Source organism: Adiantum capillus-veneris, chromosome 26, assembly GCF_014529385.1.
Source record: "Adiantum capillus-veneris isolate H3 chromosome 26, ASM1452938v2, whole genome shotgun sequence".
In the NCBI taxonomy this organism is placed as follows: domain Eukaryota; kingdom Viridiplantae; phylum Streptophyta; class Polypodiopsida; order Polypodiales; family Pteridaceae; genus Adiantum; species Adiantum capillus-veneris.
Window position 1 is genome coordinate 126,147,255 of NC_140956.1, and position 72,089 is coordinate 126,219,343.

At 42.8% G+C, this 72,089-nt stretch overlaps 1 protein-coding gene across 2 annotated transcripts; it reads right to left on the reverse strand.

Annotated features, from left to right (window-relative positions):
- Positions 1 to 29,559: 29,559 nt before the first annotated feature.
- On the reverse strand, positions 29,560 to 56,588 carry LOC147424169 (putative protein phosphatase 2C 39). 2 transcript variants are annotated; one of them, XM_086502165.1, is made up of 6 exons: positions 56,282 to 56,588; positions 55,657 to 55,908; positions 31,223 to 31,499; positions 30,380 to 30,534; positions 30,203 to 30,299; positions 29,560 to 29,993 (listed from the first exon to the last, which is right to left on the reverse strand). In XM_086502165.1, the coding sequence occupies exons 1-6, from the start codon at positions 56,345 to 56,347 to the stop codon at positions 29,971 to 29,973; spliced, it is 870 nt and encodes a 289-aa protein (XP_086358291.1). In that variant the 5' UTR covers positions 56,348 to 56,588; the 3' UTR covers positions 29,560 to 29,970. The 2 variants fall into 2 exon arrangements, with proteins under 2 accessions (XP_086358291.1, XP_086358290.1); XM_086502164.1 differs by having other exon boundaries at positions 29,560 to 30,299; positions 56,282 to 56,586.
- Between the last annotated feature and the right edge of the window lie 15,501 nt (positions 56,589 to 72,089).

A 72,089-nucleotide genomic window follows, 5' to 3' on the forward strand; every position in this document is an offset into this window, starting at 1 on the left:
ACACACATCACTACCACATGTATATGGTAACAGCATCCAGAATCCCGCAAAGTCATTTGTAGCTCACACGTGATTTTCAATGAATAAAAAATGCACATGCAAACCATCGAAGAAGTTGAGTATAGACGCGTTTGTTTTTAGGATGTAGCCTCCGAACCAACTCAATTCAGTAGTGTTGCACCTAATCCTCAAGTGCAAGATACTGCTATTGCTTTGGAGAGAGCAGAGTCCAACAATCAGGCACTAAGATGCTCTGTAAGAGTATCACGTGCACCCAAGCGGTTTGAGCCGAGTATACACCACATCTTGGTCACTAATAGTGGAGAGCCAACCTGCTACAAATAAGCTATACAAATGGACGATAGCGTTAAGTGGGAGTAGGCTATGCAATCAAAATACAATTCGATTGTGGCTAATGAGACATGGGATTTGGTTGAATTACCAAAAGGAAAAAATGCTTTACCTTGCAAGTGGGTATACAAGAAAAAGCATACAGCATAAGATCCCGAGCCTAGGTACAAGGCTTGTCTAGTTGCCAAGGGGTTTCAAGCAGCAAAAGGTGTGGATTTTGATGATATTTTCTCTCCAGTAGTTAGGATGACTACACTTTGCACTGTGCTTGGCTTGGTTGCTATCCAAGACATGGAACTTGTCCAAATGGACGTGAACACAACATTTCTTCATGGGGATCTAGATGAAGATATCTACGTGAAACAACTAGAGGGCTTCATATGTGAAACCCAAAGGCCAACGAGGACAGAATTGGTTTTTAGACTTAAAATGGCACTCTATGGCCTCAAGAAAGGTTCAAGGTAGTGGTATAAAAAATTCAACAAATTTGTGCAGTCTCAGGGTTACATAAGAAGTCAATGCTTATTATACACAAAAAGGTTGATCGATGGTTCTTTAATCATCTTGATCTTGTATGTAGATGATATGCTTATCGTCATAGGTAAATCAATTGATGAGATCAATCAGTTGAAAAAGATGTTAAGCACTAAATTTTCCATGAAATATTTGGGAAATGCCAATCACTTTCTTGGTACGCAAATCAAGAGAGACAGGCAACGTGGAATTCTTGAATTGTCTCAAGAAAAGTACATCCACAAAGTCTTGCAACATTTTAGTATGCAGAGGGGGAAGTCACTAAGTACCCCAATGCAAGCATACTCCAAACTTAGCAAGGAAGTTCTCTCAAGACGGTGGCTGAGAAAGAGGAAATGGCAAAAGTGCCATATTCTTTAGCAGTTGGCAGTTTGATGTACGCTATGGTCACCACAAGACCAGACATGGTGTATGTAGTGGGAGTGGTTAGTAGGTACATGGCAAACCCTGGCAATAAGCATTCGGAAGTAGTGAAGAACCCTGGCAAGAAGCATTTGGAAGTAGTGAAGAACCCTGGCAAGAAGCATTCAGAAGCAGTGAAGAAAATCCTTAGATATTTGAAGGGTACAGTTGGCAAGTGTTTACGCTTCGGAAAAAACGATGCATCTATTGTAGGTTACATGGATGTAGTTTATGCGGGTTGTGTGGATCGTAGAAGATTCACATATGGCTATGTGTTCATGTTTGCTGGAGCAGCTATCTCTTGGAGATCATGTCTCCAAGGCTGCATGTCTTCATCTACCACTGAGGCAGAATATGTTGCTGCATATCTGACGCAAGCAAGGAAGACTTATGGTTAACTCATCTAGTGGGAGATTTGGGCATTCACGAGGTTCCAGTACCGCATTGTGATAGTCAAAGTGCCATTGCTTTGGCAAAGAATCTAGTGTTTCACTCAAAGTCAAAACACATAGAGGTCAGATACCATGTCATACAAGATGCATTGGCTGGCAAGCGCATCGAGCTTGTCAAAGTTCACAATGATGACAACCCTACAGATGCTCTCACAAAGAGCCTAGTCTCGGAGCAATTTACACATTGTATAGAACTTATGGGTGTAGGATGAAGCCTAGGCAATGCTTCATCAACTTTGTACAGACTAACTATAGTGATGCCACTATTGGCCACCATGACCTTCAAGTGGGAGGTTGTTGGGGTGTAGGCCAGATGGCCATGGGAAACCACCCTTACTTACCTTTTTTCCCTTTAATCAATATAGGGAGAGAAAGTGAGAGAGTTGACCACTCTCTCACTTTCCTCTCCACTAACCCAAAACAGACTGTGCTTCATCTTTTTCCCCAATTCTCTTCTCCCCTCTCTTGCATGCTTCCTCACATACACACTCTGCTACAACAACCCCCACAAGGGTGTCTGAAAAAAGAACATCCTGCAGGGTGTGGAGGTAACTATAAACACGCATGCAATGTGCATGAGAGAGACCCTCATTATCCATGCTCCACACTGGCTAAACCGAACTCCTTGAGTTCCTAGACCATGTTGTATCCCATGTGACAACATGTGCCAAATCAAACCCTACAAGTGGGTCCATAACTACGTTATGCAGAAAACTTATTTTGGACACTACAACTCAAATGTCTTGGCTCTTACATGACCTTGTCATTTCTCTTAAGAGCAAAAATGGATGAAAACATAGTTTATGCATCCTACGTGGAAAAGCAAACAGAAAGATACAAAACAAAATCAGATGCGTACCTGGAGGTTGAACATAGTGTTCATTTATCCGTAGTGAAAGGCACCTCCCCAAATTTCCTCCCTGCAAAGTCCTGGAAGCACTAATTTGAAAATGTAGTACATGTAACCTTGGGTGTCGCCTTTGCAATCCAAACCCCTTGGTTAAATCGACATTGTCAAACCCCTTGGTTAAACTTTGCAGAAAAATTACTCAACTAAAAGGAAACCCTTGGTCTGTGTCTGTGAGCCCCCTTGGGTTTGCCCTTGGCAGTACATACTTTTGAAGTTTAAAGGTGTCCACTACCCCTTGGCAATTTGTGGAATTCTTTCCTTGAAAGTGCAAGTGTGAAGATTCCAAGAATTGACCATCAACACTTATAAGTGATGTAGTAATCACGAGCTGGGTCTTACCCCCAAACTGTACGCATATAGACACTCTTAGTGCTATAGATGAAATAGGAGATCCATTGAAGGTGGAATCAAATTCACCACTAGGTATTTTCTAAACCTAAAAAATCAATAATCTTGGGTTTTTGTGAATAGCCGTGCTGTATGAAATGATGGCTGCATCTATACACCTTCTAGAGATAAGTCCTTATGAGTTTAAGACATTCAAAAACTCAACTTGATCCTCACACTTAAGGCGTGTAGTGCTACAATCATGCACAAAAAATCACTAATGGTAGGGTGCTTGCTTGTCCATTATAATCGATGGGTACTCCACCAAATATAATTGTTGAAGCTTGAAAGCAATCACTGATGGATTACAAACAGATGGCTCTTAGCCATTCCAAAATAGGTGGTAATAGACGGCTCTTAGTACTTCTTGTTGCCTCTTAGCCCTTCTTGTTACCATATTGTATAAGGAAGAGGGGACTAGAACATAGTAATCTCCACCCAACCATGCTCTATATAGGGCCTTGGCTTGCTAAACATAGAGACCCCCTTGACTGCATGTCCGTCCTAGCCCTTGGCCCTGCTCGGTCCTACCCTTGGCATGACATTACTCCCCCCTTGGAGAAGCATTTCATCCTCAAAAACAAGAGTGGTGATACACTAATGTTTTCCACAGTGGCATCCTTCATGGATCAAGCTGTTTGCTTGACCGGAACACAATTCAGTAGGAGGTATGAAACCAAGAGTAGCATCTTGGTTTTTCACATTGTTGTCCATTTGCAACCATCTTTTATTACCGGCTCCTATTCAACATGTTACCATATACATGTGGTAGTGATGTGGGTGAACACACTAGGACCGCCGAGGCATTTTTTCCCTCTTTAGGAGGTTTTTCCCCCGTGCATTGTATATACGCCCATCACTCTAGGGCTATCTATCTTTCCATTGCACACTAAGTAACACACTCTCTATTGTGTGCCTTGAGCTTCCTTCGTCTTCTCCAAGCTGTGTGTGTTTCTCTGCAACCCTAATTCCAACAATTGGTATCAGAGCAGGTCACGTCCTCTCGGGCTTAGTCGCCAGTTGCTCTAGCACACGCCTGCTCACTTTCTCTGATTTGGGCTCATTTCGGCCTCCGTTTCCACTACAGGCAGTACTGCACAGGCTATTTCGTCATTTTGTGCAGAATTTATGTCAGTGCCGTTTTCTGCATAACAGGTGCCTTATAGTCTTCTACGGTTTGTGCTATATAGCACAGGTTGTTCCCGCTCCGTTTCTCCTATTTTCGGGCAATTTTCACATCAGGTGCAGCATTTACCATGGTTGACAACAACAACACAGATGTGTTCAAGATGTTTGCTGCTGAGGACAGGTTGGATGGGGACAACTACCCTATGTGGGCTTATATGATGCAACATGTTCTTGTGTCAAAGGGTGCCTGGAACATTGTGCAGGGCATTGATGTACGTCCTGGTTCTGAGGATGTAGGCGATGTTGAGGATGTTGCACGTCTTGCTGCAAGGATTGCAGCTGTTAGAGTTGTTTTGCCTACGACGGAACAAGCTCGTTGGGATGTTAAGGATGCGCAGGCTCATGCACTGATTGTGTTGTCTGTGGAGCGCACCATATTTGTTCCTCACATCCGTTCAGCAAAATCTGTAAAACAGGCTTGGGATATTTTAGCAGGTCTTTATGCAAGCCGCAATGAGGCTAAAATTGCTTTGCTGCGTAAAGAGCTGGAGTCAAAGATTATGCATGAGGAAGATGATATGGACACTTTCCTTGGTAGTGTCAAGGATATCAATGAGCAGCTTATTTCTGCAGGTGAAGTCATTTCAGACAGTTCCCCTATGCAGACTGTTCTTGATGCCTTACCAGATTCCTACCAGACGTTTGCTAGTACTTGGAGACTGATGACCCAAGGAAATCCTAAAGTTGTCAAGTTTGATGCATTATGCACATTGTTGTTGCAAGAGTCACTTTATAGAAAAAACAGGACTAGGCAGCGTGCAATTGAACAGGCTTTTATTGCTTCTCAAAGAAAGGGTGGTAGCAGTAATGCAGCCACTTCTTATGGTTCTGCTGCGAGTGGCGAAAATTCTGTTCCTAATGCTTCTGATGGCAGTACTTCGTCTGTCAATTCTGGTGATAAGGGCAAAAAGAAGATGTGTTTCCATTATTGTAAAGCCAATGATCACTTGATCAAGTCGTGTCCTAAGTTGAAGGCCAAATAGGCTAAGAAGAAAGAGGGTGGTTCCACTGCAAATGCTGGTTCCACTACAAATGCAGCCATTGTTGAGTCTTCTGTGAAAGGAGATTGTGTTGCTGATGTTGATGCAGAATGGGCTTTTAGTGCAGAGTGCACTTACAATCCTGCTGTCCATGATGCATGCTTGTCAGTTGCTACAGATTCACATGTGTGGTATTTTAACAGTGGTGCTACAAAGCACATTACCTCACATCGTGAATTGTTTACCTCTCTCGAGTCTGTCCCTCATGGGAATTCAGTCACTTGTGCCAACAACGCCTCTTATCCAGTTCAGGGAGTTGGAAAGATTGTGCTCACTGCTGCTAATGGGAGTTCCTTTACACTTGTTGATGCACTGTATGTACCTGGGATCAAGAAGAATCTCTTGTCTGTATCCGCACTTGCTAGACTTGGACTTGTAGTCAAATTTGTGGATGACAGATGTACAGTTCATGATCTTAGTTTTGGTGATGAAATTGTTGCATCTGGCCTTTTGTGCCGTGGGCTGTATAAGCTCACTTTGTATAACAAGTGTGGAAAATTTTTTGCAAATGTTGTTGCAGATTCAAGGGCTATTTCAGATTCAAAACTTTGGCATGCACGTTTTGGTCATCTGAATTTAGCTAGTGAGGCGGTCCGGGGCGGGTAACAAGAGAGGCGACCTCTAAACACCCCTCAAGGCTCCCGTGCTGCTCAATTGGGGCTGGGGCAACCACAAGCACAACACAACAACAAACCCACAGCCAAACCCAAACAAGATAGGGGCACCACCTAGTTATGGTATGCGAACTAGGACGCAAGAGAGATTTTGGCACAACCAAGAAGATGCACCACACAACACACACAAACAACCTCACACCAAGACACACACAAACTGGACCAGAGAGAGCTAGATCAAAGGGAAGAGAGAGAGAAAAGGATCTTGCGTAATACCTTATTTGTGACTTGCAAATGGAGATGGTTCGTTATGATGCTATCGTAGAGCTTGTATAAAACTCACTCAATGCTTAGTGATTGCTAAACATTGCCAAAACACACACACAATGTCTTAGGGTGTGGGAGACCTCTCACCACAATACCCTCTTACAATGGACACAAAACTGGCAATGAAAAACACACTAAAACACTTTCTAAAATCAAGATCAACCGATAAAAACTCAAATACACAAGTCACCTTGAATTCACCAAACCGTATTGCACAAATGGAAGGACGAAGATTTGAACGTCGAATCACGCCTTTGATGCACCAAACCTCAATTTATTGATGATGAAGGAGCATATAAAATAGTGGTTTTGAGGTTTGTGGAACTCACGCTCTCTCACTTGCAATGTGTAGCTTGAAGGCTTCTCTCACACCAAGAGTGAAGCTCACAAGTGGTTGCTACACCTAAGTCTCTCCTCACGCATAGAGTGTTGGGGTGCTATGTGAGATGTTGGAGGTTGTTTTACAAGAAGGAGAGGGGCCTATTTATAGGTTGGAGACCCCTCATTAAGATTATTAGAAATCATAATTTACAAGCTAACAAATCAGGATTATGATTTTTTTGAATATCAAAACATTGCGGGTCTTCTTTGTCTGCTTGAGTCATGGATGTGGGCTCAAAAGAGAGCATTATTGATGGTGAATAATGTGAAAGTAGAGTTTTAAGTAAGGGGAGAGAGAGAGAGAGAGAGAGAGAGTTACTTTGTACATGTCTTGAGGTGAGGTGTCTTTTATGGTTAGGTCAATACTATTTTGTGTTAGTATGTTAGTGGTTAGTGTTAGTAATCACTAGAAAGTTAATGATATATTTACAATGGGTAGAATGGGGTGGATGGTTGAAGTAAGATGGTTGAATGAAGTGAGCAAATCCTTGTGATGGTGAAGCTTTGAAGAAGCTTGAACTCACCCTTGTGTAGATTGTGGAAAAAATGACCGCTGGTCTTCTTCTTCTTCTTCGCTTCTTTACGCCGCCGCCACGGTTGACCACCACGATGAAAAGAGGATTTGTTGATGAAAAATCCTCAATTTGCAGAAGTTATCATGCTGAATTTTAGATATTTTTAGGAGAGGTAAATGAAATTGTAACATAGAAGCAATAGAGAGAGACATGGAGAGGGTGTATGTATGTAGAGGTTCATAAAAGAACTATAGGGATGAGAGAGAAGGGTAATGGTGAAGAGGGTGGGAGAAGCCATGGAAATTGCAGGTTTGAGTGAGGGAAGGAGAGGGAGGGATGTGTAAGAGTGAGTAGGTGTGTGGAAGGGTGAGAGAAGACTAAGGGCTACTTGTGAGAAAAGTGGGCAGACTGGGGTCCACTCAAAAAATCATAGCTCACCGCTGGTAGCTCCAAAAATCATGAAAAAATTTGAGGTGATTATTCAGAGCGTGGGCTACATTTTCTCTTTTGACCACCGCTCCAAATTCGGAGTGGAGATAGGTGCCAAAATTCTCACCAAAAAGCCTATTTTCTATGCCTGCAAAAGTCTTTTAGTGGCCCCCTCCTTTGTTGAATTTGTACAATGCATCCAAAAGTGAGCCCCTCCTTTGTCATATTATAATACAAAGCATCCAAGTTGCCCTTGACCCATGCATGGAGGAGGATTATTGGTGAATAAAGAAATATATACATGGTGGGACTAGTGTATGGACTATTCATGGACTTTAGCTCAATGAGCACATGGTGTTAGAATAATGAGTAAAAATAATAATAAAAATATGGAGGAGTTATGGATATGGAAAGATATTGGAATCATATGATATGGTCCCTCTTTGAATTATTTTGGGTGAAAGAGGAAAAGGTATGCAAGTAAATAATATAATAAATGTGACCAATGAGTAGAAATCAATTTTTTTGTTTTCACGAGGGTGAGGGTGAAAATGTGGGGGTGATTTGTATAAAAGAAAAATATGAGGTTAGAGTATGTACATATTGGCAAAAAATATAATTATGGTGTAAGAGGATGAAAGAAGGTGTGCATAGGTTTAATAAAACACACACCTAAGTAGAAATATTTAAATAAAATACCAAAATAATTATTAAAAATCCCTATATTTATGCCATATATACAATGAAATATTTACACACAAAGAGGCCATAATATAATTTTATTTTTTTATTTTTTTTATTTTTTTGGCTCAACTAGCCCAGTGACTAGCTAGCTGAGGGTTTTTAAGAAGATATGGGAAAAGCCCCCTAACTCACACACGCCTATGTACAATGAAATGGTAGGGATAGCCATAGCGTTTGGGTGAATTTGGTAGGGTGGAGTAACTTAGTATGGCAATTATGGAGAGCCGAAAAACGGCTATCACTAGTTTGCTGCGTTTGCAGAAATTTGATATGTGGAAATCCCATTTTTGGACACTATATGCCCTAAAATGACTCCATATTTAACCCAGAATTGGCATTTGAAAGGGTTTAAGGAGATGCGATACAATCTACACTTCTCAAACACTTTTCGTAAGCATGATAGATGTTCTTTCCAAGAGGAATAAACACAAAGGTCATCTAAGAAAGCTTCACAAAACTCCCTCAAATATTCTCTAAAAGCAGTGTTTATTAATCTTTGAAAGGTAGCCGGGGCATTGGTTAAGCCAAAAGCCATAACACGAAATGCGAACACTCCAAATTCGGTTATAAAGGTTGTTTTAGCTTGGTCCTCCAGCACAATTGTGATTTGATTGTAGCCAGAGTACCCATCTAAAAAGCTATAAGCTTCCTTCCCTGCAACTCTTTCAAGCACATGTTCTGAATATGGCAAGGGGTAATGGTCCCTCCTAGTGGTGGCATTGACCTTCTTGAGATCCACGCACACTCTGAGTTTCCCATTCTTTTTTGGCACGATCACTATTGGAGACACCCATTCTGAGTGCTCAATAGGGTATATGAATCCTCATTCCACAAGCTTTTCAATCTCTTCTTGAACGATTTTTGCATATTTAGGATTCATTGGGTAGGGTCGTTGCTGAACTGGTTTAGCCATGCTATTCATGGGGATTGTGTGTTGCACCACGGAAGGTGGAACACCTTTCATATCATGATATGTCCAGGAAAATATATCCCTGAATTCCTTGAGAAGTTCTTTAAGTACACACTCCTCAGTCTCAGTCAAATCTTGGGCAATGAAAACAGGTTTAGACTCTTCTCCTGAGTCTGCTAACTCTATTTCCTTAACTATCGTTGGACCGTCATAGACTCCATTGCTCCCATCGATAGGTTTTCTTTGAGCGTTTGTATACACAACCTTACGTTCCTCTATGGTATATGATTTGAAATGTTCATGTGCAGGGTGTAAGTCTGTGGAGTCCTGTTGTTCTGTGGACTGTGATTTCACTTCTGATTTCTTTTGTTGTTGAGCTAACTCTGGATTTTGTCGTCTCCTTACAGTACGGCTCAACTTTGGCTTCTCTGTAGCCTCTAGTTGTGCGATATCAATGGGTTGTGGGCTACACCACATAACGCTTTGAAGGTATTCACCCCAGTTATCTACCAACTTCCGATGGGCATCACATGCCCCTATATAATTAAGCCATTCTGCGGTAGATTTCTTTTCACTTATTCTAGCACGCACATTTGCTCGATATCGTCGCCTCTTATATCTCTTACTCTTCTTATTTAATTCTCGATTACGGGCGATTTCTAGTGAAGAGTCACTAGATGAATCACTACTTGTGTCTTCTGCTCCCTTGGATAGATTGTCAACTAGGTTACACCTGGGCTCTGAATGGTTTGTCCCCACATTTGCACTAAGATTTAGCTCAGATTCTTCATCCTCATAGTCAATTTCAATTGATGATTCTGACCCCAAATCGTGTGGGCTATATTCTTGTGAGGCGCTACTGGTTCCAATGCCAGTCAAACTTTCATCTTGTAGATCATCAGAAGCTATATGCATTGCTTGTAGCATACTTAAGGGTACAGGCATTTCATCCCCCTCAGGTGTTACACAAGTCGTCCCCCTGTTTTCCCAAGTGTCTATGGTTGCTGCTAGGTGGACCCAATCCACATTGTCCGACTCAGTCATCCCAGGTAGTACATCCATATAAGGAGAATCTTCCCCAACGTCAGTGTCCGCTTTACACGTGTAACAATACTGCAATGGGGCCGAGTGAACTGTGGTGTCAGATCTATGATCAATTATAAATCTATTTCCTAGAGGATGTGCTCGACCCGTCACAAGATCCACTCGAATGACAGAATCTTGGAACTGCGGGTAGACATGGTTCTTAGACCAGTCATGCACCATTTTTGTTTCCCTCATGAAAGGACGTCCTAAGATCATCTCTAATGCCATAGTGTCTTTCGAGAAATCCATAACAATGAAGGTAATCCTATTTTATGTCCAAAGACCTTGATCTTGAGATCTTCTAGCATCCCAATAGGTTTAACAATAGACCCATTGGCCATCTTCACTACTATGGTTGTGGTCGCAAGGTGAGGTCTTCCCATAGCTTCCCAGCAATTTTTAGTCACAATGTTAACCCCAGCGCCACCATCAAGGATTCCCTTCACAGTTAATCCCTTAGTAGTGATTAGTATGGTCGCATTGGATTCATCACCCTCAAAGTATTGTCCCAACTTATTAACAGGTATCTCTATAACAAGGTTCTCATCTAGGTTGGGTTGTGGATCTATGTATTCCTCCTCTGTTGGCATCTCTCCAGCTCCATCCATCTGTGCAAATTGTGGTAGCCCAAACTTTAGTTCTCCATTGAGGAAGGCTCAAAGAGCTGAGACTAGCTCAGGGTCTTTATATAGTTTGGACATGATGGTGGTTCTAACTTCTGAAGACGTGAAATCCATAAATTTCGCAATGTTTAACGACACCTTTTGGACTTCGGTCCCTTCACGTGGGGAAGATGGGATCTCCATTTCTTCGATAGGATCAGGTAGTCCCTCTGTAAACATTCTTTGCATCAAGAAGTGAGTACGCCCACTTTTCCATGACTTTAAGTCACTTTCTTCTTGGATGACACTAGGTATGTCCAAGGGTTTATGGACTTGGTGAGGTTGTTGTTGCGTAGGGAACACGGGGTCTGTAATCTCGATCTTCCTAGGTGTTGGTTTTAGATTCCTTTGGGTATCTTCTACCAAACTCCTTAATTGCTTGACTCGCTCAATCTCCTCTGTAGGGTTTGGGTAAGTTCCTATCTTCTTTTTGGATCCTGGCCATTGTGGCTCATGAAGATCTTCCTTGTTGGTTTCTATGTTAGTGGTCGTTTTGGTCTCCATGGTTTCACCTGAATCAGAATCTTCTTCAGCGTCGTTCATATATACGGGGTCGTCACCAGTCCCTATGTTGGTCTTCGAACTGGGGTCTGACTTCGCTACTTTTTGCGATCTCTTTCTTCATGTTTTCTTCTTTTTCTGAGATTGGGTGTCTCTTTCCTCAAGAATATAATTTTGTTTCTGGAGCATCGATCGTGTGAGTACGTTTACTGGTACCACGGGTGTACTTGGTGATGGCTCCTCGGTAACTTCAATCAAGTTTAATAGCATGATCTTCGGTGCATTTGGATTATTTGGACATTGGGCAATCAAATGATCTATGCCACATCGATTACACATGAGTATCGGTATTGTAGACGTGCTCGCTTGATTGGTTTGCATTAGTGTGGCGTTCTTTTGTAGCCTAATAGTACACTCGGCTACACGATGTGGACCTCCACACTCATAGCATTGAAGAGGTGGTCTCTTAGACGTGTAATTGATATTTTGGCCTCTTGCCGCAAGAGCAGCTACTTGATATACAGGTTTGACTTGTCCCCAATAGTCCTCCATGTAGTATTGTGGACTTTCTTCAAGCACATCCATCCCATAGGCGATATTAGGATCTATATCTTCCTCACAGCCTTCCAAACAAGAAATAGATGACTCACAATCCACTTGATTCACAGAAGTGATTCTCAAATGTGGTGGTTGCGGTCCTAGCACTGGAGGTGGTAAGGGTGTTGTTTGAACAACATTTTGGGCCCTAGGGACCATGTGTTGTGTTGTTTGTTCAAGAGGTGGGGCCAGCATCAATGCAGGCACTCGAGGTGTGTCTGTCCATGCTAAGGTTGGTCTATTGGCCATCGTGTGCTTAAATACTATGCAATCCTTAGCTTGATGACCATACCTTCCACATGCATTGCAGTTCCCATTGAATTTTACTCTAAAAGTAGGGCATTCACTAGTACTATGAGGTCCATAGCATACTGAGAACCATTGCTGCTCCCTTCTTGGATACATATGATTGTCTTGCGGAGCACGATTGTCTCTAAGACTCTCTTGAATAGCCTTGGTGAGATCTGCTAAAGTCATCTCATATATCTTTGGCTCCTTAGCAATAGGCTTTAGGGTCATTGGCTGATGCCCTGATGCTTGCAAGCTAATAGATTTAGTCTCAACAGACACTCTTTCTCCTTGAATCATTAAATTATCCTCCAATTGGATCGCATTGGTGGTGACTGCTTCCCAAGTGGTGATACCTCTAATGACTAGGCCATTGTAGATATCCTCATGTCGTAATCCCCTAATGAATCTATCAAGCAATTGGTTATTGTTGAAGCGCTCATTTGGATTACAACGAGAATTCAAATGCTTCAAGCGACTTATAAAGTCTCTCAATGACTCTCCTTCCTCTCGGTGGGCTTTCTGGAGCTGAGAGGCTACACCCCAAAGCACTCCCTCTCGTATGTATTCTTTTAAGAACAGCCTCCTAAGAGTAGGGTAAATCATTTTTTCTTCCACCCTTAGGGTTCTATACCAATCCCCAGCCTTTCCACTTAAGGTTAGGCTTAAAGCATTGCTCTTATGTAGGTCATTGTGTTCTCCTAGAGAATCGCATATTTGTTCAAACACTTCGATATGCTTTCTCACATCCCCGTCTCCACTAAATTTTTGTGTGAGCTTGGCTATTTGTACAGCCTTACTTCTAGGCTCTCTATCAGGCGCGTTACGCATATTCTCAGCAATAGATCGACCAATAGCTTGAGCAAATGTTGCCAAGTCACCTAAGTGAGCAGGCACCGTGGGTGAAGACGCTCCAAAGACTACATGTGGAGTAGGTATTGGCATTAGGCTTGGCACATAGGAAGCCCTTGGGTTCCACGTTGGGTACGATGTTGTGCCATGTGGTGGTCCATAGTTCATATGGGTGGCCCTAGGCATAGCAGTCGTCGGATGTGACATGCTAATGCTAGCCGGTATAGTCCCATGGAAATAAGAACTTGTGTATTGTGGTTGTGGAGCATAGGTAGTTGAAACAATGGGAGGGGTAGGGACTACATGAGTGTGATGACCTATAGGTGTATATGATTGGTACACACTTGTAGGTACCGTTGCAGGCATTGAGCTACCATGTAGTGGTGCTTTACTAACAAATGAGGTCCATGGTGTGTTTCTCGGCATGCCCATCATTGGGGTAGGCATGGTAGCCGTGGTGTCATCAAGGGAAAGATGAACTAGACTTGGAAAGGTGAAGCTATCACTTGGGGGCTCAGATTGCACTGAGACCCCTGGCGAAACAACATATGGAGGATCCATCGGACTTACTGAGGGAGTCTCCATTTGCGATAAGGTTGGTTGTTTAGCCTTCCCTGTATCCAAGAATCTCATGACACCCGTTGAAGGCATGTTGATCCCCTTGTTCTGTCTCTCTAACTCGATAACCCTATGGATGACCTCACAAACTCTTTATTGTTGATCCTCTACACTAGTAGCACCCATTGTGGATTGTAGGACATCTAACCAACCCACATGATAGGTGTGACCTGTGTATAGGTCGGTCAGAGTCTCTGTTTGTAATTCGTACTCCTAGTTCTCATTTAAGAACACTCCATCTAGGATTGAGGTGCTAGGGGTGTCCTTTGAGCTAGATGCAATGTTGCTTTCTAGGGATTGGCCCTTAGCGGTTGCTAAATCAAGAGCACTTGATTGCTCTCTTAGCAAGGATATTGGCATAGGAGCTTTCGCTTTTAACTCTCTTCGTTGCTCCACCTTGTGTAAGCTCTCAACTTCCTTTTCCCTCGCTGCAAGGATATATCGCTCAACCTCTTGCACTTCAGCAAGGCTTCTACCATCGGGTAATATGACCTCGGAGGGAAATAACTGTGAAGAGTCAGGAGGTGCAGTGAATGAAGTATTCACGTGCACATTCTCTAACGGTATAGGGTCTACATTTGTCACAAATGGATAATTTACTTCCCCACCCCCCTCATTTACATCATTAGCTCCATGTTTGGAGCGAGTGGCTCTACTAAAGGTTTCCTTCAGGCGGCTAAGCACACTTGGCCCGGACTGAGGACCCATGGCATGCATGTCTTGGCTCGAACTATCGGGATTAGGCATTGGGAAACCCTCCATGACGTCATAGTCAGAGGAAGAGTCACTAGCCGCTATGTTCGGGTCTTGGTTTGTACTACCTTGGGTCCCCGCCGAGGGCCCGGAACCTAAAGTAGGTGGATATTGAGAACTCGTGTAAGTCAAAATTCTCTCTACTTGCTCCGTCTCTAGCACACGACAAGAGCACAGATGCATGTGCCTTTGGCACCCTACAAGCATCGGGGGCAAATAACTTCGAAGGTTAACCACTTACCTTTTTTAAGCGTCCGTTTTCACTCGTGTTTTTTACGTTTTTAATGTTTTTTAATGTTTGATTTTTTTTTATTAAAGTGTTGTGATAGCTCGAAACGAGCGTATCACTTAGAGGGTCGTTGTGTGCTTTACAGCACAATTTTTGGGCATCTGAAATTCCGTTGGTCCTCAAAAAATTGTTTTTTAGCTCCGTGTGAAGCTAAAATTCGTAATTTTAAAAGGCGACTCAGGCCTAGGCCTGAGTGTGATCTTGGGCTTGGGTCTGGGAGATATTCCCGATCTTGGTCCTACCTTTAAATTTTTTATTTTTATTTTTATATTTTTTAAAATATATTTATTTATTTATTTATTTATATTTATATTTTTAAAGAATAAGGTCGCCACGGCCTGCGCAAGAGCACACACACACTCTATCTACCTACTTCTAACTAATACACCTACTATTACACACTAACACACTCTATTAACTCTCACAGATCTACTTCCTACTTACTCTACACAGAAAACTAACAACCTTAGTACACAGAGAATAAACACGGTACCTTTGAAAAATCCATTAACAAAGAAAACTCACAACCTTAATACACAGAGAATAAACACAGTACCTTTGAAAACTCCATTAACAAAAAAAACACACAGTATAACACCAAATCCCTCTTCTCAACACACACACCCTCCTTCCTTACCTCCTACAATAGAAATTGCACCACAAAAGAAGCACAGAGTGCCATTCAAGCTTAGTGTATGGAAATCCCCGGCAGCGGCGCCAAAAATGTACGCGTATGTTGCACGTGTCAATGCAAGGAACTTGCCGATACGCTGTGTGCGAGCCACAAATGGCTCCAAGCACACAACAAGCCTAAACTAGTAAGTTCAAAGAAGGCGATGGTGTGTCACTCACCGCTCTACGCTTGCTTCGTGGAGGATTCCTCGCTGCGAAGAAGAATGAGCCGCCGTGCCGTCGTCGCAATGCTCGATCGCACTCTCTCTCTCTCTCTCTCTCTCTCTCTCTCTCTCTCTCTCTCTCTCTCTCTCTCTCTCTCTCTCTCACACACACACACACACACACACACAAGGAGATGAAGAGGAAGAAGATGGAGATGGAGCAAGAGCTCTTCTATTGCACAAATGAGAGAATGAGTGAATTTTAGGTTTAGTTGTCTTTTATATGAGCTCACTCCATTCACACTTGGGCGCCCATGCTTAGCCAACTAATCCTTTGAATGTTCCAATTAGAGTGCGCCTCTCATCGGCGATCACTCTTACCCTTTTTCTATTGGACCAACAAGCCCAGTACCTGACTCTACCAAGTAAATAATACAACGTCCGTCGTAGGTGATAGGGTGTCCGTGAGCCGTGAGGGTTAACAAATGTTGGTGAACTTCTCGATCTTGAGCTTTCCTTCCTCCGCCATTACTCCTACTCGGTTCAAGGAATCCTTTCCTCGAGATAATATAGCTACGAGAAAACCTTGCTCTGATACCACTTGTTAGGAAATATGATGTAGCTAAGTAGATGATTGTGTAGATTACTTAATGGAGAGAGATAATTTTTACACACAAGAGATTATAGAGTAGAGAGAGAGAGAGAGAGAGTACACACGATATACGTAGTTCACCCAATGTGAGCTACATCCACGGGAAAGAAGCCACTTAATGACTTTAGTATTTCGAACAAGAAGTAGGTTACAAAAGGATTATACCCTTAATAGAGCTCCCACCTTGCTTCACTCTCACCACCTCACACCCACCTTGTTGCATCCACTTCACACTGTGAAATGTGTGTAGAAATGGCCTCCTTTTATAGGCCAAAAGGGTTGCCCTCTCTCATGAGAAGCAGTCATGTGTAGCCGCCCTTATGTAGATAAGTCCAAATCAGACTCTCCAATCTGCCCATGTGTGGCTGCCCTTGAGAAGACAAGTCCGCTTTTGAATTCGACTACCGGCGATTGATTTCTGACCACCGGCCAACCGGCCAACCGACCGGTCGTTTTTCGACCACTTTTGTGCCGCCGTTCGGCCATAAGATTCCCGCAAAAAGGAAGATTTCGGCTCAAAACTGGCCGTGAAAATTTTGGTTTCCGACGAGTGATTTAGGTTTCCAATTTATTCACGCACGATGGCTTCTCCTCATAATGGGGGGCCTTACAAATGTGCATTTTTACCACAAAAAATTACAAGGGGTAAATCAAGCTCCATACTTAACAAAAACTCAACTCAAAATACGCATAAATGTGCCAACTGCACTAACTAGGCATCTACTACATAAAGCCACTGCTGTATGACCGTCAACTCTGCGTCAAGGGCACAAAAAATTGTTTAGATACATATCCTATGGCGAGGGTACCGTAAAGGGGAACTCCAACTACCTATATCACCGAAGGTGTCTCAACATTTGAGCACACCCCAACTCAAAGAAAAACTCATGCTATCGACCCTCCAAAGGCTAATGCGGACATAAATGGACTAGCCACAGTCTCAAAAAGAGCTCTTCCGGTTCGAGTCTAAAAAAAGGACGAGAGAAACTACCAAAAATGACTCCACATGTAGTACAATGGACAATGTCCGCAACTCAATGTACATGAGTGAACCGTGCTTAAACAGGCACCAAGAATTGTTGTATGCAGTAAAAGTTATCCTTGCGGGGATATCTGCTCTTAAAAGAGCTCAGTAGCACTAGGTGTGCTCACACAAAAATGCATCTATCAATGCATCTGTCCGCAAAGAATCTGCTGTCAAAAATGACTGCCAAATCGCCTGTGAAAGCAGTGTCTGGAAACCAAGAGAATGTGTGTGTAAACCGGTTGAAAAGCCCCCTGTAACTTGTAACCTACATGTCGATGTCGCTATGTGCTGATTTTCACTGTCGGGTAGAAATACGATGGTCAAATAGCCGCCAAAGGTGTCGTAGCGGAAAACCGTGCCATACAATACGATAAGTGCGCTTAATGTCGATGCCGCGTGTCACTCCTCTATGGTAGAGGGACCTCACCCGTACGTTTGGCAAGTACATCTGTCGATCGCGAGGAAATGTCTTCCAGTGAAACCGGTGTCGGGTCGGATATCAAAAATTTGCCTGTAATGGGAGTAATGTCGAGCCAATGTCGAAGCGTGAGAGTCGGTGTCAAAAAGGCTCTAATCACTGATGTCGTCTAAGTCGGTGTCAAAATGTCAATAGCTAATACTCAAAGCCTATGAAATGGCTTTCAATTGCAAGATGCCCCAAATTTCCTCCTTTGTAATCTCCTTGCTTCCCTGTTGAATGTGTGTGTGTGTGTGAAATTCACACACACCCTTTACTTTAATTTTTCTCCCATAAGCTTTCAATAGCACTGTCAAATTAGCTTTGCTAATGTTCCTTCAAGTACAGCACCCATTAAGCTTCCAATTTGAAAAGCCTTCTTTTGCTTCCAAGATAATAATTCCTCCCTTTGTTTCAAGCCAACCCAAATTGAACATTAAGGTTCAATTTCATTGCAAAAAACACAAGCTCTGTAATTTTTGTTTTCTGTAGCACAGAAATTTATTCCATTTGTTTGCACATTCTCTTGATTCTTTTTCAAGATCCCTCTCAAAGAGAAGTGATTAATGTTTCACCTTCTATTATGGTTCAAACGTTTCAGCAAGGCTTGCAAATGATTGCAGCAAAAAGTATTTAGTTTTTTTTCAGAACTATTTACACTCCTCTTTAATGTTTGCTAGGAGCATCACATTTGCCATCGGTATTGGTCATGGATATGCAGGTTTGGACCTGTTTTTAGCTAAAGGCATGCACACTAGGTGTTATGGATCCTAGTATTTAACAAAGGCTTATTTGGAACGGCATGCATATTCCTCACGTTAGTTGCTTATGAAGCATTTTGCACTCTATGTACAGTATCTCAATTAGATTATTTGGATCTACCAATCACCAATAGAGGTTATGGCTAGGTTTGGGTGCTTGTGGAACTTTCAAATTAACCAAGATGGTTATTCAGGACATTGTTATTTTCTTAGCAATGTTGTATGACATTGTGATTCCCATTTACCAGTCATTTGGAAGACTGTCTGTAGACCATGGGGAATCCCACACACCTCACTACTGTCAATATCCAAGGGGATAGACAGGCTACAAAAGCTATGCTACTATCAGTATCCAAGGGGAAGGCAGATTAGGCAGATTACAAAATATAAAGTTGTGCTAAAGGATATGCAAAGTGTGTACGTTAGCACCAAGCAATCCAATTAGTATGCATTTATTGCTCTAGTTGGAATTTGCTTACTGTAAGATAAAGTAAGTTTGCAACTAAGTATAATTCAGGTTCTCAACCTTGGCCAGTGGTTATGGTGAGGTTATTTATTGATACGAGAAGATAACAAGTCAAGGACTTAAACTTGGCTGATGAGTTACGTCAGTAAGTTACTTTCATGGAAAGTGAAAGAGGTACTCTTTCGGGTACATCTTAGTTGTGATAACTCATTTAGCATACTCAAGTGAGTTCTATATGGAGTTTATACACTATGTTGTATATGAGACGGTTACACCAAGATGGTTGCAAAGGGACAACAATGTGGAAAATTAGGATGATTTTGTTGAACCTCCCACAAAACCATGTTCCAGTCAAATGCACAATTGGATCCATGAAGGATGCCACTGTGGAACACATAAGTGTATCACCACTCTTGTTTTTTAGGAAGTCTTTAGGATGTTGGTGATCCGACCAATGTCACGTTTTATTAATTTATTGTTGGATGCATCATTTATGTATGCAATACGAGGCCCAATATTCAGTTTGCAGTCTCACAGGCCAACAAATTTATGCATAGCTCAGGGTCTAAGAATTGGCAAGCTGTCAAGAGAATCTATCTCTACTTGAGTGGCACTTTACATCTTCGGTTGTTGTATCCCAACGGGGATCATTACTGCCAAATTTACATGCTTTTTTGGACTCATATTGGGCTGGTTGTTATGACATGCGAGTGTCCACAAGTGGTTTTTGTTTCATGCTCGGCACTTTTCGCATATCATGGTTGATCAAGAAGCAACCTAACGTGGCCACGTGAGGCTAAGTATAGGGTAGTCTTCACAGCTATGATTGAGTGTGTATGCCTCAGCCATCTTATGGCTGATTTGGGTGTTGGGCAGGACATTGCCAGCATCATCTACACTGATTTGGGTGTTGGGCAAGACATTGCCAGCGTCATCTACACTGACAGTCAGAGTGCATTGGTAGTTGCAGGAACCTAGTTTTTCATGCTCGCACAAAGCACATAGAGGTGCACTACCACTATGTCAGAGAGAGACTCTCAGCATGAGAGATCAACTTGGCTTATGTGCCGACACACGACAACCTTGCAGATTTTTTCACAAAGGGATTGTCTCGTGAGAAGGTTGAAGCTTTTTACAAAGCTTTGGGCTTACTCCCCTTTGTTAATTGATTGTGTCCCACAATCATGGGACTTCTCTTTACACTAGGTGCCAGATTTTGTTCATCGCATCACTCCCAGGGGGGATTTGTAACCATACATATGTGGCAGTGATGTGTGTGAGCACACTTAGGACTGTCGGGGCATTTTTTCCCTCGCTAGAAGGTTCTTTTCCCCGTGCATTGTATATACACCCATCATTATAGGGTGAACTTATCTTTCGCTTGTGGACTAAGCAATATATTGTATGTTCCTTCTTCATCTTCTCCAAGCTGTGTGTGTTTCCTTGCAACCTTATCTCCAACATTTTACATAGCGATTAGCAACTTTGTTCCTGAGGGAAAGTTGGCCTGAAACGTTGTATTTTTAAGTTTACTCAGTAAAGAGATACGCAGGAAGTCTCTGAAGCTTGAAAAGAAAGGTGATGCTTACATTGCCAGTGGTAAAGGTCAAAGAGGTTGCACTCATAACCGTACCAAAAGTAAAGACTGAAGGAATTTTTGAAGCAAATTTAGAGGTTCTTTGCACAATGTCTAGTACTACCATTTCCACAAGAAAGGAAATTTAAAGAAATATTGCCGTACATGACAAAGAGACAAGAAAAATTCTCACTACAACAAAAAGTCTGACAATGATGGCAAGGGAAAAGCTAAGATTGAGGAACTCAATGTACTAGAGTCTCCTGAGATTTTAGATATGACTAAGGTCCTCATATATTCTAGTTTTTACAACAAATCTAAGTCTGGATGTTGTTATTGCACATGATGCTTAATTTGATCTAAATTGGGTCATAGATTCTGGAGCGAGTTTCCACGTGATGCCTCATAGAGAATGGTTCACTCTATGTATGCACATACTCATGGCAAAGTCAATCTCAGTGATGCCTATGAGCTTGAGAAACATGGTGTTGGAAACATTAAGCTAGTCATGCATAACGGCACAGAAGTCATAGTCAAGAATGTCATATATGTTCCCAAGTTAGTGAAGAGTTTGATACCCGCTGTAAGCTTGACGACTTGGGTTGCACGACCAGCTTTCGGAACGGTTCATGGTCAATCAAGAAGGGAAATCTTGTGATTCTTAGGGTCAAAATCATGAACCACTTTACTCTATGTTTCTTTTGTGTGCAAAAGAGGATTGTATATCCATAGCCAGTTGTTGTCTACTAAATTGTGCCATAGCCGACTAGGCCATATGAGCCAAAAGGAAATGAACACTAGCTCGTTTTGGTTACTCACATGTGTTAAGCTATTCCAATTTTTCTATATATAAGCATTGCATCTATGGTAAACAAACTAGGACCACCTCATCACCATTGAATAGGAAGCGTTTGCAAAACTAGAGCTTGTCCATAGCGACATTTGCGGTCCTATGCCAACCAAGAGTCTAGTGAGAGCTAGCTATTTTTGTGACTTTCATAGATGATTTCACTAGAAAGGTGTGAATTTATCCTTTGCGATATAAGAATTGGGTCTTCTCTACTTTTCAAAAATTCTTAACACCTGTCCATGGAGGAGGCCCCGACATATGCCCAACCTACTAAGGCTGGCAAGGCCCAATAGATAGGGACACATGGAGCACAAGCGGGTGCATCCTCTAAGATTGATGCCCATGCGGAGGAGGGCTGGCAATAGGTTCGTGGTTGTTGTTGTTGCTAGGGACCACCACGCCAATTCGACGCCTCAAGTGGCCCCCCAGGTCAGTAGTAGTGGGTTCCTACAGGGAACCGTTTCGACCCCTACATCAGAAGAAGGACAAGCCGACGGACACCCCTTCCACCTCAACCTCGCCATCGACAACCCCCTCTTCCTCCCTCCCCCCCCCCCCCCCCCAATCACCCACCAGCCCCTCTACTCTATCATTTACTCCCTCTCCTTCTGCATAGCCGACCCAGGGGATAGGACCTCCCTCAATAGCTAGGAGGTCACTTGGTAGTGCTTTCTCATGAGCCACTTGGCGTGAGAGGAGCATTCTTTTCTGAGGACGCCTTTGGTAGTGCATACATCACCTTTTGCAGCGGTCTCTCATGGGATAACTAGTTTTGAAATCCATTGTTGGTGGGACTTCTTCGCTTAGGATTTCACATGATTCCTTGGCCACTCTTCTCCCTACCTTGGAACTGCTTGCTTGAGAGTTCACATACTTTTTCTCGTAGCTAGAGGGACAGAAGCCTTGGACACAACACGATTGGTTTCCCCTTCCAACTGTGTGGCATAGATCAGACTGAGTGGAATGATGGACTGGCTTCCTAGGCTCTCGAGTTCTCTTACCACACGGGAGACTTGGGAGTGATGGAGTTGATAGAGACTCTGTGGATGTTGGCCAAGTTTTGTGTGACACCACAAGATACAACAGGATGTAGGCACATTGTGGTACACTTTTTTGTTGACATGCAGAGTACACCGTGCTATGTATATATACATAAGGACTCCTGGATAGAGGAGGTAGCCTTACAGATTGCACGTTCTTCCTAGGCCTGGGTTGGACAGTCACTACAATCACGCCTATCTTGGGGTCACTCGGATGCGGATTACTCCCCATCCAAGCCGGCTCAAAGATAGCGCAATTGTCTAATGTTGCAACATTGATTTTTTCTCACTGATCCCGTGAGGATTGTTTCATGAAATGTGCAGGGATTAGGTGGACCCCAATTTCAACGTTAGAGGGGTTGCTTGCGTGAGGAGCTTCAGAGATGCCTAATGGGTGGTACCAGGAGCATCATCTTTGTGGGATCCACATTCAATAATGTGGTCAGATTTTGTGTGGTCTCTATGAGACCTTTTGGTGAGCTACTTTTGGGCTTGGAGGCATCTAGGGAGGTGTATGCAAGACTATTGCAGACTCATGGCAGCAGGCCATTGTGGGCAGAGTTATCATTGTGCCAGTATGGCCCAATGGATTACTATGCAGGTTCACTATAGCCTCATGGGCTTTTTGAACATCTATGTGCCTAAACATGTGCGTGCACATGCTGAGTTTTGGTCACACATTGTGGAGTCTTTGCCCCATGCCGAGCATTGGTGTGTTGGTGGGGGGGGGGGGGGGGGGGGGGGGGGGGGGGGGGTGGTGTTTCAACATGATAGAGGAGGAGGACCCCTCAGATAGGTTTGTTGGAGGCATCCATATTACTGTGCACGAAGCTGAGTTGGCAACCTGGGAGCGCTTATGTACGACCTTGCGGATTTCAAATGTTTGACAACATGCAAGCTTTGTGCGACCCCCTGCCAGTCTTTCTTTCTCTTGTTCTGAATACAGAGTAGGGGGTGTGAATTTATCTCGGATAGATTAATTCTATGCCACTGACCACATCTGTGACATCGGAGGATATGAAGGTAGTTTGGCAGCAGGAACCAGCTCTTCAGATCATGCGCCTGTGATTCTTACTTTGGCAGACATACATGGAGTCCTTGAGAGGATTTTACTGTGTATACGGAGCTCAGAGAGTAGGCGGTGGTGCTTTGGACAGAGAGTTCAAGCACACAGGCACCCCAGCTAGTAGAGTGGCCCCTCGATTTATTGAGCTTAGTCGTTTCTTCCTCCACAAGTTTGTAGTTCGTTTGATTGTAGCTAAGGAGGAGGAGAAACGGCTTCGATGAGGCATTGCTTCCCTACAATGGATTGAGTTATTGAGTCATCTCATTGCTATCTTCTTGGCAAATTAGGTCAAAGTTGATGCCAATCAATTGTGCTAAACAATGAGCCATATAATTTATAATGAGACTTAAAAATTGAAAGTTAATGCCAATCAATCGTGCTAAACAATGAGCCACTTATTTTATGTGAATGATTGCTCCTCCTCTACTGGACAAACTTCGTATTTGTTGCATTTTAAAATTTGTGGTTAGAAGTTTGAATGCAAAGCTCTCTTATTTCTCTTGGAGTGCCAACATTCACAGGACTTTCATGATGCTCGCACTCTATGTATAATTGAATGTGTCTTAATTAATTCTTTCTGTTGTAATTTGTTGTTTGTGGTATTGTGCTCTAAATACAGACAAAAGTGCAACAACTACATATGCTTCTTTTCCCTTGAAGCTCATGATGTTCAATTTTGCTTAAACTTGATCATAGTATTGTAAGGAAATATCTAAAGAAAGGGATGTGGTCTCAAGTTTCAAAATTGTTTTTACTTGGTTGGCCTAAATTAAAGTGAGGCCACAAGATGCTCCACATTGTTTGATGATGGTTGTGGTTAAAAAAACATGGTTGGATGATCACCTACATTCATGATGCTAAAGGTGCCATTTATAGCACCACCATGCTTTTTACATTAAGAAATTTTGGAGGTCATTCGGAAATCTTTCTAAGAAAAAACAATTTTTGGTGCTCTCTCGCAAAAATAGGTGGGGTAGAAGAAAAGGGGTCCTCAAAGAACCGTTTGAAAAGAATACTCAAAGCAGATCCTTTTCACAACGCCATAATTGTCGTGATAATTGATGAATGTCTCGTTGTAGTTACTATTGATGCACATTGTCTTGGAGGGAAATCAAATACTCCATACCTTTTGTCTCTTTGTTGCATCATCTTCACGACGTTGTTATCACATTTTTTCTTGCACTTAGGAACAATGGCTTTTTTGTGCACACCTAGACCTCCTCGCCAAATGCAACATATTGACTTGGAACCTCAATATGGACCAATATGTAAGCGAAGCAAAATAGCACACAAGTGATACTTGCAAAGAAAGAAAGACTCATAGTAGAAGGAGAAAAATAGGTATATATTTGGTCACATGGTTCACTCTATTCTTTGAGTCCTACGACTAATCATTACAAAGAGAATGGGGTCTAGGATGTCCTCTTTATTTGGTAGTTTAAGGGAGTCAAACTCTAAATACAATCAGAGAGTATCTTTTGAATTCAAATAGGTAAAATGGCTAGTTTCTTTGAATTCAAGTTTCCCCCCAAAATGAAATTTAAAATCTGACGAGAAAAACCATGTCATGTAACAGATCTATGAAAGGAGCTTGGCATGTGGATTATAGGTCTATAATTTTCGCTCAAATTGGAGATCATGTGTAGGAGTTATGGAAGGTTCAAAATAACAAAGTTGTCCACCCCCTTTTTTGTAGGAAAAGTGCATCTTTAGACCACTCTTACACCTCATACACACCCACCATTCTTGCATACTTTCTTAATTTCAGCACATCATTTTCAATCATTTACCATACTTTATTCAAAAGTAAGGAAACCCACATATATGGAATACCGAAGGGTTGTGAAAAGTCTCATTACATGGCCAAGAATGCATACGTAAAGACAAACACAACATGGTGGCTCTCAAGACAAGAAAAACAATTTGAAAGAGCTACTACAATGCTTCTATCACAAAATTATTCATCGCATGCAACAAAAGCAAGTATTAGCATCTACAACAACACATGTAATCATACATTTACAACAAAAAATTGACTAAACCATAAGAGACATTCAACAATTTAAGTGCTTGTGAAGGCCAAAGAAAGTGGAGGGGGACAATGGAATATGTGAACCATAAGTAGAGCAAGAGACTCCAAGTATTTAACACAACATGTACAAGTCACATTATTAAAAAAAATGCTAATTTGTGTTTAAGGTTGTTGATTATTTACATGTATCTTTTGGCACTTTGCCCTTGAATTGGCTCATTAAGTGTTTGCCATACTCTAAGAGCATTTGGATTGTGTTTCTTTCATGAGAGTGCCATTGATGTGTATGTGTAGCATATACCAAGAACAATATCTAAAATATTCTCTTGCAAAAACTTTATTAACGAGGATAACTTTCTCCGCATTCAACGAAAACATTAGTCCACCTAGGAAGCGCGAGAGGGTCTTCAAGGAATCGTTGCGATAGTCCCCTGTTGTGACATTTCATTGTTAAATATTAGGATGGGTCCCTTACAAAGTTTCGTAAGATATTGTGCTAGGGTTGCATTCTATCCACAATACTCTCTGGTTCAACGACGGAGAAAGTCGTCCATGTCAACAATCCAGGGTTGCAGACACAAAGATGACTTAGAGAGATAGAGAGAGAGAGAGAGAGAGAGAGAGAGAGAGAGAGAGAGAGAGGGGAGGGGGGGGGGGGGGGACGTGGTTTTGTATCATGAAGCTGTTGTCTTGCATCCCAAGTTCATCCTCTATAGGTCCATGAATTGGCTTGATTCCATGTCAGACGCTTAAATAAATCCTCTACTTCTTGATGTGAGGGCTCTAGCTCGTGCTCGTGTGTGCAAAGAAGGGAGAGAGGTAAACCAAAAGGGAAAAACAACACACTTGAGTAGGAGAGTATGTGTAAGTTTCTTTATTGCTTTTCTATAGTGTACACGAGTTAGTAACGGTTTAATGGGGTTAGGTTCAGTCAAAGTCGGGCCACTTCCAACAGTCTCCCACTTAAAGGTCAATGTGGTCGTAAGTGACGATGATTAAAGCTAGTATGTATAGCTGTGAAGCACAACAATTTCACCCTTGAACAAATTGTTTAACCTACACCCACTAACTCGAAGCAATGTGCAATTCATTCCATAGCTAGGCTCTTTGTAAGAGCATCTACTAGGTTGTCATTAGTGTTGACTTGGACAAGCTCTAAGCGCTTGTCCATCAACACATCCCGGATGAGATGGTTTCTCACCTCAATATGTTTCGACTTGAAGTGAAACACGAGATTCCTTGCCAAAGCAATGGCACTCTAACTATCACAATGTAAAACTAAAACCTGCTGAAAAATGTTTAAATCTCTCACTAAGCGTGCCCACCATATAGCTTCCTTGCTGGCACCTGATGTTGTAACGTACTCAGTCTTTGTAGTGGAAGAAGACGTATAATCTTAGAGAGATGATCTCCAAGAAATGGCTCCTCCCACAAATATAAAAATGTATCCAGACGTAGATCTCTTATTGTTTCTACAACCAACATAATCTACTTCTGTGCAACCAATAATGGATGCATCGCTATTGTCAAAGCTTAAACACCTGCTTGTTGTACCCTTTAAGTATTCAAGATATGTCTCACTTCTATCCAATGTTTCTTGCTAGAATTAGCCATATATTGACTAGCCACTCCCACTACAAAAGCAATGTCTGGCCTTGTAGCTACCATAGCATACATAAGACTACCCACAACTAATATCATTTTTTGTTGTAAATGTATGATCAAGATGCTAATACTTGCTTTTGTTACAAGTAGTGAAGAATTTTGCGATAGGACCACAACCCTTGGTTATTCCATGTACGTGGGTTTCCTTACTTTTAGATAAAGTATGGTAAATGATTGAAAATAATGTGTTGAAAATTAAGAAAGTTGTGTAGCAAAATAAACTCGCATAGTTTAAGTACAAGAGTGCTTGTGTTCTTTGGGCTTTGGAAAGATCTTGAATATGAAATGGCCATTCAAGAAAGACAATCTATGCGTGGTTGAGTTGAAGTCTCTCTTTTCAAACACTTATAACTATTGGTAATAGCTTAGACTTTATCCCCTCTTTTACAAAAATGGAAGAGATAGATTATTGAATAGTTGAATATCCTCTCTTACTATTGCCAAAAGAGTCTAGCGTGCACTGTATTTCTTTGGCATTCACTGAATTCTCTAAAATAAAATGGTCCACCATACCTCACTACAATATCACTTTTTGTCATGAATTCTTTCTATTTCAAAACAACTACTTATCAAGGGTTTCAATTGCTTTTCTACTTTTGACTTTGGGGTCAATGTTTTCTTTGTCTAGATAGATAGCATGTCTACAAAGAAAGCAATACGAACTTTGACTTTGGGGTCAATGTTTTCTTTGTCTGGATAAATAGCATGTCTACAAAGGAAGCAATACGAACATAAAAAACCTAGTTCAAATGGTTTAGAATCCTTACCTCAATGTTTGGATTCTTTTCTTAATACCACCAAAGCTAGCCTTCAAAGTTTCAAGATTCTATAGTTTTCTCTTTCAAACATGAGCATCTAAGCTCATATCTTCTTTTCGTAAGGTTCCTACCTTATCTCAAAAAACTTGTAATTCATGTGCTGCTTCAAAATGGTTTTCCAATCATTACAATACAAATGAGATTCATACAATCTCATTTGTTATTGACACACCATGCATTCATGAATCTCAACTTTGCTAACTAGAGCTTTGCAATACCCAAACAAGCCATTCTCTCCATCACCAATAAAGATCAATAAATCAATTGGATTTTCAAATACAGAAGAGGCATTAACCATAAGATTCAAAGAATAGAGTAACCAAATATCTACATATATTGCTCCTTCAATTACGAGTCTTTCTTTCTCTGCAAGTATCACTTGTGTATTGGTTTTTCTTCGCTTGCATAATAATCCACAATGAGGTTCCAAGTCAATATCACGTTTGCTAAGGAAGAGAAAAAATTGTGTAGTACTTGAATCACCCTTCACGACAATGTGCATCCAAAGTAACTAAAAAGAGATATTCCTAAAATATCATGACCATCATGGCATTGTAGACATGATCTACTCGTGCGTATTCTTTTCAAACGGTTCTTCTAAGGACTCTTTTTCTTCTACCCCACCGAATTTTTAAAGAGAGCACCAAAAATCATTTTTTCTTAGAAAGATCTCCGAGTGACCTAAAGTTAGTTAATATAAAAAGCATGGTGGTGCTACAAACGACGCCTTTAGCATCACAAATGTAGATGGTCATCCAACCATGTCTTTTTAACCATGGCCATCATCAAACTACGTGGAGCATCTTGTGGCCTCACTTTAGTTTAAGCCAACCAAGTAAAAACAATTTTGACAATTGAAACCACATCCCTTTCTTTAGATATCTCCTCACAATACTACGATCAAGTTTACGCAAAATAGAACATCATGAGCTTCAAGAGCAAAGCAGCATATGTAGTTGCAATTTTGTCCATAATTAGTGCACAGTACCACAAACAACAAATTACAACAGCAAGAACTAATTAAGACACATTGAATAAAAGATAACAGTGCAAGCATCATGAAGGTCCTTCTAATGTTGGCACTCCAAGAGACATAAGAGAGCTGTGCATTCAAGATTCTAAGCACAGTCTTGCAAATGCGACACAATACAAAGTTTGTCCAGTAGGAGAAGCGGTCATTCACACAAAATAAACAGCTCAATGCTTAGCACAATTGATTAGCATCAACTTTGGATTTTTTTAGGTCTCATTATAAAATATATAGCTCATTGTTTAGCAGCATCGATTGTTCACCGACACGTATTACAAACTCAAGGTACAGTTGTTTCCAAATATACCCCGTGACAAATTTTTGTTCAATTTGAATCCCTTTTGAATCAAAATGCAAGCTTCCAAGATGTTCGATTCCTTCATTCCAATTTGGAAGGTTGGTTAGTTCTTTGTGATTCAAAATTGGTATGCACACTCTTTCAAGATCTATATATACACAATATGCCAACTTTGATGAAAAATACCAAGATCCTGTTGAAAGCCATACATGCTCTCAAGGCATGTAATTCACATATCGGTGCTAATTATAAACAATAAACGCCTGAGTACATGGCAAAAAGCAGCCCAGCCTTCAGCGGTAGGTGTGAAGGACCTTATTATAATCCACCATAGTTGTGTTTTATCTGATGTATTAACAAACATCTCCATAGCCAGGACTACATTTATACAAGGATCTACAATTCATCCCACATTATAATGCCTATAGCCTGATTGACAAGCTTCAAGATGCATGACCTCTGGTTGACTTCAAAATCCCCTCTTTTTGTCCCAACCAGGCATCAAATTAGAAAGTATAGAGATGGAAACACCATTCGAAGGAGCTTTGGGTTAGTGTGATAAAAATCTACGGCCTTGCATGATTGTGACCTAATTCGCCAAGAACATAGCAATGAGATGACTCGATGACACAACACACCCACTCACATGGCTGTATACTCTCTTAGTTATGTATATTTACATGTTATACAAACTCTGCAGCTGCTTATGTTGGAAATATAAGATGATACTGACTAGAGTATTACACGCCGCAGGGACACACTAGAAGCGAACAACTATACATGAAATATCATCCTTACTCTTCCTCGCCAAAGCAGCCTCTGTCAACTTTCTGGCTGCTGTTTCTGGGTCTTTTACTTTCCTTATAAAGCTAACAGCCTCTTGATTTTCCATTACCTACACCCACAGAAAAAATATAGTTCTTACCATAACCATGCAAATGGGACATGCACAAAATGGTAATTGATAAGGCAAACCTTCCATAACCCATCACTCGCTAGAATGAGAAACTCATCAGTCTTATCAATTTCCATTTCATGAATGTCTGGATCTACACTTAGATGCAATTTCAAGTTCTTGTCTCCAAAAGCACGAGACACTGCAAGTTGTCCATCCACACGTGGCACGTCTCCTACAAAGAGTTAAGACATAATATTATCAAACCCCAATCCTTCATATTTTTGTCTTTCTTCCCTTAAACAAATGCCCTGCATTAGAGGAACAGCTTGTTCTATTCGTGGGTAGGCACATGATCATTCATTCACATCCATTTCACATTGCTTTGATTATCATAGCTTGTTTTGCACATATAAATAATGTGGCTTACCACACCACAGCCAGTGGTGAAAGAGACCAACGCTCCTGAAGTAGTCGGAGAAAATTAGCAAATTTTCATTGAGGGTGTTGCACCTTTGAAACCCTAATGGAGAGCAGTGCACCCTAAGGCTGATCACCTCCTACCCATCCCCAGTTAGCAACCTCATCAGGCCCCTGCTGAACACATGTGCATAAACACCACCTTCCATAGGATAGCCATGGGAATAATGAACATAACACAAAGCTCAGGCAAAGCCAAGAGACAGCATTGAATATGTATAACTGAAGACATGCCCATTAATGGCTGCTATATATATGGTTGAAAACACCAGAAAAAGGAGAGGCAAAGCTAAGAGATGTGCATCAACCGTGTACGACAGACACATTCACTTCAGTGAAAGATCAAGAGAAGTATTAGGGAAGGAAAGATAAAACAGCCTTTAGTAGGTGCAAATCAAATTCTGAGACAAATACCCAAAACACTCATCTGCTTGCTGATTTACCTGGAAGGGTGGTCACAAAGCCTCCCTTATTTTCAATGATCCTTTTTTCTGACTTGGGTTCATGATCCACTGACAGCTGCAGAGCATCCCCATTCCTGCACAGAACAGCTCTTGAGTCACCTACATTGGCTACAAAAAGCCTTTGCCCATTGACCAGTATTGCTGTCACAGCTGTCGAGCCACCAAGACCGAGATCTGGAGCCTTCTGCAGGACTGACGTGTCAGTGATCTCATATGCTTTCAAAATTGCTGTCCGCGGATTTCTCCAGAACTCTGGCTGCCAAAATTTACAATCATGTGTGTTAAGCTTCAAAATGACAAAGTAGAGTAGTCTAAAGCAGTAAAAGAAAGCAAGGAATCTTTTTGGCATTGTGCAAAAAATCAAAACCAAAAACAATGTATTTGTTTGAGCTATATGCAACCTATTACTAGGGACCATAGTCACCACAAGAAATGCAAACAAAAAAAACAGACTTTTGGGGTTTTGGTCCAAGGCCAAAAAGGTTGAAAATTTTGGTTTACAAACTACTATAGGACTTAAAACATACTCTCGGCCACCCACAAAGCGAGTAAAAATGATACACATGCAAAGAGATAATTGATTGCAGAATAAAAGGGGACAGATATTTAAACCCCCACCCCCCCAAAAAAAAGGTGGTCAGAAACACCGTTCTCCCGGTTCGAAATAGTGGAAAACGTCAGGTCCGTTTCTGGCAAGAAACACCGTTTCATGTTATATGCTAGGGAAACAATTAAAATGTTCCTTGGCACATACAAACTACAAGAGAATGGGGTGTGCATGTGCTACGACATTGGCCACCAATTGTCTGGAAGCATAAGGGAGTGGGAAGAAGAAGGAAATTATGGAGAAGAGGATACAAAGAGATGGAGACACACTGACAATGTTAAGGGTTCACCTTCCAGGTGCCTCCATCACTAACTTTTTACTCTTTTTATTAGCATGCACGGCCCTTGGTTGTGGGTTGGCAGCCTGTACAATTGTAAAGCTATCTATCATGCACTCTCCGACAATATACCCGATTAGCAAGCTTAGTGGCTCTCATTGCCCACCATCTTTTGGGTTCCACCATTCTTTTAGCTTTGAGACATATAGGCCCAGCCCCACACCATCATAAAATGGTAAAAACTGTCAAAAAGTGCCAGACTCCCCTCTAAATAGCCACAAGCTCCAAGGGTCCCTGGATAGGGATCACAACCCTATGCCTGTCTACATGCTAGAGCCGACATGGAAAGATTGGCCCAGGCAGAGATGTACACCATTGGTCATGGCTGAAGGAATAAAGAGAGAAGCACATGAGACTTGAGAGAGAAGACGATCACAAACTGCTGACGTGTCAACCATTGAAGACCAAGAGGGTTAGGACTTCCTGAGCCTATCCCTAGCCAACTTGCAGATCTTGGCCGAGGGGCCTAACCCATAGCAAAAGCCGAGGGACCTAAACCCTATCAAAGCAAGAGGAGAAGAAGTTTTACTGGCTTACTGAAGCCGGCCGAGTGGCCTAAAGACTAAAGAGGGTTAGGATTAAAAATCCTAGCCCTACCTAGCTCACAGGAACCGGTCGAGGGGCCTAAACCCTAAAATAACGTAGAACCGCGTGGAAGTTGATGACGTGACATGTTGTACTGAATTCTGCGATTTGCGTTGCACGCTGATGATGTGGCAGCGCTATACGGACAGCCCTCTGGGCACTAGCTTTTGGACCAGATGCTTTTAGACTTGATGCTTTCCATGTACTACTTTTAGGTTAGGCCAAGGCCCTTTAAATAACTGAGCTGGGTTCTCTCTCTGGCATTCTATCGAGAGGTGACGCAGAGGAGAGTTCTTAGAGTTGTACTTGGTCAGCCTCTTGTGTAATGAGAGAGTCCATACCGGGAGCAGAGCTCGACACCTCGAGAGGAGTTGCCTGGCTAACCTCCACGTGGGCTCTTTCAACAAGAGAGTCACCAATCACATCATGCATACTGCCTGAATCAAACAATATGACAAAACGCTGACCATTCACATGACCATAACATTTAAAGAGAGACTCATCAATGTATGTATCAGAGACATGTGGAAAATCAGTGTGGTTCACTAAAGTGCTTGTGGTAGCTGTTGATGCTTTGGATTCTTTAGGTGGTGTTGTCTTAGGACATGCCTTCTTTACATGACCCTTAACGTGACACTGAGAACAACGACCTTCCTTCGCATAAATGATTTGTCCTTCTGGAGTTATGTATCCTCCTATAATTCCTTGTGCACCTTTTTCATTTGGGGTTAGCTTAGTGTAAGGTGCAACGGAAGTGAATGTTGAACTTTGCTCAAGATGAGTGTTCCGAACTGTGCTCAAGGCTTCCTTTTACTTACGGAAGGGAGAGCCTTCCATTCCTTTAGTGAGAGAGTGCAAATGATCACAAACAAAGTGGTAAACACTATCAATGAAGGTGCTGAGACTGAGAGATAGAGAGAGAAGAATACGACACCAGAATGTTGTCAAACCCTCCTCCACCTATGGCGAGAGCGGTCTACTATTGATTGCACAAATCTCTACAATGCTATGGACTTGCTGACGATGTCGACGACGATGAGGACGACGACGAGATGGGCTAAAAACTGAAAACGCTAAGGGCTGAAATCTGCAAATCTTGTATCTGCTGAATTCTGACTCTATGTCGGTGACGACGGGGATGACGACAATGCGCTGAAAACGCAGATGCTGAAATCTGTGTTTTCCAGGCTAAATCTGCAAACGCTGACAGATTTGACCGTGAAAGTAGAAAGAAGAAGAGCAACCCAGAAAAGAAAGAAAAGGATGCACGACCCAAGCTCACTCTTTGAGAGAGAGCTCTCTACATCAAAGAAGGGAAGTGCTTTGGATGCGGGGAAACTGGGCATATCTCCGCGAAGTGCCCTAAAAAGGCAACGAAAGAACAGAACGACAAAGATGAAGACGGGCTTGAGGGTTCAAAAGCAGCTGAGGAACGTGCGAAAAGACAAGATGAAAGCAGGACTGGTTCCAGATTGCATGGGTACTGACCCAAGCCCGATTGACGAGAGTACAGAACTTTGCCGAGCTTGGGGCAAAGTGAAAGGCCAAGAAGCCCTGATTTTCTTTGATGGAGGAGCCAAGGCCAACTTCATTTCACCTGAATTGGCGGCGCGGCTCGAGATTATGTCACAAAACGGGAGAGTACACGAGCACTTAGAAAATCTGAAAATTATAATTCTTTGAAAACATGAGAGAAGGGAGAAGATCGACACAATATTGGGGACCAGAAGATGGGCTGGTCCCCCCCCCCCGTTAAGAGTATTCTTTTATTCAGGGAGAATTCTTATACAAGCACGAGAACCCGAGGAAACCCCTCCGTTCTGTAGTCTTAGACCCGAAGGTCGTGCTTTCCCGTAAAGGGCTTGGGCACAAGGCCGTTCCTTCCCGTGAGGGACTTAGGCGCGAAGCCGTACTTTCCCGTAAGGGACTTAGGCGTGAAGCCGTACTTCTCGTGAAGGGCCTTCCCGTGAGACGGGAGATTCCTGCAAAACAAACCACACAAAGCAGCAATTCTCAATGCGTATCAACACCTTATACCTGTCGCTCCTTGCTCGGAGAATCAACCTCCGTACTCAGTTGTCATGCGAGCACTTGCAAATTCCGTCGCCAATCTCTGCTCCAGAATCCCAGCGCTTGCACTTCCTGCTGCTTCCGGCTCCTTCAAACTGAAACGCTGGCTACCCTTTTATAGGGTCTGACACCCGGCAAGAATAGGGGTCCAAAAGCAGAGCTTGGCGCTCCTAGAGAGAGGAGAGAGAAAATCGCGTTTTTTAGAGAGAGGAGAGAGAGAGATCGCAATTCAGCCCCCCTGCGTAGGTTTTAGCGTTGGCTTTTTTTTTGAAGGGCCTTGCTTGCTTTATTTTATTAATAAAAGCCTGGTCACTTAAAAGTGACCGGCCACTTTAAAAACAAAGTGTGAACTTGTTCAAACTTTAAAAACTCACTCAATTAGTGAAAACAATGCTACACGAACACATTCCAGTCGTCCCCGAGTACAGGACACGACACAAATGCAATGCAGACACAGACTCCTCGCGAGAAAACATCTGTCCTCCCGCGACTGTTCCTGTTTTTCGTAAAAAGCTTCATTGAACCCATCTTTATTCTTGTGCTTGCGTTCTTACGCGTATTTTCTTACTCAGTTCGGATTTCCTCCTTAGCCTACGGGATGCCCCCTTACTGATGCACCCGTCACCCATCATGTGACGCATCAGAGGCACTTGTAACCCGGCCCTTTCCACCGAACTTACGGAAACTCCTTCGCGATGTTTACTCACCCATCAAATGACACATCAGAGTTGTCCGTTCCTGATGGCAGTTCCTATAGCTACAATCTTTTTAACAGTTCTTAGTGCACATAATAAAATATCCTAAAAAAGAGATTTAATCATTAAAAATAAGAAAATAGTCCAATTAGCAACATCCCTCTGGCTTCTAAACAGTTGACCTCAACTGTAGTGCTTGGACATATACCTCCAGTATCTCGGGATAAGCTGCTAATTCCTCCTGCATCATCCACTGAGCATCTAGATTCGAATAGTTCTTAAACTTAACCAAATACTTCTGTGTTATCTTTCCGGATTTGAGAGACTGCTCTTGATGACTTACTATCTGCCCCGGTTGGAGTATTTCTTCTGTTTCCTCAACCTCAGGAGGTTCCTCAGCGCTAGGCTGGCTCGGAGGCGGTCCTACATACGGCCGGAGTAAACTGACATGGAAAGCATTATGGATCTTCCAATTAGGCGGTAGCTCTAATCGGAAAGCGACATCATTCACTCACTCAGTGATCTTAAACGGCCCATAATAACAGGTAGAAAGTTTTACCACTTTCCCCTTATGAGACGCTTGTTTCTTAAGTCTTGCCTTCTCAAACTTGAGTAAGACTAATTGTCCGACTATTAAGTCTACATTCCTTCTGTGCTTGTCTGCAGCTTTCTTATGCTTTTCCTGAGAGCGTAGAATAGCTCTCCTAACTTGCCCGTAGGCGGTGTCCAAATCCCGGACAAATTCATCTGCTGCAAAGATCTTATCCTTAGTTAAAAGGATGGGTGGAAGCAAAGGCTTACCATAAAGAATCTCAAAAGGTGCTTTCCCCGTCGATGAGTGTATGGTATTGTTATACGCATACTCGACAAGAGGCAAATATTTCTCCCAGTCAGATTGCCGGTCTGACACATAAGCCTTTAACATATCCAATACTGTGGAATTGGCTATCTCACTTTGCCCATCCGTTTGAGGATGGTAGGCGGATGAAAAATTCAGCTTTGTACCAAGATTATCCATCAAGGCACACCAAAAATTTCCTGTCATGCGAGGATCTCGATCACTCACAATTGACTTAGGCATTCCATGATGCTTAAAGATCTGTGCCAGGAAGACCCTAGCCATATGATCTGCTTTGATTGTTTTCTTGACTAGTATAAAGTGTGCTTGCTTGCTAAAGCTGTCCACAATGGTCCAGATCGCGTCATTTCCCGTCTGAGTTCTAGGGAGGTCCATGATGAAGTCCATGGCAATACTTTCCCAAGGTTCATTAGGCACAGGCAAAGGTTGTAGCAACCCAGGCGTCTTATGCCGATCATACTTCACTTCTTGGCAAACCAAACATTCCCTGACATACTTATCAATGTCTGCTTTAAGGCTAGGCCAAAAGAAATATCTTTCCATTGCTAAGGTTGTAGGGAGAATACCCCGATGACCCGCATAAGGCGAAGCGTGTGCTTCATCCATGATCTTCTTTCTTAATGGTTCCGCCACACATATGGCTTGATGGTGGTAGAGATAACCGTCCCGAATGGAATAGGGAAACTCATTCTCTCCACAATGTAGCTTTCCCCAGATGGTGGAGAAGTCTGGATCATTCGGATATAAATCCGGTAGTGCTTCTAATTCTTGGTGATACACCGAAGTGATAGCGTTCACCCTTGGCCGCCTGGACAGTGCGTCTGCGACTACATTCTTACTCCCAGTCGTGTGAAGGATCTGGAAGTGAAACATAGACAAAAAGTTTGCCCATCTCATCTGCTTCTCAGATAGTTTCCTTTGCGTAAGAAAATACCGCAAACTCTGGTGATCAATCTTGATCACAAAATCCGCTCCTAGAAGATAGTGCTTCCAGTTGGATAAGGCGTGAATCACAGCCGTAAGTTCCTTTTCGTAGATTGATGCATGCAACTCTGCATCCTTAAGCCATTTGCTTTCATAAGCCACTGCATGGCCTTCTTGGTTTAACACTGCTCCGATGCAATCACCTAAAGCATCGCAGTGAACCTCAAATGGTTTCCTTAAGTCAGGCACTATCAAAATAGGTCCATGGCTTAGAAAGTACTTGAGCCGATCAAAAGCTCCTTGTTGTCTCGATCCCCATCTGAAAGGAATCTTCTTCTTTGTCAAATCATGAAGTGGTCCTGCTACATGAGCAAATCCTCGGACAAACCTTCGATAATATGAACATAATCCCAAAAAGCTACGTACATCATGTACCGTAGTGGGAATAGGCCAATCTTCTACCACTCGGATCTTGGCAGGATCCATACTCACTTTATTGTGGGAGACTATATGGCCGAGATAGTGTATCTCAGAGAGAAAGAACTCGCTCTTCTTTGCATTCACATACAACTCATGCTTTCGCAATTCTTGAAACACTAAGTCCAAGTGCTTCCGATGTTCCTCTTCTGACTTAGAGAAGATGAGTATGTCGTCAAAGAATACTCCCGTAAAAGCTCGATACGGGCTGAAAATGCGGTCCATCATGCGATTGAACGTCGCAGGAGCATTGGTCAAGCCGAAAGGCATTACCAAGAATTCATATAGTCCAAAGGTTGTGCGGAAAGCAGTCTTATGAACATCCTCAGGGGCGATCCGTATCTGATGATACCCACTCTTTAAGTCTATGCGACTAAAGACACTTGCACCCTGCAACTTATCAAGTATATCATCAATCCGAGGGATCGGAAAGCGATTCTTGATTGTGATCTTGTTTAAAGACCGATAGTCTATGCACATTCAAAACGTGCCATCTTTCTTCTGCACCAGTAGAACTGGAGAGCAGTAGGGTGAAGCACTTGGCCGTACTAACCCTTTCTCAAGAAGCTCGTTGACTTGCTTCAAAATTTCCTCTTGCTGAGCAAGACTTACCCGATATGGGGGTTGATTGGGAGGCGAGCTACCCGGTATGAGATCTACGCGGTGATCTTCCGGGCGTACCGGAGGGAGTTCATCAGGAAGTGTTTCCGTGAAACAATCCTTGTACCTTTCAATAAATTGAAGACGCTTAATTTCCAGACTAGAGAGAGAGTCCCTACTAGTTTTATCCTTTGCAAAAATCAAGTAAGCAGAAACACACTTCTTCATTTCTTTCTTAATGAAGATATGGCTTACAATTGGGAACTGCCAATCTCCAGCATCAGCTTGAATCTTTATTTTCTTACCCCCATGATCAAAAGTGAGGGTCTTTTCCACATAATCGGGAATAGGTGTCATGTGAAAGTGCCATGGCATACCCAAGATGATATCACATCCCTCGATAGGTGCCATCAAAAATGATTCGCGGTCCTTGTACTCGCCAATCCGAAGATTGAGCTGTCCTTGCACGGGAGTTGCATTGGTTGTCAACCCCTCGAATGCCGATCCGGATGTAACCGGTGTGCCAAGCTGAGCCGGTGTGAGGCACAAACGTTCCACAGTATCCAAGGAGATGAAGTTATCCGTGGATCTTGGATCATAAAAAATCAGTACTCGCTGGTTGTTCAAAGACCCCCAGCCCTTCAGAAGTTGACGCTTCCCTTTCTCCATTTCTGTGTTTCCTTGAACATCTGTGTTTCCTTTCTCCATTTCTGTGTTTCCTTGAACATCTGGAATGGAGTTCGAGCTTGGTGGTGCGAGTTCCTTCCTTGCTTTCTCTTGCCTCGTAGAGGCTTGCTCTTGCCGTTGCTGCTTTAGCGGGCAGTCCGGTTTCATATGTCCTTTCTCGCCACAGTAGAAGCATCTTCCTTCCTCTCTAAAAGTTTGAAGTTGAGTAGGAGAAAGGTACTTAGTTCGCTTGCCAGTGCCCTCTAGCTTCTTAGAATGATCATAGTCTCTAGATGGAGGACGTTTTCTTCCTTGGCCCCCTTGGTCATCGTAGACCCCTCTTTGTCTTGCACGGTAAGTGTTATGCTCCATCTTTCTGAGCGTCCCAGTTGAGTGCAAATCCTCAGCAATGATTGTTGACTCCGTCATCCTCTGAAGAGTATCATGCGGATACACCTTCATACTCTTTCGAAGCTGCGGTTGGAGACCCGCTTCGAACTTTCGTTTCTTTTCCTCGTCGGCAATCTTCATGAAGGGAGTGACCTTCAGAAGAACCGACCAATACTTGTCCACATAGGTCGTTACTCTTTCATGTTCCTTCTGGGCAAGCCAGTCCCATTCCTTCCGTATGTCCTGCTCGAAGTCAGGCGGAAGAAATTGTTCATAAAATTCAGATTTGAAGCTCTCCCAAGTTCTGGCCTGAGAACCTTCCAGAATCTTGGCTAACCACCAATTACTTGCCGTTTCCTTGAGGTGCATCTCCACATGGCGTAATTTGGATTTTTCTGTGAAGTGCCCATTGGTAAAGGCGACTTCAAACTGTCTGATGAAGGACAGTGCTTTGGAGATGTCTCTCCGTCCGTTGTAGGTTTCGAACTTGATGTCCTTGTCACCCGATTTGAAGACTCTCATGCGATGTTGAGACTTGCGACCATGCTTCTTGAATTGAGGTTTATCTTTAGGTTGATGTAGGGTAGTGGCAGTAGTAGCAGCTTCCTTCTTCTGACGAGATGATAGAGAAGTAGAAGTATAATCAGGAGAGTAAGATGGAGATGAGATAGAGATGTCCTTGCTCTTGTCTAGCAAAGAGAGCGCTTTTTCCTGGCCTTTCCTTGAAGTAGGCCGTTCATTCCGATCCGTAGATCCTTTGTGCACCTCGGCACGTTCTTCTTCTCTTGCCTCATGTGATCTCACGCCAACAATGTTGTCTGGATGCTTGGCTGCATCAGTTCCATTCGTTTTCTTCATTCCGCCCAAAAGCTTTTGGACGTCTGGCAACAGTAAGATTTGTTGCAACTCTGCAAGCTGAGCTTGCACTTGTTGAAGCTCCTCTTCAGCGCTTCTCCCTTGGCTCGACATGGTTCTTCCCGGAATCGTCCTTCTTTGCAAAGAAAGAGAGGAGTCCGAGCTCTGATACCACTGTCACAAAACGGGAGCGTACACGAGCACTTAGAAAATCTGAAAATTATAATTCTTTGAAAACATGAGAGAAGGGAGAAGATCGACACAGTATTGGGGACCAGAAGATGGGCTGGTCCCCCCCCCCCCCCCTTAAGAGTATTCTTTTATTCAGGGAGGATTCTTATACAAGCACGAGAACCCGAGGAAACCCCTCCGTTCTGTAGTCTTAGACCCGAAGGTCGTGCTTTCCCGTAAAGGGCTTGGGCACAAGGCCGTTCCTTCCCGTGAGGGACTTAGGCGCGAAGCCGTACTTTCCTGTAAGGGACTTAGGCGTGAAGCCGTACTTCCCGTGAAGGGCCTTCCCGTGAGACGGGAGATTCCTGCAAAACAAACCACACAAAGCAGCAATTCTCAATGCATATCAACACCTTATACCTGTCGCTCCTTGCTCGGAGAATCAACCTCCGTACTCAGTTGTCACGCGAGCACTTGCAAATTCCGTCGCCAGTCTCTGCTCCAGAATCCCAGCGCTTGCACTTCCTGCTGCTTCCGGCTCCTTCAAACTGAAACGTTGGCTACCCTTTTATAGGGTCTGACACCCGGCAGGAATAGGGGTCCAAAAGCAGAGCTTGGCGCTCCTAGAGAGAGGAGAGAGAAAATCGCGTTTTTTAGAGAGAGGAGAGAGAGAGATCGCAATTCAGGCTCCCTACGTAGGTTTTAGCGCTGGCTTTTTTTTTTTAAGGGCCTTGCTTGCTTTATTTTATTAATAAAAGCCTAATCGTAAAAGTGACCGGCCACTTTAAAAATAAAGTGTGAATCTGTTCAAACTTTAAAAACTCACTCAATTAGTGAAAACAATGCTACACGAACACATTCCAGGCGTCCCCGGGTGCAGGACACGACACAGATGCAATGCAGACACAGTGTCACAGACTCCTCGCGGGAAAACATCTGTCCTCCCACGACTGTTCCTGCTTTTCGTAAAAAGCTTCATTGAACCCATCTTTATTCTTGTGCTTGCGTTCTTACGCGTATTTTCTTACTCAGTTCGGATTTCCTCCTTAGCCTACGGGATGCCCCCTTACTGATGCACCCGTCACCCATCATGTGACGCATCAGAGGCACTCGTAACCCGGCCCTTTCCACCGAATTTACGGAAACTCCTTCGCGATGTTTACCGTCACCCATCAAATGACACATCAGAGTTGTCCGTTCCTGATGGCAGTTCCTGTAGCTACAATCTTTTTGACAGTTCTTAGTGCACATAATAAAATATCCTAAAAAAGAGATTTAATCATTAAAAATAAGAAAATAGTCCAATTAGCAACAGATTACACCCGATTGGATGGGACCACTAGCAGAGGCAGTTCTAGCGGCACCCGGCAGGTACGTAGCCATTACACATGTCATTGGCAAACTTCGGTTGCATTGTCAGGGGTATTTGGGGCACGAGGACTTCTGCATAATGCCTTTGGAAGGTTGTGATGCCCTCTTGGGAATTCCCTGGTACCATAAGAACAACGTCGTGGTCGACTATCGGGCGAGAAAAGCGACTTTGACTACAGAGAAGGACGGAACTATTATACTTGATGTAAAACTTAAGGGCGAGTCTGTCCCTATTGTATCAGCTTCAGCCATTTCAAAATTAATGAAATCCAGTCTGTTTGTTTACTCGATCTTTTTGAAAAAGAGTTGAATGATGAGAATAGGACAAATATGTCTAAACTTGACAAAGAACGCTAAGATTTTCTCCACACTCATGCCGATTGCTTTTCAGAGGGCCTCCCAGGCAACTTACCACCCGCTCGTCCTGAGGATCATACCATTGATCTGATACCTGGAAGCACACCACCAAACCGGCCACCTAACCGTGTGAGCCGAGCCCAGAACGAAGAAATTATGAACCAATGAAAGACCCCTTGGAAAAGGGTCTTGTCCAGCCTAGTACTTCACTGTATTGCTCTCCAATGTCGTTGGTTTTGAAGAAAGACGGATCTTGGAGAATGTACATCGATTATAAATCTCTCAACAAAATCACCATCAAGAACAAATTTCCAATTCCTAGGATCGATGATATTCTTGACCGACTACAGGGATCCTTGTGTTTTAGAAGGATCGATTTGAAGAGCGGATATCATCATATCCGAATTGCGCCAGGAGATGTCTACAAGGCTCTTTCGGACGACCTTTGGGTTATTTGAGTTTTTGGTGATGCCTTTTAGCCTAACCAACGCTCCAACGACATTTAACCGGATGATGGATAGGATTTTTCGAGAGTAAAGAATATTTGTTGGCACTTTCTTTGACAACATCATTGTTTTCTCCAAGGATGAGACAGAACATAGAGAACATCTGCTACAGGTCTTTTAGGCATTACGAGATCACAAGTTGGTGATTAATGCGAAGAAGAGTGAATTTTTCCTACCCGAGATGCACTTTTTGGGACACATTGTCTTCCCAAGCATCAGCCTGCGTCGTTCCGAGGTTCAAACAATACCAAAACAATATTTCTCACTTCTCCACCCGGGAGTAAAATCACCAATCAATGAAACCAGTATCAAAACCAGAGTATTTCACAAGACAAGTTCAAAACAGATAGCATCCATTTCAAACAATACTTTCTCAAACAGATTTCAAATTTAAAAAGCAATCTCGACATCAGTTGAGCTGGAAAAGTCAACTGACTTTCCATCCTGAAACCTGCATCAAAAATTAGGGTTAGGTTCTTCCATAAGGTCGTAGCTGACCGCACCATGGTCCATAAGCTCTTGGACAGACAGTGTTCCTGTGACAGTGATGGTAGTCCCAAGACATAGCGATCACATCGAACCTCCAAGGTTATCAGCTCAAAAAGAGAGACACCTACTGAGAGATGTCGAGAAGTTTCAAGTTATAATCTGTCAAGGCTTCCATGGCAAGCATTCCAAGAGACCCCACTCTGCCAGAAATTGCACTCCGAAGCTAGATGTTAGAAACCATATAACTTCGAGCAAAATTTTTCTTGAAAGCTTGCCTAGTCCTTCGACTGTGCGGCTTGGTAGCTATAGACATCAACATCTGCATTGCACTGCTTCTGAGAAAAACAGTGACTCGAAACAAATCTTGGATCCTTCTCTTGCAAGTGATCTTTATGGCTTATGCCCTATAAGACATGAGCAATGAAGACAAGAGCACGCCCGACGCGCGATGAAGTAAGGGTGGGAGTGGCTAAGAAGTCCGGGGTCGGAGCACGAACCTAAAATTTCGAATGAACTTTGGAAGTGCGATCTTGCTCTCTCTGCTCTTTGGTAGGACCGGTATGCTTTCAGAAAAGCTCGCGCCTTATGCTTCGATATCACTCAGGCACCACGTGCCAATAGAAAAGAACAAACTATACAAACTTTTAGCACTTCAATACCAACTGAACTGAGAGAGAGAGAGAGAGAGAGAGTCGAGACGACGCGCGACACGGAGTGGCAGAATTCCACACCCCAGAGAGTATTGGCCCCAAACCTTGGCGCTCCTTTCGGTATTTCTTTATATTGCATCAACACAATACAAGATGATACTCCAGGAAGCATGTCAAAGAATGAGCCCATGGCCTCATATTAAAGGCCCTAGGCCCAAAAGCAGTTTACATGAAAAGCCTTCAAACTCAAAAGCATCTGATCCAAAAGCAATGTCCAAAAGCTGCTAAAGTAAATCACGGAAATCCGTACAACTGCCACGTCAGCAACGCAAATCGCGGAAATCCGTACAATCTGCCACGTCAACAATCAGTGTGAAACACGGGCTGTCCATACAGATGTGCCACGTCATCGATTTCTGTTGCTTTTGCTTCTTAGGGTTTAGGCCCCTTGGCCGGTGATCTGCAAGTCGGCTCTATTCTTCAGTGGCTTGACACGTCAACAATTTGTGACAGGTGCAACCGCCTCTTCCACCATCGTTGCCACAACCCCACCCGCATACAATGGCTTATGGTTTCCCCTAGTATTATCCACATCCTGGATTTCCTCTAAATCAACCAAAGGACTTCAAGGATGGTGGATCTACCATAAAAATTTTCACCTTTCTGGCATGAAAAATACGAAGAAAGCCTTACAGTTCCTACACCATCTATGCCTTAGGGAACTACACAGAAGAATCAAAGATCTCTTGAGCCGCGGGATTTCTCAAAGGTAATGCTATGTAAGAGTGGAGTTCTATAGCTACCGAACAGCATGCTCCAAGGACTTGGTAGGCTTTCAAGAATATTTTTGCCCAAAGCCACATGACATCCCCATTTGAAGTACAACTACTAGCAGAATGGGGTAACCTAAAAACGCTTGCCACAATAACAATGGAAGACTACAACCAAAGGTTCCTCAATGTTTACCTTCCAGTGTCTTTCTTCAAGCTAGCTTGGAGGACCAATGCGAGCGCTATACCATTGGGCTGTCATCACCCCTACAAGAATATTGTCTAATCTAAAGAAGAGTCTACTACGCAAGAACTGATGGACAGTGTTGCAATTGGTTACAAACTTATGAAAGGAAAATTGGAATTTGTTACAGGGTGGAAGCATGGTAGGGTGGAATACTATTTAAGACAAATAGCTAAGGCCCAGAGCTTAACTCCTCTTATATTGAGTCTGGTAGTGGACAGCTATATAGCTCTTGAATACCTGTAGAGCAACCCCCTCCCTCAAACAATAATCATTACCCACTTAGTGGCCATGTTAGCTCAATCGTTTGAAACCGCGCGCTTGTCCCGCCTTCATGGAAAGTGTCACTTCCTTGACAGTCAGTCATCTTCATTGTGTGCATGAAGGTCCTTCCCATTCTCCCAACACGCAAGTAGAGCACACGCAGGTATCTTCCTCCCCACCCCCCCTTTTACAAACACACACACACTTTCTTTCTTTTTTTGTAAATCTTGATTTAATTTACAAGTGGGAAACCTCAAAGCGAGGAAAACCCACAATAATGAAGTACAAAAGACGGAGCATCGTGATGCTCCTAAATCTAGAAACAATCAAAGAAAATTCTATAGGCTTCAAGAGTATTGTCTCCCAATCATAAGCATAGTGTAGCGCTTGTCCAAGCGAAAACTTGAAGTAGAGGACACTTGCGTGATGAAAATCCGCGAGTAGCAGCAATCCCAAAGCAAGTGCATAACAAACTCGTCAGCTCCATGACATCGGACACAACGAGGAGGCAATGTGTCATACATGCAACAAAGTATCAGTTGGTAGAGCACCCACAATGCATCGCCATAAGAAAATGCGTTCCTTAAGTGGTTATCCCATGCCTCCACCAAAGACTTATTATCATTATAGGGAAGCTTCGCTCGCGATGCAGTCTTCAACAGGGGCACATAAATACGAGAAGAGGCTGGAGTTCGAACCTCTATCGTCTTTTTGGGAACGATCCAAGCGTCCCTCGTTGTGTCCTTGTCTTGCCTTTTCCTATCTCATTTTCTTTTGAAACTAAGGAAGGAGTGGAAGACATGGATAGTTGTTTCCCTTTCCTAGACTATGAGTCCAGATGCTCTAAAGAGTGAGGCCCCTAAGGGTCTATTTATTCTTACAAGGGATGCCAAAAGCTAAGCCCCAAAAGCAATTGGTCAAAAATCTGCCCTAAAAAGCCAGCAACGCAATTTGCGGAATTTTCGTGCTGCTGCCACGTCAATATGTCAGTGTGTTACGGATTTCTGCCACGTCACGTGCACATCTAACTCTATGTGTACGTGGATGTAAGGTGCAGCGGAAGTGAATGTTGAAACTTTGCTCTCAAGATGAGTGCTCCAAACTGTGCTCAAGGGTTCCTTTTACTTACGGAAGGGAGAGCCTTCCGTTCCTTTAGTGAGAGAGTGCAATGGACACAAACAAAGTGAACACTGTGAATGAAGGTGTTGAGATTGAGAGAGAGAGAGAGAGGAGAATACGACACCAGAATGTTGTCAAAACCCTCCTCCGAAGGCCCCACTCTCTATGGCCAGAGCGGTCTACTATTGATTGCACAAATCTCTACAATGCTTGGACTTGCCAACGATGTCAACGACGACGAGACGGGTTGGAATCTCAAAATGCTAATGGCTGAAATCTGCAAATCTTGTATCTGTTGAAGTCTGACTCTATGTCGGTGACAATGTCGATGGCGATGATGCGACGACGACGCGCTAAAAACGCAGATGCTTAAATCTGTGTTTTCCGCGCTGAAACTGCAAACTACGTTGGATCTGACCGTGCGGCGAGGATTTGCTGCGGGAAGGTGAGATCTGCGAGGTTCGAGACTTCTTCTGCGGAGTGTCTATGCTGAAAACTGAAAACGTTAGTCTTCTTGTTGGTTCTGTCGCGAAGATCTGCAAAAACGCTAAGGTGCCAAGCTGATGCAAAAACACTAGGGCTGATTCTTGTTCTGTTGTGGAAATCTGCTAATGCTAGGGCTGATCTGTGGTCGTGCTGTCGCCAAGCTGCTGCAATGCAAAAACGTTGGCTGATCTGGGTGCAAAACGCTAGACCTTCTTGCAGATGGTGCAAAACGCTAGGGTCTTGGTGGGGGTCCTGCTGAGAAGGTGCCTGTTGAGCAAAGGTGCTCCTGCTGCCTCTTCTGCCCATAAATGCTAGCGCTAGGTTTGCTTATATATTCACTTAGTCAAATTGCCCTACCCAGTTCCCAACAAAAGTCACTTAAAAATAATATGTGAAAAATGTCCAAAATAGGGAAAATAGGTCTATGCAGTGTAAAAATGCTCATGATGGAATCTGATGGTAATCTGATAATCATGTTGTGTGCAACCAGAGGATATGCATCTACTCTAAGTGTCTGGTCATGCACGGTCTGCGAACAGACTCACACAAGTGCCAGAACACTTCCTAATCTAACTGAAATGAACCCATGTCATGAAGTAGCTTGTGCACGTGACATCCCGTCCTTTTCAAAGTGAGGTACTAATACCGAACTGTATGGCATCGAGAAAGATCGCCAATAAGGTCTGAATCTTGGAAAGGACTCTTCGCCGACCCACTCTGATGCGTAGGTCGTGCGATACTTGAACTTCATAAAGGTCTGCAACGCTTGCTTTTTTGGGCCTGGAAAGGACTCTTGGACGGCCCACTCTTATGCGTGGGTCATGCGATACTTGAACTTCATAAAGGTCTGCAACGCTTGCTTCTTTGGGCCGCGCCGAAAGTGACAGTCATCTGTGGCTCCTTCAATGCTTCAACTTCGTCGATAGTCATGCGTCTATCTTCTTCAAGAATCTCCGAGGATGAAAATTTCTGAAACCACTTCCAACACAAAACATGAACATACCCATTCCATGTAAAGTGACTGGAAAAATTCTAGTCTTCTATAAAGACTGTGCATGCAATATAGATGAACAAATAGACGGAGTGCCAACCCGTTCACCACACACACGCAAACAATGAGATCGAATCTTGTGTTTCTAATCTAAATCAATCAATTGTGGCAAATCACAATGGAAATGCCTATGCTTGATGCTCAATCCTTGTGCTCTTTTTGATACTGTGTCATGCCAAGAGAGAGACATAGAATGTGAATTCCTGGGGTGCAAACATTTCATCTTATCATGAATCATCCGCATACATCCGTGCTCATTCATGAGTGAATTGTGCTCAACGTACAATATGGCATGCCTGTGAAAAGGGATCACATAAAGACGCTGACTAAAATACAAAAAACAATCACGAACGAAACACTCGAACAATGCCTGCTAACTAATCATTCGAACACATAATAGTTCCTGTTGGGGTTCTTTGGACCTAGGCTCGAGAGCCAAGATCGGTTCTTCGTGATTAATCGAATCTGCAATGAGGTTAGTTCACTAGAAAAAGCATCAACTAAACCATCATCCTTGTGAACAATCACATCATCTTCCTGCAAATCATCATGCTTGTGAGAAATCACATCTTGATCATGCAAACCATCATGCTCGTAAGTAATCACATCTTGATCATGCAAATCATCATGCTTATCATTATCATGCTTGTCATTATCATGCAATTCATCATACTTATCATCGTGCAAATCCTGTGTGTCATGCTTGGGAGAAGAAGAGACGGAAAGAGTCTCTTTTTCCGAATTTCTTGCATTTGTGTCTGACACTTGAGAAAGAATCGAAACAAGGCGGCTTTCCTTTCGTTGTGCTCATGCTCTATGGCTGCCATTCTTTCTTCGTGTTCACGCTCACGCTCTATTTCTGCTTTTCTTGCTTTGCGTTCTAACTTCCTGTCCATCATCATCTTGTCGAAAGCCTCCATAGGAGTTAGTGCAATCGAAGGGAGAGGGTCAAAAAAACCTCCTGGTGGGGAAAATTCTTCTTCGCCACTTTCATGCTCATCACCTTCATGCGAAGTATCCATTCCGCTTTGGGTGATGACCATCCACTAAAGTCGTGGGTTCTTAAGTTCACGAGAAACTTAGGTTCTTGTGGGTCTTGGATTCTTGGGTTCTTGAGGGGTCTTAAGGTTCTTGGGGTTCTTGAGTCTTGAGGTTCTCGAGGTTCTGTTGTCGCTTGCAATCTATGTTAGAGAAGGATCTTCTCTTCACCCGAGTTTTTCTCTTTTCCGCGGGTGCATCCCTTGGCGGCCTTGCGCTCACACCAGGGTTGCTTTTTCCCACCTCACGTCGATAGGCCGGCCGCTAAGTGCACTGTCCGCTCTCAATGAGTGAAAAGAGGCACAAGGGGAGGCTGGACAAGCCCTTCTTTCTTGGGTTTCCTCTCACTCTTCAAAAACACGATTAGGAATTGACATGCCCAAGAGGACTTGGGTTACGTGCGACCGCCACAAGCAAAAAAAAATCTTGTGGTTCTTTCCTTGAGTGATACAAAACACTACCAAAGCTCTGATACCAATGTAAGGTGCAGCGGAAGTGAATGTTGAACTTTGCTTAATATGAGTGCTCCGAACTGTGCTCAAGGGTTCCTTTTACTTGTGGAAGGGAGAGCCTTTCGTTCCTTTAGTGAGAGAGTGAAATGGACACAAACAAAGCAATGAACACTGTGAATGAAATTGCTGACCCAAAGATAGAGAGAGAAGAATACGACACCAGAATGTTGTCAAAACCCTCCTCCGAAGGCCCCACTCTCTATGGCGAGAGCGATCTGTAATTGATTGAACAAATCTCTACAATGCTTGGACTTGCCGACGATGATGAGGATGACGACGAGACGGGCTAGAATCTGAAAATGCTAATGGCTGAAATCTGCAAATCTTGTATCTGCTGAATTCTGACTCTATGTCGGTGATAATGTCGATGGCGACGATGCGACGACGACGCGCTGAAAACGCAGATGCTTAAATCTGCATTTTCCGGGTTGAAATTGCAAACTACGTTGGATCTGACCGTGCGGCGAGGATCTGCTGCGGGAAGGTGAGATCTGCGAGGTTCGGGACTTCTTCTGTGGAGTGTCTGCTGAAAACTGAAAACGCTGGTCTTCTTGTTGGTTCTGTCGCGAAGATCTACAAAAACGTTGAGGTGCCATGCTGATGCAAAAACGCTAGGGCTGATTCCTGTTCTACTGTGGAACTCCGCCAATGCTAGGGCTGATCTATGATCGTGTTGTCTCCAGGCTGCTGCAATGCAAAAACGCTGGCTGATCTGGGTACAAAACGCTAGACCTTCTTGCAGATGGTGCAAAACACTGGGGTTCTGCTGAGAAGGTGCCTGTTGAGCAAAGGTGCTCCTGCTGCCTCTTCTGCCCATAAGTGCTAGCGCTAGGTTTGCTTATATATTCACTTAGTCAAATTGACCTACCCAGTTTCCAACAAAAGTCACTTAAAAAAAATATGTGAAAGATGTGAAAAATAGGGAAAATAGGTCTATGCAGTGTAAAAATGCTCCTGATGGAATCTGATGGTAATCTGATAATCATGTTGTGTGCAACCAGAGGATATGCATCTACTCTAAGTGTCTGGTCATGCATGGTCTGCGAACAGACTCACAAAAGTGCCAGAACACTTCCTAATCTAACTGAAATGAACCCATGTCATAAAGTAGCTTGTCCACGTACACATAAGGTTAGATGTGCACATGACATCCAGTCCTTTTCAAAGTGAGGTACTGATACCGAACTGTATGGCGTCGAGAAAGATAGCCAACAGGGTCTGGAATCCTAGAAAGGACTCTTCCCCGGCCCACTCTGATGCGTGGGTCACGCGATACTTGAACTTCATAAAGGTCTGCAACGCTTGCTTCTTTGGGCCACGACGAAAGCAACACAGTCATCTGTGGCTCCTTCAATGCTTCAACTTAATCGATAGTCATGCGTCTACCTTCTTCAAGAATCTCCGAGGATGAAAATTCATGAAACCACTTCCAACACAAAAACATGAACATACCCATTCCATGTAAAGTGACTAGAAAAATTCTAGTCTTCTCTAAAGACTGTGCATGCAATGTAGATGAACAAATAGACAGAGTGTCAACCCGTTCACCACACACACGCAAACAATGAGATCGAATCTTGTGTTTCTAATCTAAATCAATCAATTGTGGCAAATCACAATGGAAATGCCTATGCTTGATGCTCAATCCTTCTTGTGCTCTTTATGATATTGTGTCATGCCAAGAAAGAGACATAGAATGTGAATTCCTGGGGTGCAAACATTTCATCTTTTCATGAATCATCCGCATACATCCGTGCTCATTCATGAGTAAATTGTGCTCAACGTACAATATGGCATGCCTGTGAAAAGCGATCACATAAAGACGCTGACTAAAATACAAGAAATGATCACGAATGAAACACTCAAAATGCCTGCTAACTAATCATTCGAACACATAATAGTTCCTGTTGGGGTTCTTTGGACCTAGGCTCGAGAGCCAAGATCGGTTCTTCGTGATTAATCGAATCTGCAATGAGGTTAGTTCACTAGAAAAAGCATCAACTAAACCATCATCCTTTGTGAACAATCACATCATCTTCCTGCAAATCATCATGCTTGTGAGAAATCATCAGGGTCCTGGTGGGGGTCCTACTGAGAAGGTGCCTGTTGAGCAAAGGTGCTCCTCCTGCCTCTTCTGCCCATAAGTGCTAGCGCTAGGTTTGCTTATATATTCACTTAGTCAAATTGCCCTACCCAGTTCCCAACAAAAGTCACTTAAAAATAATAAGTAAAAAATCTCAAAAATAGGGAAAATAGTTCTATGCCATTGTAAAAATGCTCCTGATGGAATCTGATGGTAATCTGATAATCATGTTGTGCAACCAGAGGATATGCATCTACTCTTAAGTGTTTGGTCATGCATGGTCTGCGAACAGACTCACAAAAGTGCCAGAACACTTCCTAATCTAACTGAAATGAACCCATGTCATGCAGTAGCTTGTCCACGTACACATAGGGTTAGATGTGCACGTGACATCAAGCTACTTCATGACATGGGTTCAGTTCAGTCAGCTTAGGAATAGGAAGTGATCTAACGCCTATTCGCAGACACTACATGTCCAGACACTTAGAGTAGATACATATCCTCTGGTTGCACACAGCATGACCACAGATTTCCATCAAAAACCATCAGGAGCATTTTTACAGTGCATAGACCTATTTTCCCTATTTTTGACATTTTTCACTTATTATTTTTAACTGACTTTTGTTGGGAACTGTGTAGGGAAATTTGGCCAATGATATATATAAGGAAACCTAGCGCTAGCACCTATAAGCAGAAGAGGCAGCAGGGACCAGACATCCAACAGGCACCTTCTCAGCAAGACGACCCCCCCCCCCCCCCCTCCCCGGCATGTCAACCTAGCGTTTTTGCAACAGCAAGGCCTAGCATTTTTCAGCCATCATCAGCCCTGGTGTTTTCGTTGCAGATCAGCCCCGACATTAGCAGAAGCAGCAGATCCATAGCGTTTTTGCAGCAGCACGGAATTCAGCCCTAGCGTTTTTGGATCAGCAAGACAAATCAACGTTTTGCAAATTCACCATGACAGAACCATCAAAAGCATAAGTGTTTTCAGTTTTCAGCACATAGACATCGCAGTAAAAGTCCCAAACCTCGCAGATCTCACCTTTCCGCAGCAGATCCTCGCCACATGGTCAGATCCAGCATAGTTTGCAGATTCAGCCCAAAAAACACAGATTTCAGCATCTGCCTTTTGCAGCGTGTCGTCGTCGCATCGTCGTCATCGACATCGTCACCGACATAGAGTCAGAATTCAGCAGATACAAGATTTGCAGATTTCAGCCCTTAGCATTTTCAGATTTCAGCCCGTCTCATCGTCGACAAGTCCAAAGCATTATAGAGATTTGTGCAATCAATAATAGACCACTCTCGCCATAGAGGGTGGGGCCTTCGGAGGAGGGTTTGACAACTTGTTTGGTGTCGTATTCTTCTCTCTCTATCTCTCAGTCCCATGCACATTCATTCACAGTGTTTATTCACTTTGTTTGTGTCCATTGCACTCTCTCACTAAAGGGACGGAAGGCTCTCCCTTCCATAAGTAAAAGGAACCTTGAGCACAGTTCGGAGCACTCATCTTGAGCAAAGTTCAACATTCACTTCTGCTGCCACAAGTGGCTTGCCAACGTGATTTACGGGGCTACTGTCTGTACAGCCTGTTGCCACGTCATCATCTCTGTCTGCGGGTGGTCATGCCACGTCACCATTTTTTGACAGCCGAAGTTGAAGCACCATTAAGTCTTCATTCATGGGAAGACTTTGGGGGTGGGGAAGGTTGTAGAGGCGGTAAGGCCGAAGGAGAAAGCTGCAGGTGCGGCTCTCGACAATCCGATTGCATGTGCCCGAATTTACCACAACGAAAACATGAATTGGTAAATTTGCCCCATTTCAGCTTGAAGGGACTTTCCCTGCCAATCGGTCACCTGAATTTATCATTATACCTGTTGCCGTAGGGACAACTGTATCCCACAAGATCCGGAGGCATGATATTAAAGTCCTTGTGTCCTAGATACCCCTAATTGAATCTTCCGTGTTTTCTCCCAACCTGGAGTTGTAACCCGGAGTTGTCAGGTGGGTTGTTCTAATCGTTGCGGGATTCGTCGACTGAATCCATGTGTATCGCGATAGAATGGATCAGATTCTTCTGGGAAGGAAAATCGATTGAGCTCTAATACCATTGTAACAGATTTGGACACCCGAAATCAGAAATCTGGCATGACACATGAGAATCACTTAATAAACTTAATCACAGTTTAATGAGAGACGACACTGCCCGGCGTAGAAACGTGCCCAGAGGTATTGGCGCCAAAGTCTTGCGCCCCTTTCAATATTTGTTTTTATATTAATGCTTGATCAAGTACAAAGTCTAAGGTTCCTTTCTGCTAAGTGCTCCCAGCAAAACTGAGGGAAGAGAGCCTCTAGGTACAAATTTATACCTCTAGGCCTTCTCAAAAGCAATTTACATGAAAAGCTTCAGCCTCAAAAGCATCAAGTCCCAAAAGCTTGCGCTCCCAGTAGCCAACGCAAAACGTAGGTTTCCGTACAATCTACCACGTCAGCCAGCTAGCACGTGCCATGTCAGTGCACATCGTGGAAATCTTGCCACGTCAACAACTGCACGCGTTTTTCTTTAATTTTGTGTCCCCATGGGCCCCATCAGACGGGACCCCCTAAGTTGGGACAACTTATAAATTGTCAACGGTTTGGTTCGGGTGGCACATGCCACGTCATCATTTTGTGACAAGGCCACTCGGCGAGGATTTGTAAATTAATGAGGACTTCATCTTCATCTGCTTTTGCTAGGGTTTAGGCCTCTCGACTAGGATTTGCACGTTGGCTAGAGTTAGAACTAGGAAGTCCCACCCCTATGGTTCTTCAGTGGCTTGATACGTCAATAGTTTGTGATACTTTGGCCGAAAGGCAACGAATACAAAAGCCAACGCTAGCTTCAAAAGCAACTGCTAAAAACTTCACGTTCCAATAGCAGCTCAAACTAATGAAAGTTGCCACATCATCACTTCCAAATCTGCCACAATTTTTAGATGCATGTCAGCATGGGCATACGGTTGGACAAGATCTAATTGCACAATGAGAGAAAAGAGGAACAACAACAAAGGGTTTCATATGTGGCAAACACAAGGGCATCTCATGAAGAAAGGTTCTGGTCCACAATTAAGCCAAGAGCACCAAGTGAACCATCCACAAGTGAAGGCACTCAAACTAGGGCATCAAGTGTACAAGCTCACGCCAAAGACGAGCAAACCTTAGATATAATTATCACTGCACTTCACGGTGATTATATGCACATCATTGATGCTTGCACCACAGTCGTTGAAGCATGGGATATCTAAACTTTGGTGCAAGGTTGTGGAAAGTAAAATCAGTGTCAAGAAAAATTTGTACAAACTCACTATGCTTCAAGAGGAGGATATCTCTCATCTTGTCAAGAGACTAATGACTATCATCACTCAACTCACCTAGTTGTGAAGTACCCGAGAGAGATAAAGTAGTTATTCTCTTGAGTGCATTGCCTTTATCATTTGATAGACCTTGCTTTTGGTGATCCGTTTTCCAAAGTAGACAACTAGTATTTATTCTAATTTCTGACAACCAAAGTTGTATAGCTATTGCAAGGAACCTGGTGTTCCATGCTCAGACCAATCATATAGAGATATAGTATCACTCTATCCGGAAGAACACCCTAGATGGTACTATACATCTTGAGTACTATTCTAAGTCAAATAACCTTGTTGATATCTTCACCTGACACCAACCCTCTACCACATTCAATATTATCCTTTATGCCAACTCCCTTGGGTTGGTTCCCCATCCAGGAGCTAAGAGGGGGTGTTAGTTTCATCTTCTGTCCAGAGGTGGCTCCAATATCTCTCAAGAGTAGATTAGGAAGTGAGGGCTGTTTTGTGGCTCTGTCCGGCAGTATTTGAGGTAGATGTACCTTTTGCAATGGTACGAGCCATGTATGTGCCCAAGGGACCTCTATTTCTACGTTCTTTCAAGGTCAAAGTCTCTATTTTTGCACGGCACCAGATGCACATGCCCAAGCCTAGGAAAATATACCAAGCCTCAAAGAGGTAGCATCAGACACGGAGGCACTTGGCTGCATGCAGCCACAAAACAGCCCACGCTCCCTATCAGCTTCCCCTGCGACATCCAAGGGACCACTGGACAAAACCAGTGATTGCAAACTCTCACAGAGTATACATTTGAAACTTTGAACATACATAAATATACAATTGTTTGTATTATAATTACTCTTTTAATTTTCTATTTAAATGCTTGGTACCTGACTGATTATGTTTTCAAAAAGGTGGCCCTGCAGGTATTGAGGGACATCATGCCCTAAATGCCCATCGAAAATCGCAAACAATCCCAGCTCAATGTTTTTGACAAATCTGAACTCAGCCACATGATAATCCTCCATTGGATGATTAGCTTTGCCTTTGACAAGACTGAAGCCATGAGTGATGCGGCTACCTGTCTTGTTCCGACCTTTACCAGTGTCTAAAGAGGACGAAGGTTGCCAACCCGCAGCCATCTGCAAGAATGAGAAAGATTTAGAATTCATTTTGTCCTTGCTCCACTGTTCAAATAGCAATAAGCAAAGGGACAATCTGCAAGTAGTTTTTGTTGCTTGTTGGGGAATGTGCGTGTGTGTGTGTGTGTGTGTGTGTGTGTGTGTTTGGGGGGGGGGGGGGGGGGGGGGGGGGGGGGGGGGGGGTGCGTGCGTAGCAGTCTTCATCCTATGATAATGTGCATATTTCTGAAGTATGGTTTCGTTAGTGGATAAGGGTTAATGCCCATCAAATGATCAAACACATTGACGTTCATTTCCTATCAAAAAATCTGTGCATATGAGTGATGGCTTCCGTCTACAGAAATACAATGGACAGGAGGAAGAGAAGAACCACCTTGATTTTGTCGAGCACTCCTTTTTTGGGACGGGAAGATTCTCCGGCGCCATTGTTAGGGATCATGGGAGCTCAAGAACACTCACTCTGTAGATTTCTCAAGCAGACGACGACACAACAGACAAGGAAACGTCTGTAGGAAAATATGGCCTTCAGAAAATGCAGCGAATGCTGTTAAACGAAACCAGAAGAATCCTTAGAAACGATGATGATGATCCAGCAGAGAAGCTGAGATGAAGCGGAAAAGAGGAGGAGCAAGAGGGGGAAGATGATGAGGATGGTGACCAAGAAAAATCGCACAACCGAAGTAGGAGTATCCGAGTAAAGTAGGTCATCCTGCGGTCTTCAACGCGCTTCGGTCAAAATTTTCAAGCCTAGTCATCTTTCCATTTTCCCATATACCTCTCTCTTGGGATTGTTCCTACTCTCTCTCTCTCTCTCTCTCTCTCGAAATGACGGCAAAAAAATTACTCCCTTTGGCCATCGGTTCGGCCGTCCAACTCTTAGAGAGGAAAGAACATTGGCAACATATATCGGACTTAGAACCGAGTCGCACCTCGTGCAAGTGGGGGGAGTGGGGTGAAGAGCTTTACCATTTTTAGAGAATCCGGATTCTGCGCTTACAACGTAGAAGCCCTGCTAGAGTTTCACTAGCATGCCGAAAAAGGTAGGGGCTAAGCTGTTTTTTAGCAGAGAAAATCATCTCCATGTTTCTCGACCACATCTCGCCAATGAGAACTTGTTATCTCAACTCCCTCCCTAATCACTGTGTTGTGCTTGGGTGTGACCTCGTTCATGCCAAATGCCTCTCTTCCCCCACTCCCCCCCCCCACTCGCACTCTATGTGATTCAGCTCGAAGGCCATCCATGTTGGGCACCCTTCAAAAGAAAAGATTATCTCTATGTCCAATATGCCATTTACAAATAGATGGACAGATCTTGTTAAGTCTAGATTGGACTGTAGTGATTTGCTCAGCATCGTCTAGACATGCAGATGTAGGATCAAAACTCCCGCTTTGTGATCTGTTGAAAAGCTTAATCGGGACCTACCTTTCATGAGAAACCTTCACTCTACCCAAACAAAAAACATAGAACCCTTTTTCCCAACCTTTACTTGTGCATGAAGAGTGGCATGACATTTCACCAGCTCTAAATGTGTACATCCTTTGGCATGTGCCGACCTTAAGATTCATCCAAATCGTTAATACCATTAAATGCATCATCCTTGTCGTCCAATCCTTAATCTTCATCCAATTTCAAGTTTTCGTATCAACGTGTGTATCCGAATCTCGATTTATGAACAACTTAACGTTCTTTCCAACAATAGGTATCTTCATTTTTGTACTAGTTAGCATTATTATATATATGTTTGACCACTTTTGGACCTTAACCATCTTCTGCAAAGTTGTATACTTATGAAAAATTGCTATCATTAATCAAAACCCAATCACCTCTTTTGCACTCGGCCTCAACCTATGCCACTTATCAAATGCATGTTTATTCTTTAGCCGAACATTTTTTAGCTATGCCTTCTCAAGTGCAATGTCTTCATCCCTCTTTCCCATTTCAAGTATCCTTAAAGCAAGTAGATCCTCTCTGCTTAAATATGTATCCCAAGGTAAATTACCACTACTTCTTTAGTAGACATAATAAGTTTCTGCCCATACATCAATTTTGCTAGCATATAACCTATCATTGTACTATGTGTAGTACGTTCTATAGACAAAGCATAAAGTAATAGCATCGGCCATTCCCCAATGTGTCCTTTATATGCCTTTGTCAATCTCGGGGGGTCTACCTTACCTATAGCACGTGCGTAGAAGAGATATTTATAAAACCCCTCTACACACACACTTCATTATAAATTTTTAAACTTTCATTTTTTAACCCTCTTGTACATGTAATTATGTAACTCTTTGAAATATAAAAAAGACCTCCGGGTGAACTCACATGCTAAACTTACATATTTAGAGGTTGAGCCCCCGATTGCCAGTGCTTTGATGATAGGAGAATGCCCTCTTTCACTTTAATCATTTTTGTGGGGTTATAAGAAACACTGAGAGCTACCTCAATGCCCATTAAAGAAAAGAAATCCATGGCTTCATCAACGTCTAATTCACCTTTGTCAGCAATAACTTTTCCAACACTAACATACCTACATATAACATCTTCAAGTAAAAATTTACATAGTGCACTCGTAGCCTTCAATCTCAAAGCCCTTCCTTCCCCTTGATTAGTCAAATCTTCCCTTGCAAGCACAATATACAGCATCTTCCATGGTCCTATAGGCATAGTAACCAAATACATAACTCATTTTAGATGAATAGCTAAAGGGTAAGTAGGATGCAAACCATCACAAATGCCTTAAGCTTGAATAAATATGACATGTAGTACAAGTTTCCACAAACTGACCGACATCTTTAGACATCCCCTTCCACAAATAACAGTCACATTTTCATCCAAGCCTCTCTAAATTTTGGTGTGAATCCACTTCAAGAAAAATCACAAAAATACCTTTCACCCAGTCAGGGCTCCCTCATTTAATGATTCTCTATATTTTCATTTATTTTTATTTTTATTTTTATATACAGGTGACACTATTCTAGATTCAATGAATTGTTTTAGATTAACCTATTATTTTTCCATCATATCCATATATCTGTTTAAGTATGGAGCCTGATTTACCCTTTGTAATTTTTTGTGTTAAAAACGCACATTTGTAAGGCCCCCATTATGAGGAGAATCCATCGTGCGTGAATAAAAATCACTAGTCGGAAATAAAAATCACTCGCTCGAAACCAAAATTTTTACGCCCAGTTTTGAGCCTAAGCTCGATACTAGCTTCATCAGAATATTCCTTTTCGTCGAAATATTATGGCCAGACGGGACCGAAAAGTGATCGAGAAACGACCGGTCAGTTGGCCGGTTGGCTAGTGGCCGGTGGTCGGAAGTCAATGGCCGGTGGCCAGTGGCCGAATTCAAAAGCGGACTTGTCTTTTCAAGGGCGGCCACACATGGGCGGATTGGAGGGTCCGATTTGAACTTATCTACACAAGGGCGACTACACATGGCTGCCTCTCATGAGAGAGGCAACCCTTTTGGCCTATAAAAGGAGGCCATTTCTACACACATTTCACAGTGTGAAGTTGATGCAACAAGGTGGGTGTGAAGTGGTGAGAGTAAAGCAAGGCGGGAGCTCCAAAAGGGTATAATCCCTTTGTAACCTACTTCTTGTTTTGAAGTACTAAAGTCATTGAGTGGCTGCTTTCCCGTGGACGTAGCCCACATTGGGTCAACCACGTATATCGTGTGTACTCTCTCTCTCTCTACTCTATAATCTCTTGCGTGTGAAAATTATCTCTATCCAGTAAGTAATCTACTCAATTATCTACTTAGCTACGTCATATTTCCTAACAATTGGTATCAAAGCAAGGTTTGCTCGTAGCTAAATTATCTCAAGGAAAGGATTCCTTGAATTGAGTGGGAGCAATGGCAGAGGAAGCGAAGCTCAAGATCGAGAAGTTCAATGGCAAAAACTATCAACATTGGAAGATGCAGATTGAAGACTATCTCTACCAGAAGGACCTCTATTTGCCACTAGGCGGTCTTGCAAAGAAGCCCACAACGATGGTAGATGAAGCATGGATTGTCCTTGATCGAAAGGCACTGGGAACAATCCGGTTAAGCTTGGCGTCAACGGTGGCCTTCAATGTTTTGAAGATGAAGACCACGGAGGACTTGATGAAGTCACTTGACGACTTCTACGACAAACCATCGGCATCCAATAAGGTATTTCTCATGAAGCGCTTGTTCAATCTAAAGATGGCAGAGAATGGTTTAGTTTCAGAACACCTAAATGACTTTAACACCAACATAAGTCAACTTCGGTCAGTGAAAATTTCTTGGATAGTAGATTCCGGGGCTTCATTCCATGCGGCACCACACAACCAACATTTCCAAGATTACACCAAAGGTAATTTTGGGTATGTATACTTGGGAGATGATGAAGCTTGTGAAATTGTTGGCAAAGGTACAGTTTGTGTCAAAATTGCTAACGAAAATGAATGGAAGCTTAAAGATGTTAAGCATGTTCCTTCTCTTCGCAAAAATTTGATCTCTATAGGACAATTGGACGATGAAGGTCACAACATTGCATTCGAAAGCAAACGGTGGAAGATCTCAATGGGATCTTTGGTGGTTGCCAAGTGAGAAAAGGTTGGTACACTTTACTTGTGTACTGTTAGCACGCAACCTTCAGCTTGTGCAATAACTACAGAAGTCGACAGTGCGGTGTGGCACTACCGGCTTGGGCATATGAGTGCCAAAGGAATGCAAATTCTTCAAACAAAGAAGCTTCTTCCAGGTTTGAAAGAAGTGGACTTAGAGTTCTGTGAAGATTGTGTTTATGGTAAACAAAAAAGGATAAAATTTCAAAAATCTGGAAATGAAAGAAAAAATAAAAAAACTTGAGTTTGTTCATTCTGACGTTTGGGGTCCTGCAAGTACACCATCACTTGGTGACTCATTGTACTATGTAACATTCATAGATGATGTGAGTAGGAAAACATGGGTTTATGTAATTAAGAAAAAATCCGATGTGTTTTTCATATTTCAAAGGTGGAAAGCCTTTGTGGAGAATGAAACAGGTGCTAAGGTTAAAAGCCTCAGATTTGACAATGGAGGCGAATATTGCAGCCAAGCTTTTGTGCTAGCAATGGCATTCGGAGGCAAAGAACAACCCCAAGGACACCTCAACAAAATGGAATTTCCGAAACGATGACCAGAACAATCATGGAGCGAGCACGAAGCATGCGGCTACATGCATGCCTACCACTTGAGCTTTGGGCGGAAGCTGTAAGTACATCTGTGTACTTAATCAACCGGTCACTCTCAACGGCACTGGATGGGGGAGTTCCAGAAGAGGCATGGACAAGTAAACCGGTGAATTATGCATTTCTCAAAGTATTTGGGTGTGAGGCTGTCATGCACATAGATAGAAGCCTAAGATCAAAGCTAGATGCAAAATCCGAAAAGTGTTTCTTCATTGGCTATGGAGAAGGTGACTTTGGGTATCGCCTATGGAATCCTGAAGATGGTAAAATCTTTAAGAGTAGGGATGTAATTTTTAACGAAAAAAATATGTACAAAGATTACTTGAAAAGAAAACAAACAAAAGAAACAGGTGATGAGTACATGGAGCTTGAGGATGGTGAAGACTCGGCCTTTCATTCAAGGACAAAGCACATTGAGATGAGATATCACTTCATACGCACTCTTTTGGAAGAGAGACAGCTAAAGCTAGGAAAGGTGCATACAAATGAAAATCCTGTAGACATGTTTACAAAGGTGGTCAACAAGGAGAAGTTGAGCTTTTGCTCATCTTCAATCGGCATTCAAGGATAAGAAGCCAGGATGGAAAGCAGTCACAGGTTTGGTTTGGAGATCAGTCTCCAAGTGGGAAATGTCGCACGTGTCAATGCAAGGAACTTGCCGATACACTGTGTGCGAGCCACAAATGACTCCAAGCACAAAACAAGCCTAAACTAGTAAGCTCAAAGATGGCGATGGTGTGTCACTCACCACTCTACGCTTGCTGTCATGGAGGATTTCTCACCACGAAGAAGAGGGAGACGCCGCTACGTCGCGCTCAACCGCCTCGCCGCCGTCATGCCACCGCAATGCTCGATTGCACACATTCTCTCTCTCTCTCTCTCTCTCTCTCTCTCTCTCTCTCTCTCACGCATACACACACATACACAAGGAGATGAAGAAGAAGAAGATGGAGATGGAGCAAGAGCACTCTTCAATTGCACAAATGAGAGAATGAGTGAATTTTAGGTTTAGTTGACTTTTATATGAGATCACCCCATTCACACTTGGGCGCCCATGCTTAGCCAACTAATCCCTTGAATGTTCCAGTTAGAGTGCGCCTCTCATCGACGATCACTCTTTACCCTTTTCCTATTGGACCGACAAACCCGGTACCTGACCTTACCAAATAAATAATACGGCGTCCGTCTTAGGTGATAGGAATGTGCGTGAGGGTTAACATGCCCCCCTTCCTGATGTAGATTCCGTCCTCGGAAGCTATTGAGTTGAAGCTCGTTCGTCGAGTGGAAGAGCATTTGAGATGAATGTCCTTAGCCTTCTTCAGTCATTGTAAAATCAAACAACATTGGCACAGTAATTGCATTCTCATATACAATTAAAAAGCATATGCAGTTGTAGATAGACAATTTGATTGGTAACAGAATTTTAAACCATTGGTCAGCAATAAACATTAAATTGTAATATAATCAAACACATAAACAGTTGGGAAGGTAAAAAACTAAACAAGTTCGGGGTCGCTAATTTAAATGTCGGAAGGCACTAAAGATCGACTATTAATACCATGGGCAAGCTTCTCAATTTTCTCTGGTCAATTAAGTTGTTTAATTGCGAGAGCCAAGTATTTCATGTCCGAGGGCTGACTAGAGGCTATACCTAGAAGACCTTGTAGTTAAGCTACGATAAAAGGAATTTCTCATGAAATCATTGTCTAACTGATTATCTTTTCTTTGACCCCCCAAAGTCTTTTCACAGTGATTCAATTTTGATGTGTGTGCTTATTTTGTATGCCTTGGGTTTTTTGCTTTTCAAGGAAAAGCGCCCACACTGGGAACCTCTAGGGCTCTAGTACCATAGGCGATACATGTGAGTGGAGTACCAAATCAAGCTGAGGTTTCTCTTCCAGCTTAAGATTTTACATTGTGGCACTTTGATTTTTTGTTTGTTCATTTTCAGCATTTTAAAGTTGTAACTTTGGGGGGTCATATAACACTGTTACCCTCCCCAGGCTCATCACACTAGTAAGCTCCCTTTATAATACTTAAGCTAAAGGTCAATAGGGACTAAGCCCACTAGAAAGCCCTATTACATTTTACACAATGCTGCCTAAATCTGATTAAGAACCTAAGTAACCATTGATAATTAGGAAGGCATTCCCCATGGTATTAAGAGAAAATCTTTAACGCTTAGCTTGGTCAAACTAGCTTAGTCGAACTGCTTGATTTTTAAACCTAGACAAGTGATTATGACAAAAAATTACATTGAATTTAATGTTTGATACTAAGCAAATGCACTGAATATTATGCTACCAATCACAATTAAAGCAAACAAACATGGATGCAAAATGATAAGGGGCAATGTTAATGGACAAGAAACACCTGTTTGTGTTGATGGTCACGCTTGATTTGAAAAGTGGATGAGAGAAAGATTCCATGAAGGTCCAAATCCTAACCACAGCAACACGTTCCTGTACACACGAGGAAACACAAAGAATACCTCTAGGAGGCACATCAGTGGGAAGAAAGAACTTTGCTGATCGCTAAACTCTAAAACAAAAACACTCCTATTGTACTAATCCTACCTACCCTCCATCACTTGAGTGATGAGGATCAAAGGTATTTTATGACATAGGTTTCTGTTTCAGTGTACCGGATGTGAATGTGTAGGTCTGGGTCAATGTTTTGACTTTTATTGTGCATACTTGTTTGCTAATTGCTCTTGCTCTTTATTATTTTTGTTTTTTGTGAGTATAAGGCTTTATATATACATTCCCTAAGATTGGAGATTGAGATGTCAGGGAGGAAGGTTGAGAGGGAAACAAGTGAATGATGGATGTCAGCAAACACTCCCCCCTTCCTTGGGTAGATCATACCTTTTGGAATGATGTCGTCACCTTTTGAAACCAATTGTTCCAAGTTGTTATGAAACCAATTGTTCCAAGTTGTTATGGATGAAGGCTTTAACCAATAGTTTTCAACCGCCCTATGCGTTTCATCTAGTTGCAAGGGTGGTAAGGTACTCTCCCATGATTTTATTTGCAACATTGTTGTAGGTGGTGAACTTACAACGGGATGTGCAAACTCTTTCTTGCTTGTATGGGTATGTACAATGGTAGGTGGAGGTTGTGTCAAAGCTTCTATTTCAGTATAGGAACTACATGAAGAGCAAGAAGCTTCATTTGATTTCCCTGTTCCTGAGCTAGGTGAAACAAATTGTTTTTTCTTTGGTACCCAAACTAGCTCTGGAGTAGGTGTGTAGCATTCCGTGATCTTTTCCTTTCTGCGATCTTGAATTTGTTTTGGAGCCACAGGATTGAGCTCACATGGGCCCGGTGACAAGTAAGAGCACAATTTATGTTTTGACACCCAGATTTGATCATTTCCTTTATAGTAGCCTTGGGCTTCCAATAGTTCTTTAGTAATCCAGCGCAACGTTTCTTTACATTTCTTGGGGCAAATTGGACGTCTCTTACCAGGCTCCTGTCTTTTAGCACTGGCTATGGTCACTAAAGAAGCTTTAGGGACCCACTTGTATGTTTTCTTTGTTACATTGGGATGGGTCTTGTGCGTCTCAAGCTTTATTTCAGCTACATCAGTTGAAGCTCTAGAGAGTTGGGCTATGGGGACATATGGTTCAACCTCTTGGATATGCAATGTTTTGGATTTTATTTCCTTAAGAGGCAATATCTCAGGGACTATGGCTTGAGTGGTAGGGCTAAGAGTTGGTTTATGTGTTGTGACACCCCCTGTCCCCCAATCAATAGTGCATTTGGTCGCTATCATCCACGTGCATCCTAGGTTTATATTACCCTCCATAGTTCCAACAGGCATGACCAAAAAGTCTTGAGCTACAATCCTATTCTCATAACTGACAGAAGTGTGTCAGATTCCAAAAACCGAAGTTTTTTTCTTGTTGACACCCTTGAATTGGATAATACTCTCAGATAAAGGTGGCTTCCCTAACTGACACCACACCCCATATGATAGCATATTATATTTAGCACCCGTGTCCAATAAGGCGTTATATAGCACTTTTCCATAGGTGTTGTTTAGCTCAATAGGGTATCGTAGAGGTGTGTCAGAGTCCAACCAATCCTCATCGGTTTCAACATGGAATGCATGTGTGACTCCAAGGTTAGCCTCTTGTTTTCGTCTTATGCGTTGTTGTCGCTCCTTAGCCTTAGCTTGAGCTTGTATCTTCTTCAATTTTGTTTGTGCCTTGGCTGCCTTTTTTGTATGGATGGCACGTAGCTTCTCTTGGCTTAAAGGATCATAGTATCTTTTAAATTTGCTCCCATTGAGGAATCCAATGGTTTCAACTCCATCGAGAGTCTCCACACGAATGGTTCCTTGTGGGGTGATCTCACATACTCTATATGGTCCTTTTCCCGCATATTTCAACTTTTTCTTTTCGTTACACACTCCATACATAAGGACTTTATCACCAACATTGATATCTTTGTTCTTTAAATGACGGTTAAACCATTTCTTCCTCCTATCTTTCTCCACAAGTGCATTTTGTACAGCTAATTGCCTCTCTTCATCTAGCCTTTCAAGGATATATAATCGCTCAACTAAGGTGTTACAATCCCAACCTTCTTGAGAAGCTACTCGAAGACTAAGAACGACAAACTCCCATGGCATAACCGCTTCTTGGCCATACACCATCTTAAATGGTGTGCAGTTAATGGCAACTTTGTACGCTGTACGATAAACCCATAGAGATGATGTAAGCTTTAAATCCCAATCTGTGCGATGAGCTTCCACCGTTTTGGTCAAGATAAAGATTAAGGTCTTATTGGTGCTCTCATCTTGGCCATTTGTTTGTGGATAATAAGGTGTGGACTTATGGTGAGCTATCATAAAGTTGGTAGTGAGTTCTTTTATTACTCCATTTATAAAATGAGTACCATTGTCACTCACAATCTCAAAGGGACAACCAAATCTTGTAATACTGTTCTCAAAGAGAAACTTGGCAGTTGATTTCGCATCGGCCTTACGTGTCGCCCTGGCTTCCGCCCACTTTGTCACATAGTCAGCGGCAACGATAATATATCGAGATTGACTGCTACGAGCTGCCGGACTAATTAGGCCTACAAAGTCCAAACCCCATTTTTCAAATGTTTGAGTCACTTTAACAGGATGTAAGGACATCCTATCCTTTCGTTGTGTGATCTTGTAACGTTGGCATTCATCACATCCTTTTGCAAAAGTGATGCATCCTTAAATAAGGTAGGCCACCAATAGCCTGATTGCAACACCTTTCTAGCTGTTAGTTCCCCTGAGGAATGTCCTCCGGCTATACCCATGTGGGCTTTTTGCAGTATGTATAAATACTCATCCTCACGGGCACAACGTCTAAGAATATCATCCTTCCCTAGCCTGTAGAGAGGCCCTGCAATGAGAGAGTAAGGTTTACATTCTGTTAACAGTTTTCGAGCTATGTCTTTACGAAGCTGTTTGGGTGGAAAACCATTAACTAGAAAGTTCACAATCTTCTCACTCCATTCAAGTATGGTTTCGACTAGGAATAGAGAAGTATCGGACAACTCATCATCAACTCCAGTAGGGGCTTCACCATTGGGCATGCGAGACAAATGATCAGCCGTGACATGTCTTTTACCAGGTCTCACAACAACGGTAAAATCAAACTCAAGGAGAATTAACAACTATCGTGTAATTCTTCCCGTGGAACAAGGTTTATTTACTAGATATAACAAGGCTTGATGATCAACATAGAACACAAACTTGTTGGCCAGAAGGTAGTAGCGGAATTTCTTCATCGCATAAATCATACCTAAACCTTCTTGCTCTGTAGTGGTGTAGTTTCTCTCGGAATCATTCAATTGACGACTTGCAAAGCTAATGGGGTAGTCCAGTTTATGTTCTCCTGGTTGAGCTAGAACACACCCAATAGCAAAGTTCGATGCATCAATATGCACATGAGAAATTACATTCCAATTGGGCACTCGTAGAATAGGAGCGCTAGTCAAGGTCTTTTTCAATGACTCATAATCATGGTCACACTCCGCAGTCCATTGGAACTCAATAAGAAGCTTGTAGAAAGGACGAGCTATCTCGACAAAGTTTAAAATAAACCGTCGATAATAACCAACATGGCCCATGAACCTTTGAACTCCTTTATAGTTTGTAGGTGGTGGCAATTCTGTGAAAATCCCATTTTTGGACACTGCATGCCCTAAAATGACTCCATGTTTAACCCAAAATCGGCATTTGAAAGGGTTTAAGGAGATGCAATACAATCTACACTTCTCAAACACTTCTCGTAAGTATGATAGATGTTCTTTCTAAGAGGAATAAACACAAAGGTCATCTAAGAAAGCTTCACAAAACTCCCTCAAATATTCTCTAAAAGCAGTGTTTATTAATCTTTGAAAGGTAGCAGGGGCATTGGTTAAGCCAAAAGCCATAACACAAAATGCGAACACTCCAAATTTGGTAATAAAGGCTGTTTTATGTAATGGAATTGGCCTATTTAATTTGAGAGTAGCAGAAATTAATGAGAGTACTTTTGAGAAATGACTTTGTGAGCATAGCGGGTGAACATAATTGAAGATAGCAACATAATCATAGCAATTAGTTAACTTGGCATGACCAATACTTTTGCAAGAGAGAGAATTTAGAGAACATGACAACAGTTGAGGACCGGATTTATGTGGAGCCGGTCCCCCCTCCAATAGGCATTTGTATTATGATTTCTCCCATTAAGAGAGACTTGTTACAATACAATCTTTGCGTTCCTTGTGACCTAGGTGATGCAATGAAGATGGAAAGCTTCATGCATCACAAACATAACATAAAATTGAAGAAAGATTTAACTATCCCAAGCCTCAATCCCAAGACCTCAAACACCTTCGAAGGTGGAGAGAGCTAGCAGGGAATGAGGGTAGGGAAGAGGAAGAAGAAACATTTCGTAGGAGAAAGAATTAGTTATTCACTTATCATAACTCTTGTTGCTAGCATACATAATAGCATAGTAATGAAGAAGAAGGAGATGGCAAGCTTAAGCATTGAATCATGGCTCTTGGTTGGATTTGCACTCCATATCCAAGAGTGTTGGTGTAGGCTCTCAACCTCTACTTGCTTGGAGAAGGAGAGGGAGCTCTTGCACTTTGCATAGCACACAATGAGAGTGTTTGTGAGTGTGTGTGGGTGAGTATACCCCCTAAGCAACCCCCTAGCTTGCTTGGGTCAACCCCCCCTTTGTAGCTCATGTTTGAAGCTCATTGGACCCCTCCAGGCCTAGCCAATCACAAGCAGGAGGCATTACAAGCAGCAAGGGTAGCCTTGAGACAAGTGTCCCCCTTTCCCCTTTGAGAGAGAGGTCTAGATTTAATTAAATCTCCTAAATTATTATTGGACCCCTTGGGTGGCCAACCAATAGGCTTCATGCACACCATGAGGGCAACATGAGGAGGAACTTGACAAGTGTCCCTTTTGCTTTCTTTGTACCATGCATGCCTTGTGTGAGTGTGTGGGTGTTCTCTCTCATCCCCCCTCATGTAGGGCTCGCCCCCTCCTTGTAGGGATTGAATATTTGACTTTTTGACACCTCAAGCCCCTCATACATAGGCCCAGTTCCCACCACAAGCTTGGCCGTTAAGCACTTTAAGCTTGGGCTATGGTCTCACCTTAAGTGCAACCCTAGCATCTCAAGCATGTCAAGCACCTCAAGCATCTCAATAATTAAGCACCTCAAGCACCTTAGTCATCAAGCATGACAAGCAGGACAAGCACCTCGAGATGGGTCGGGTTCCCGCGCCTCAAGCTCAGCCCTAGCTTACCTAAGGTCAAAGGCCTTTTACACACATTATTGGAGGTCTTCAATGAAGCTAACCCTAAGGTCTTATGCTCCATTAGTTAGCCTTGCTCTTTGATAGACCATCTCTCATTTGAGCCCCGTGTTGAGATAGATCTATAAGCACATGTCTATATCTTAACACTTGTTCCCGTTTATTCTTCCACATTAAGTGATCAATTTAATATGAGAAAATCATTTGAATTGGTTAGATATTAGATATTAGATTTTATGACATTACCTCTCTCTTGAAATCATAGTCGTCCTCGACTATGAGGTAGAAGAGATAAAGCCTTAGTCATTAGTCAATTTTACTTAGCGGGTAGAAGATCCCTTTTTTACCCTACGACATCTTTCCAAGATGGATGAATAATCCATTTGGTGCTTGGGAGACATAGCTGCCGCAAGCATGTCTGCTCTTTAGTCCATTTCATTCTCCCAAAGTAGAGTGACAAATTCTACTTGGTGTTTGAGAGACGTCGTCATCAGAAACATGATTCTAAGCATGCATACTAGTTAAATTTGTGCACAATTAAAAAGAGGACTAGTCCAATAAGACAAAAACACGATTCATTTAAAATAAATTTGTACATTTGCTTACTCTAATGTAGCATTGTAAGCATTGCCAAGGTTCATACTATCCTTAAGCTGTATTCCTTGCATCCATCTAACATCTTCAAAAGGATAATTTTTGAACTTAATAAGATACCATCGGATAATCTTACCATGTCGTAGTACCTTGTCTTCATGCTGAAGGACAGCTTCGGGTTGTAGCACCTCTTCTTGGTCTTCAACTTCGGGAGGGTCTTCAATAATTGGTTCAGTTGGTGGCTCTCCTTTGTAGGGCTTAAGTAGGCTTACATGAAAGGCATTGTGTATGAGCCAATGGTTGGGCAACCTGAGTTGATAAGCCGTCTCATTGATGGGCTTCAAGATTTGGAAAGGACCATAGTATCTTTTTGCTAGTTTAGCATAATACTTTTGATGGCCCGTAGGATTTTTGCCTGTCGTTTGCCTTAATCGAGCCTTAGGAAACTTGAGTAAGACCCAATCATTTTCTTTGAACATTAAGGCTCTTCTGTGCTTATCAGCAGTAGCTTTTTGCCTTTGTTGAGAGATGGATATAGCCTCCCTAATCTTTTGAAAAGATTCTTGTAGGTCACGGCTATACTCATCGGCGGCGAAGATCTTCCCATGTACTTTGAGTAGCAAGGGACTTTTAGGTCTTCCCTCAATGATCTCAAAAGGTGCTTTTCCCGTAGAAGTATGTACAGTATTATTGTAGGCATACTCTACAAGAGGTAAGTACTTTTCCCATTGTGAACGTTGATCTACTTCGGTAACATAAGTCTTGAGTAGATCGAGTATTGTAAGATTGGCTATCTCACTTTGGCCATCCATTTGTGGGTGATAGGCCGAAGAGAAATTCAATCTTGTTCCTAGATTTTCAAAGAGACCTTTCCAGAAATTACTGATCATTCTAGGATCTCTATCTGACACGATGGATGTGGGTAATCCATGGTGCTTGAAAATCTGAGATATGAAGAGGGTTGCCATTTGATGTGCCTTAATAATCTTTTTGACAGGAATAAAATGTGCTTGCTTGCTAAACCTGTCAACTATTGTCCATATTCCGTATTCCCATGGATAGACTTGGGTAATCCAAAGATGAAATCCATGGATATACTCTCCCATGGTGAATTTGGGATAGGCAATGGCTGGAGTAATCCAGGTTGCTTCCCTCTATCATACTTGGTCTTTTGGCATACTACACATTTTGAAACATACTCTTGTATGTCCACTTTCATGGTAGGCCAATAGAAGTACGTCTCTACTCCTCGGAGAATAGGTTGAATACCTCTATGCCCCGCATATGGAGGAGCATGGGATTCATACATGACTTTCTCACGAAGGGAATGGGTAACACATAGCCTATTGCCGTGGAGAAGATAACCATCCTGCAAGGTGAATGGTTCCTCTTTCTTCCCCAAAGCAAGGGCTGACATTATGTCTCTAAAGTCAGGGTCAGTAGCATACTCATCTATCATAGAGGATAGATCATTGTGAGTAGCTATAGACACCGCATTAACTTTGGGTCATTGTGAAAGTGCATCGGCCACTTGATTGTGCTTACCAGCTATGTGAGCAATATGGAAACTAAATTGCGAAAGAAAATTTGCCCACCTCATTTGTTTGTCGGAAAGCTTGGTTTGTGTCATGAAATAGTTGAGACTTTGGTGGTCGGTTCGTAGGATAAATGGAGTCCCCAATAGATAGTGCTTCCATGTGTATAGGGCATGTAGAACAACTAAAAGCTCTTTTTCATAAATGCCCAACACTTGTTCATCAATATTGAGCCTTCGACTCTCATATGCTATGGCATGCCCTTCTTGAAGTGTTAACCCTCACGGCTCACGGACACCCCATCACCTACGACGGACATGTATTATGTATTTGGTAGAGTCAGGTACCGGGCTTGTCGGACCAATAGGAAAAGGGTAAGAGTGATCGCCGATGAGAGGCGCACTCTAACTGGGACATTCAAGGGATTAGTTGGCTAAGCATGGGCGCTCAAGTGTGAATGGGGTGAGCTCATATAAAAGCCAACTAAACCTAAAATTCATTCATTCTCTCATTTGTGCAATAGAAGAGTGCTCTTGCTCCATCTCCATCTCCATCTTCTTCTTCTTCACCTCCTTGTGTGTGTGTGTGTGTGTGTGTGTGTGTATGTGAGAGAGAGAGAGAGAGAGAGAGAGAGAGAGAGAGAGAGAGTGATCGAGCATTGCTACGAAGGCACGGCGGCAGCGAAGCGGTTGAGCGCGGCACGATTGCAGCTTCTTCTTCATCGCGGCGAGGAATCCACCACGAAGGCGAGCGTAGAGCGGTGAGTGACACACCCTTTGCTCTCTTGAGCTTGCCAGATTAGTCTTGTTGTGTGCTTGGAGCCATTTGTGGCTCGCACACGGTGTATCGGCAAGTCCCTTGCTTCGACAGTGCGGCAAGGAGCGCACATTTTTGGTGCCGCTGCCAGGGAAATGCCCTACACTAAGCTCGGTTAAGCACTTTACGCTTTCTTGTGATGCAATTTCAATTGAAGCATTTGTGAAGAAGGAAGGTGTGTGGTTGTGTGGAGAAGGATTTGTGAAGAGGGAAGGTGTGTGGT

What these genes read in the sequence shown, in the direction of transcription:
- LOC147424169 (XM_086502164.1), bottom strand. Translation starts at nt 56,347, where the DNA reads ATGATCCCTAACAATGGCGCCGGAGAATCTTCCCGTCCCAAAAAAGGA. An exon ending in GAGTGCTCGACAAAATCAAG is followed by an intron (nt 55,909 to 56,281) that starts GTGGTTCTTCTC and finishes TCATTCTTGCAG; the next exon opens with ATGGCTGCGGGTTGGCAACC. An exon ending in TTGAAAACATAATCAGTCAG is followed by an intron (nt 31,500 to 55,656) that starts GTACCAAGCATT and finishes AAATTTTGGCAG; the next exon opens with CCAGAGTTCTGGAGAAATCC.